This window comes from Chiloscyllium punctatum, chromosome 12, assembly GCF_047496795.1.
Source record: "Chiloscyllium punctatum isolate Juve2018m chromosome 12, sChiPun1.3, whole genome shotgun sequence".
Classification (NCBI taxonomy): domain Eukaryota; kingdom Metazoa; phylum Chordata; class Chondrichthyes; order Orectolobiformes; family Hemiscylliidae; genus Chiloscyllium; species Chiloscyllium punctatum.
This window is the reverse complement of record NC_092750.1, coordinates 6,431,067-6,503,155: the sequence shown is the minus strand read 5'-3', so window position 1 is coordinate 6,503,155 and position 72,089 is coordinate 6,431,067. Positions and strand designations below refer to the sequence as shown.

At 43.1% G+C, this 72,089-nt stretch overlaps 1 protein-coding gene across 1 annotated transcript; it reads left to right on the top strand.

The window, feature by feature from the left end:
* Window positions 1-36,275: 36,275 nt before the first annotated feature.
* On the top strand, window positions 36,276-65,549 carry LOC140483575 (protein transport protein Sec61 subunit alpha-like 1). Its single transcript, XM_072581797.1, has 12 exons — window positions 36,276-36,448; window positions 40,142-40,209; window positions 44,146-44,211; window positions 44,659-44,737; window positions 46,971-47,102; window positions 49,018-49,127; window positions 52,479-52,632; window positions 53,441-53,601; window positions 54,832-55,029; window positions 55,489-55,680; window positions 57,334-57,410; window positions 63,570-65,549. The coding sequence occupies exons 1-12, from the start codon at window positions 36,442-36,444 to the stop codon at window positions 63,754-63,756; spliced, it is 1,431 nt and encodes a 476-aa protein (XP_072437898.1). The 5' UTR covers window positions 36,276-36,441; the 3' UTR covers window positions 63,757-65,549.
* The last annotated feature ends 6,540 nt before the right edge of the window (window positions 65,550-72,089 follow it).

The following is a 72,089-nucleotide window of genomic DNA, read 5'->3' as shown; positions in this document are numbered from 1 at the left end:
AATGTTTCCGTTTTACACCCCTCTATGTTTCCGTGTTATACCCCTCTATGTTTCTGTGTTATACCCTTCTATGTTTCCGTGTTATGCCCCTCTATGTTTCCGTGTTATACACCTCTATATTTCCATGTTATACCCCTCTATGTTTCTGTGTTATACCCTTCTATGTTTCCGTGTTATGCCCCTCTATGTTTCCGTGTTATACCCCTCTATATTTCTGTGTTATACACCTCTATGTTTCCGTGTTATACCCCTCTATATTTCCGTATTATACCCTTCTATGTTTCCGTGTTATACCCCTCTATGTTTCTGTGTTATACCCCTCAATGTTTCCGTGCTATACCCATCTATGTTTCCGAGTTATAAGCCTCTATGTTTCTGTGTTATACCTCTCGATGTTTCCGTGTTATACCCCTCAATGTTTCTGTGTTATATCCCTCTATATTTCCGTGTTATGACCCTCTATGTTTCCGTGTTATATACCCCTCTATGTTTCTGTGTTATAGCCCTCTATGTTTCCGTGTAAACCCCTCTATGTTTCCGTGTTATACCCCTATATGTTTCTGTGTTATACACCTCTATATTTCCGTATTATACCTCTCTTTGTTTCTGTGTTATACCCCTCTATATTTCCGTGTTATACCCCTCTATGTTTCCGTGTTATACCCGTCTTTGTTTCCGTGTTATTCCCCTCTATGTTTCTGTGCTTTTCCCCTCTATGTTTCCGTGTTATCACCCTCTATGTTTCCGTGTTAAGCCCCTCTATATTTCCGTGTTATAACCCTTTATGTTTCCCTGTTGTACACCTCTATATTTCTGTGTTATACCCTTCTATATTTCTGTATTATACCCTACTATGTTTCTGTGTTATGCCTGTCTATGTTTCCATGTCATACCCCTCAATGTTTCCATGTTGTTACACCTCTATGTATTTGTGTTATGCCTGTCTATGTTTCCGTGTCATACCCCTCTATGTTTCCGTGTTGTACCCCTCCATGTTTCTGTGTTATACACCTCTATGTTTCCGTGTTATGCCTATGTTTCCGTGTTATACCCCCTTTGTTTCCGTGTTATTCCCCTCTATGTTTCTGTGTTATACCCCCCATGTTTCTGTGTTATACCCCTCTATGTTTCCATGTTATACACCTCTATGTTTCCATGTTATACACCTCTATGTTTCTGTGTTATACCCCTCTATGTTTCCGTGTTATACCCCTCTATGTTTCTGTGTTATACCCCTCTATGTTTCCGTGTTATACCCCTCTATGTTTCCGTGTAATACACCTCTATGTTTCTGTGTTATACCCCTCTATGTTTCCATGTTATACCCCTCAATGTTTCCGTGTTACACCCCTCTATGTTTCCGTGTTATACCCCTCTATGTTTCTGTGTTATACCCTTCTATGTTTCCGTGTTATGCCCCTCTATGTTTCCGTGTTATACACCTCTATATTTCCATGTTATACCCCTCTATGTTTCTGTGTTATACCCTTCTATGTTTCCGTGTTATGCCCCTCTATGTTTCCGTGTTATACCCCTCTATATTTCTGTGTTATACACCTCTATGTTTCCGTGTTATACCCCTCTATATTTCCGTATTATACCCTTCTATGTTTCCGTGTTATACCCCTCTATGTTTCTGTGTTATACCCCTCAATGTTTCCGTGCTATACCCATCTATGTTTCCGAGTTATAAGCCTCTATGTTTCTGTGTTATACCTCTCGATGTTTCCGTGTTATACCCCTCAATGTTTCTGTGTTATATCCCTCTATATTTCCGTGTTATGACCCTCTATGTTTCCGTGTTATATACCCCTCTATGTTTCTGTGTTATAGCCCTCTATGTTTCCGTGTAAACCCCTCTATGTTTCCGTGTTATACCCCTATATGTTTCTGTGTTATACACCTCTATATTTCCGTATTATACCTCTCTTTGTTTCTGTGTTATACCCCTCTATATTTCCGTGTTATACCCCTCTATGTTTCCGTGTTATACCCGTCTTTGTTTCCGTGTTATTCCCCTCTATGTTTCTGTGCTTTTCCCCTCTATGTTTCCGTGTTATCACCCTCTATGTTTCCGTGTTAAGCCCCTCTATATTTCCGTGTTATAACCCTTTATGTTTCCCTGTTGTACACCTCTATATTTCTGTGTTATACCCTTCTATATTTCTGTATTATACCCTACTATGTTTCTGTGTTATGCCTGTCTATGTTTCCATGTCATACCCCTCAATGTTTCCATGTTGTTACCCCTCTATGTTTTTGTGTTATGCCTGTCTATGTTTCCGTGTCATACCCCTCTATGTTTCCGTGTTGTACCCCTCCATGTTTCTGTGTTATACACCTCTATGTTTCCGTGTTATGCCTATGTTTCCGTGTTATACCCCCTTTGTTTCCGTGTTATTCCCCTCTATGTTTCTGTGTTATACCCCCCATGTTTCTGTGTTATACCCCTCTATGTTTCCATGTTATACACCTCTATGTTTCCATGTTATACACCTCTATGTTTCTGTGTTATACCCCTCTATGTTTCCGTGTTATACCCCTCTATGTTTCCGTGTTATACCCCCCTATGTTTCTGTGTTATACCCCTCTATGTTTCCATTTTATACCCCTCTATATTTCCGTGTTATACCCCTCTATGTTTCCGTGTTATACCCCTCTATGTTTCTGTGTTATACCCCTCTATGTTTCTGTGTTATACCCCCCTATGTTTCTGTGTTATACCCCTCTATGTTTCCATGTTATACACCTCTATGTTTCCATGTTATACACCTCTATGTTTCTGTGTTATACCCCTCTATGTTTCCGTGTTATACCCCTCTATGTTTCCGTGTTATACCCCCCTATGTTTCTGTGTTATACCCCTCTATGTTTCCATTTTATACCCCTCTATATTTCCGTGTTATACCCCTCTATGTTTCTGTGTTATACCCCTCAATGTTTCTGTGTTATACCCCTCAATGTTTCTGTGTTATACCCCTCTATGTTTCCATTTTATTCCCCTCTATGTTTCTGTGTTATACCGCTCTATGTTTCCGAGTTATACCCCTCTATGTTTCCATGTTATACCCCTCTATGTTTCTGTGTTATGCCCATCTATGTTTCCATGTTATACCCCTCTATGTTTCCGTGATATACAACTCTATATTTCTGTGTTATATCCCTCTATATTTCCGTGTTATGACCCTCTATGTTTCCGTGTTATAACCTCTATGTTTCCCTGTTATACAACTCAATATTTCTGTGTTATATACCTCTATGTATCCGTGTTATACCCTCTATGTTTCTGTGCTATACCCATCTATGTTTCCGTGTTATACCCCTCTATGTTTCTGTGTTATGCCACTCTACGTTTCTGGTTTATATACCTGTATGTTTCCGTGTTATAACCCTCTATGTTTCCCTGTTATACACCTCTATATTTCTGTGTTATACACCTCTATGTTTCCGTGTTATACCCATCTATGTTTCCGTGTTACACCCCTCTATGTTTCTGCGTTATGTCCCTCGATGTTTCCGTGGTATACCCCTCAATGTTTCCATGTTATTCCCCTCTATGTTTCTGTGTTATACCCCTCTATGTTTCTGTGTTATACCCCTCTATGTTTCCGTGTTACACCCCTCTATGTTTCCGTTTTATACCCCTCTTTGTTTCTGTGTTATACCCCTCTATATTTCCATATTAACCACCTCTATGTGTCTGTGTTATATCCCTCTATGTTTCCATGTTATACCCCTCTATGTTTCTGTGTTATACCCCTCTATGTTTCCGTGTTATACCCCTCTATGTTTCCGTGTTATGCCCCTCTATATTTCCGTGTTATACCCCTCAATGTTTCTGTATTATACCCCTCTATGTTTCTGTGTTATACCCCTCTATGTTTCCGTGTTATACCCCTCTATGTTTCTGTGTTATGCCCCTCTATGTTTCTGTGTTATACCTCTCGATGTTTCCGTGTTATACCCCTCTATGTTTCCGTGTTATACCCCTCTATGTTTCCGTGTTATACCCCTCTATGTTTCTGTGTTATACCGTTCTATGTTTCCGTGTTATGCCCCTCTATGTTTCCATGTTATACCCCTCTATGTTTCCGTGTTATACACCTCTATGTTTCCGTGCCATACCCCACTATGTTTCCGTGTTGTACCCCTCTATGTTTCCGTGTTATACCCTTCTATGTTTCTGTGTTATACCCCTCTATGTTTCCGTGTTATACCCCTCTATGTTTCCGTGTTATACCCGTCTATGTTTCCGTGTTGTACCCCTCTATGTTTCCATGCTATACCCCTCTATGTTTCTGTGTTATACCCCTCTATGTGTCTGTGTTATACCCCTCAATGTTTCCATGTTATACCCCTCAATGTTTCCATGTTATACCCCTCTATCTTTCTGTGTTATACCCCTCTATGTTTCCGTGTTATACCCCTCTATGTTTCCGTGTTATACCCCTCAATGTTTCTGTGTTATACCCCTCTATGTTTCCGTGTTATACCCCTCAATGTTTCTATGTTATACCCCTCTATGTTTCCGTGTTATACACCTCAATGTTTCTGTGTTATACCCCTCTATGTTTCCGTGTTATACCCCTCTATGTTTCTGTGCTATACCCCTCTATGTTTCCGTGTTATAACCCTCTATGTTTCTGTGTTATACCCCTCTATGTGTCTGTGTTATACCCCTCTATGTTTCGTTGTTATACCCCCCTATGTTTCCGTGTTATAACCCTCTATGTTTCTGCGTTATTACCCTCTATATTTCCGTGTTATACCCATCTATGTTTCCGTGTTATACCCCTCTATATTTCCGTGTTATACCCCTCTATGTTTCTGTGTTATACCCCTCTATGTTTCCGTGTTATACCCCTCTATGTTTCTGTGTTATACCCCTCTATGTTTCCGTGTTATACCCCTCTATGTTTCTGTGTTATGCCACTCTAAGTTTCTGGTTTATATACCTGTATGTTTCCGTGTTATAACCCTCTATGTTTCCCTGTTGTACACCTCTATATTTCTGTGTTATACCCCTTTATGTGTCTGTGTTATACCCCTCTATGTTTCGTTGTTATACCCCTCTATGTTTCCGTGTTATAACCCTCTATGTTTCTGCGTTATTACCCTCTATATTTCCGTGTTATACCCATCTATGTTTCCGTGTTATACCCCTCTATCTTTCCGTGTTATACCCCTCTATATTTCTGTGTTATACCCTCTATGTTTCGGTGTTATACCCCTCTATGTTTCCGTGTTATACCCCTCTATGTTTCCGTGTTATACCCCTCTATATTTCTGTGTTATACACCTCTATGTTTCCGTGTTATACCCCTCTATATTTCCGTATTATACCCTTCTATGTTTCCGTGTTATACCCCTCTATGTTTCTGTGTTATACCCCTCAATGTTTCCGTGCTATACCCATCTATGTTTCCGTGTTATAAGCCTCTATGTTTCTGTGTTATACCTCTCAATGTTTCCGTGTTATACCCCTCAATGTTTCTGTGTTATACCCCTCTATGTTTCTGTGTTATACTCCTCTATGTTTCCGTGTTACACCCCTCTATGTTTCTGCGTTTTGTCCCCCGATGTTTCCGTGGTATACCCCTCATTGTTTCCATGTTATTCCCCTCTATGTTTCTGTGTTATACCCCTCTATGTTTCTGTGTTATACCCCTCTATGTTTCCGTGTTACACCCCTCTATGTTTCCGTGTTACACCCCTCTTTGTTTCTGTGTTATACCCCTCTTTGTTTCTGTGTTATACCCCTCTTTGTTTCCATGTTATACCCCTCTATATTTCCATATTAACCACCTCTATGTGTCTGTGTTATATCCCTCTATGTTTCCATATTATACCCCTCTATGTTTCTGTATTATACCCCTCTATGTTTCCGTGTTATACCCCTCTATGTTTCTGTGTTATACCCCGCTATATTTCTGTGTTATACCCCTCTATGTTTCGGTGTTATACCCCTCTATGTTTCCGTGTTATACCCCTGTATGTTTCCATGTTATACCCCTCTATGTTTCCGTGTTATACCCCTCCATGTTTCCGTGTTATACACCTCTATGTTTCCATGTTATACCCCTCTTTGTTTCTGTGTTATACCCCTCTTTGTTTCTGTGTTATACCCTTCTTTGTTTCCATGTTATACCCCTCTATATTTCCATATTAACCACCTCTATGTGTCTGTGTTATATCCTTCTATGTTTCCATGTTATACCCCTCTATGTTTCTGTGTTATACCCCTCTATGTTTCCGTGTTATACCCCTCTATATTTCTGTGTTATACACCTCTATGTTTCCGTGTTATACCCCTCTATGTTTCCGTGTTATACCCCTCTATGTTTCTGTGTTATACCCCTCTATGTTTCCGTGTTATACCCCTCTATGTTTCCGTGTTATACCGCTCTATGTTTCTGTGTTATACCCCTCTATGTTTCCGTGTTATGCCCCTCTATATTTCCGTGTTATGCCCCTCAATGTTTCTGTGTTATACCCCTCTATGTTTCTGTGTTATACCCCTCTATGTTTCCATGTTATACCCCTGTATGTTTCTGTGTTATGCCCCTGTATGTTTCCGTGTTATACCCCTCTATGTTTCCGTGTTATACCCCTCTATTTTTCCGTGTTATACCCCTCTATATTTCCGTATTATACCCTTCTATGTTTCCGTGTTATACACCTCAATGTTTCTGTGTTATACTCCTCTATACTTCCGTGCTATACCCATCTATGTTTCTGTGTTATACCCTTCTATGTTTCCGTGTTATGCCCCTCTATGTTTTCATGTTATACCCCTCTATGTTTCCGTGTTATACACCTCTATGTTTCCGTGCCATACCCCACTATGTTTCCGTGTTATACCCTTCTATGTTTCTGTGTTATACCCCTCTATGTTTCCGTGTTATACCCCTCTATGTTTCCGTGTTATACCCGTCTATGTTTCCGTGTTGTACCCCTCTATGTTTCCATGCTATACCCCTCTATGTTTCTGTGTTGTGCCCCACTATGTTTCTGTGTTATACCCCTCTATGTGTCTGTGTTATACCCCTCAATGTTTCCATGTTATTCCCCTCAATGTTTCCATGTTATACCCCTCTATGTTTCTGTGTTATACCCCTCTATGTTTCCGTGTTATACCCCTCAATGTTTCTGTGTTATACCCCTCTATGTTTCCGTGTTATACCCCTCAATGTTTCTATGTTATACCCCTCTATGTTTCCGTGTTATACACCTCAATGTTTCTGTGTTATACCCCTCTATGTTTCCGTGTTATACCCCTCTATGTTTCTGTGTTATACCCCTCTATGTTTCCGTGTTATAACCCTCTATGTTTCTGTATTATACCCCTCTATGTGTCTGTGTTATACCCCTCTATGTTTCGTTGTTATACCCCTCTATGTTTCCGTGTTATAACCCTCTATGTTTCTGCGTTATTACCCTCTATATTTCCGTGTTATACCCATCTATGTTTCCGTGTTATACCCCTCTATGTTTCTGTGTTATACCCCTCTATGTTTCTGTGTTATACCCCTCTATGTTTCTGTGTTATGCCACTCTAAGTTTCTGGTTTATATACCTGTATGTTTCCGTGTTATAACCCTCTATGTTTCCCTGTTTTACACCTCTATATTTCTGTGTTATACCCCTCTATGTGTCTGTGTTATACCCCTCTATGTTTCGTTGTTATACCCCTCTATGTTTCCGTGTTATAACCCTCTATGTTTCTGCGTTATTACCCTCTATATTTCCGTGTTATACCCATCTATGTTTCCGTGTTATACCCCTCTATCTTTCCGTGTTATACCCCTCTATATTTCTGTGTTATACCCCTCTATGTTTCTGTGTTATACCCCTCTATGTTTCCGTGTTATACCCCTCTATGTTTCCATGTTATACCCCTCTATATTTCTGTGTTATACACCTCTATGTTTCCGTGTTATACCCCTCTATATTTCCGTATTATACCCTTCTATGTTTCCGTGTTATACCCCTCTATGTTTCTGTGTTATACCCCTCAATGTTTCCGTGCTATACCCATCTATGTTTCCGTGTTATAAGCCTCTATGTTTCTGTGTTATACCCCTCTATGTTTCTGTGTTATACTCCTCTATGTTTCCGTGTTACACCCCTCTATGTTTCTGCGTTTTGTCCCTCGATGTTTCCGTGGTATACCCCTCAATGTTTCCATGTTATTCCCCTCTATGTTTCTGTGTTATACCCCTCTATGTTTCTGTGTTATACCCCTCTATGTTTCCGTGTTACACCCCTCTATGTTTCCGTGTTACACCCCTCTTTGTTTCTGTGTTATACCCCTCTTTGTTTCTGTGTTATACCCCTCTTTGTTTCCATGTTATACCCCTCTATATTTCCATATTAACCACCTCTATGTGTCTGTGTTATATCCCTCTATGTTTCCATGTTATACCCCTCTATGTTTCTGTATTATACCCCTCTATGTTTCCGTGTTACACCCCTCTATGTTTCCGTGTTACACCCCTCTTTGTTTCTGTGTTATACCCCTCTTTGTTTCTGTATTATACCCCTCTATGTTTCCGTGTTATACCCCTCTATGTTTCTGCGTTATACCCCTCTATATTTCTGTGTTATACCCCTCTATGTTTCTGTGTTATACCCCTCTATGTTTCCGTGTTATACCCCTGTATGTTTCCGTGTTATACCCCTCTATGTTTCCGTGTTATACCCCTCCATGTTTCCGTGTTATACACCTCTATGTTTCCGTGTTATACCCCTCTTTGTTTCTGTGTTATACCCCTCTTTGTTTCTGTGTTATACCCTTCTTTGTTTCCATGTTATACCCCTCTATATTTCCATATTAACCACCTCTATGTGTCTGTGTTATATCCTTCTATGTTTCCATGTTATACCCCTCTATGTTTCTGTGTTATACCCCTCTATGTTTCCGTGTTATACCCCTCTATATTTCTGTGTTATACCCCTCTATGTTTCCGTGTTATACCCCTCTATGTTTCCGTGTTATACCCCTCTATGTTTCTGTGTTATACCCCTCTATGTTTCCGTGTTATACCCCTCTATGTTTCCGTGTTATACCCCACTATGTTTCTGTGTTATACCCCTCTATGTTTCCGTGTTATGCCCCTCTATATTTCCGTGTTATGCCCCTCAATGTTTCTGTGTTATACCCCTCTATGTTTCTGTGTTATACCCCTCTATGTTTCCGTGTTATACCCCTGTATGTTTCTGTATTATACCCCTCTATATTTCTGTGTTATACCCCTCTATTTTTCCGTGTTATACCCCTCTATATTTCCGTGTTATACCCCTCTATGTTTCCGTGTAATACCCCTCTATATTTCCGTATTATACCCTTCTATGTTTCCGTATTATACACCTCAATGTTTCTGTGTTATACCCCTCTATACTTCCGTGCTATACCCATCTATGTTTCCGTGTTATAAGCCTCTATGTTTCTGTGTTATACCTCTCGATGTTTCCGTGTTATACCCCTCTATGTTTCCGTGTTACACCCCTCTATGTTTCTGCGTTATGTCCCTCGATGTTTCCGTGGTATACCCCTCAATGTTTCCATGTTATTCCCCTCTATGTTTCTGTGTTATACCCCTCTATGTTTCCGTGTTACACCCCTCTATGTTTCCGTGTTATACCCCTCTTTGTTTCTGTGTTATACCCCTCTTTGTTTCCATGTTATACCCCTCTATATTTCCATATTAACCACCTCTATGTGTCTGTGTTATATCCTTCTATGTTTCCATGTTATACCCCTCTATGTTTCCATGTTATACCCCTCAATGTTTCCATGTTATACCCCTCTATGTTTCCGTGTTACACCCCTCTATGTTTCTGCGTTTTGTCCCTCGATGTTTCCGTGGTATACCCCTCAATGTTTCCATGTTATTCCCCTCTATGTTTCTGTGTTATACCCCTCTATGTTTCTGTGTTATACCCCTCTATGTTTCCGTGTTACACCCCTCTATGTTTCCGTGTTACACCCCTCTTCGTTTCTGTGTTATACCCCTCTTTGTTTCTGTGTTATACCCCTCTTTGTTTCCATGTTATACCCCTCTATATTTTCATATTAACCACCTCTATGTGTCTGTGTTATATCCCTCTATGTTTCCATGTTATACCCCTCTATGTTTCTGTGTTATACCCCTCTATGTTTCCATGTTATACCCCTCTATGTTTCTGTATTATACCCCTCTATGTTTCCGTGTTATACCCCTCTATGTTTCTGTGTTATACCCCTCTATATTTCTGTGTTATACCCCTCTATGTTTCGGTGTTATACCCCTCTATGTTTCCGTGTTATACCCCTGTATGTTTCCGTGTTATACCCCTCTATGTTTCCGTGTTATACCCCTCCATGTTTCCGTGTTATACACCTCTATGTTTCCGTGTTATACCCCTCTTTGTTTCTGTGTTATACCCCTCTTTGTTTCTGTGTTATACCCTTCTTTGTTTCCATGTTATACCCCTCTATATTTCCATATTAACCACCTCTATGTGTCTGTGTTATATCCTTCTATGTTTCCATGTTATACCCCTCTATGTTTCTGTGTTATACCCCTCTATGTTTCCGTGTTATACCCCTCTATATTTCTGTGTTATACCCCTCTATGTTTCTGTGTTATACCCCTCTATGTTTCCGTGTTATACCCCTCTATGTTTCTGTGTTATACCCCTCTATGTTTCCGTGTTATACCCCTCTATGTTTCCGTGTTATACCCCTCTATGTTTCCGTGTTATACCCCTCTATGTTTCTGTGTTATACCCCTCTATGTTTCCGTGTTATGCCCCTCTATATTTCCGTGTTATGCCCCTCAATGTTTCTGTGTTATACCCCTCTATGTTTCTGTGTTATACCCCTCTATGTTTCCGTGTTATACCCCTGTATGTTTCTGTATTATACCCCTCTATATTTCTGTGTTATACCCCTCTATGTTTCCATGTTATACCCCTCTATGTTTCCGTGTTATACCCCTCTATGTTTCTGTGTTATACCCCTCTATGTTTCCGTGTTATACCCCTCTATGTTTCCGTGTTATACCCCTCTATCATTCCGTGCCATACCCCACTATTTTTCCGTGTTGTACCCCTCTATGTTTCCGTGTTATACCCTTCTATGTTTCTGTGTTTTACCCCTCTATGTTTCCGTGTTATACCCCTCTATGTTTCCGTGTTATACCCCTGTATGTTTCTGTATTATACCCGTCTATGTTTCCGTGTTGTACCCCTCTATGTTTCCATGTTATACCCCTCAATGTTTCCATGTTATACCCCTCTATGTTTCTGTGTTATACCCCTCTATGTTTCCGTGTTATACCCCTCTATGTTTCCGTGTTATACCCCTCAATGTTTCTGTGTTATACCCCTCTTTGTTTCCGTGTTATACCCCTCTATGTTTCTGTGTTATACCCCTCAATGTTTCTATGTTATACCCCTCTATGTTTCCGTGTTATACACCTCAATGTTCCTGTGTTATACCCCTCTTATGTGTCCGTGTTATACCCCTCGATGTTTCTGTGTTATACCCCTCTATGTTTCCGTGTTATAACCCTCTATGTTTCTGTGTTATACCCCTCTATTTGTCTGTGTTATACCCCTCTATTTGTCTGTGTTATACCCCTCTATGTTTCGTTGTTATACCCCTCTATGTTTCGTTGTTATACCCCTCTATGTTTCCGTGTTATAACCCTCTTTGTTTCTGTGTTATACCCCTCTTTGTTTCTGTGTTATACCCCTCTATGTTTCCGTGTTACACCCCTCTATGTTTTTCTGTTATACCCCTCTTTGTTTCCATGTTATACCCCTCTATATTTCCATATTATCCACGTCTAGGTGTCTGTGTTATATCCCTCTATGTTTCCATGTTATACCCCTCAATGTTTCTGTGTTATACCCCTCTATGTTTCCGTGTTATACCCCTCGATATTTCTGTGTTATACCCATCTATGTTTCTGTGTTATACCCCTCTATGTTTCTGTGGTATACCCCTCTATGTTTCCGTGTTACACCCCTCTATGTTTCCGTGTTACACCCCTCTATGTTTCCGTGTTATACCCCTCTATGTTTCCGTGTTATACCCCTCTATGTTTCCGTGTTATACCCCTCTATATTTCCGTGTTTTACCCCTCAGTGTTTCTGTGTTATACCCCTCTATGTTTCCGTGTTATACCCCTCTATGTTTCCGTGTTATACCCCTCTATGTTTCTGTGTTATATCCCTCTATGTTTCTGTGTTATACCCCTCTATGTTTCCGTGTTATGCCCCTCTATATTTCCGTGTTATGCCCCTCAATGTTTCTGTGTTATACCCCTCTATGTTTCTGTGTTATACCCCTCTATGTTTCCGTGTTATACCCCTGTATGTTTCTGTATTATACCCCTCTATATTTCTGTGTTATACCCCTCTATGTTTCCGTGTTATACCCCTCTATGTTTCTGTGTTATACCCCTCTATGTTTCCGTGTTATACCCCTCTATGTTTCCTTGTCATACCTCTCTATGTTTCCGTGTTATACCCCTCTATATTTCTGTGTTATCCCCCTCTGTTTCTGTGTTATACCCCTCTGTGTTTCTGTGTTATACCCCTCAATGTTTCTGTGTTATACCCGTCAATGTTTCTGTTTTATAACCCTCTATGTTTCTTTGCTATCCCCCTCTATGTTTCCATGTTATATCCCTCTACGTTTCCGTGTTATACTCCTCTATGTTTCTGTGTTATGCCCCTCTATGTTTCTGTGTTATGCCCCTCTATGTTTCTGTGTTATACCCCATCTGTTTCCGTGTTATACCCCTCTATGTTTCTGTGTTATACCCCTCTATGTTTCCGTGTTATACCCCTCTATGTTTCTGTGTTATACCCCTCTATGTTTCTGTGTTATACCGCTCTTTGTTTCTGTGTTGTTCCCCTCTATGTTTCCGTGTTATACACCTCTATGTTTGTGTAATATACACCTCGCTGTTTCCGTGTTATACCCCTCTATGTTTCCGTGTTGTACCCCCCTATATTTTCATGTTATCCCCCTCGAAGTTTCTGTGTTATACCCCTCTATGTTTCTGTGTAATATACCTCTATGTTTCTGTGTTATACCCCTCTATCTTTCTGTGTTATATCCCTCTATGTTTCCGTGTTATACCCCTCTATGTTTCTGCGTTATACCCCTCTATGTTTCTTTGTTATACCCCTCTATGTTTCCGCGTTATACCCCTTGATGTTTCCGTGTTATACCCCTCTATATTTCCGTGTAATACCCCTCTATGTTTCTGTGTTATACCCCTTTATGTTTCTGTGTTATACACCTCAATGTTTCTGTGTTTTGCCCCTCTGTATTTCTATTATACCCCTCTATGATTCTGTGTTATACCCCTCTATGTTTCTGTGTTATACCCCTCTATGTTTCTGTGTTATATCTCTCTATATTTCCGTGTTATACCCCTCTATATTTCCGTGTTATACCCTTCTGTGTTTCTGTGTTATACCCCTCTCTGTTTCCATGTTATACCCCTCTATGTTTCTGTGTTATACCCCTCTATGTTTCTGTGTTATATCCCTGTATATTTCCGTGTTATACCCCTCTATATTTCCGTGTTATACCCTTCTGTGTTTCTGTGTTATACCCCTCTTTGTTTCCGTGTTATACCCCTATAAGTTTCTGTGTTATACCCCTCTCTGTTTCCATGTTATACCCCTCTATGTTTCCATGTCATTCTCCTCTATGTTTCCGTTTTATACCCCTCTATATTTCCGTGTTATACCACTCTATGTTTCCGTGTTATACCCCTATAAGTTTCTGTGTTATACCCCTCTCTGTTTCCATGTTATACCCCTCTATGTTTCCATGTCATTCTCCTCTATGTTTCCGTTTTATATCCCTCTATGTTTCCATGTCATACCCCTCTATGTTTCCATGTTATATCCCTCTCTGTTTCCATGTTATACCCCTTTATGACTCATGTCTCCACAACATCGTCTCAATGTCCTCATTTCAGATGGGAACAACTCCAGCTTTCCCAATTTATCCATGAAGTTGGCATCTCTCATTCAGTCAACTTAAACCTGTGTCTTCTAGTTTTGGATTCACCCATCCTTGGAAAAAGACTTTAGCATGGCCCTCATGGTTTTATAAACCTCTCTAAGGTCAACCCTCAGCATCCCAGTCTCAGTTCCCAACTGGGAATGTTGGCGCAAACTCTAATGTTAATTAGACATAGACCATGAGAGGAATACTGTCCTTGATCTTTTGCTTGTATACAAAGTTTTTTTTTAGAAATGAGGTTACCTTTAAATGGGAATGGGGATTGGGTCCAATCAGCCATTATGGTATTGAATGGCAGACAAGGCTTGAAGGGCCGAATGGCTTACTCTTGCTCCTTTTGCTTTCTGGGAGGTAGAGGGCAGTGGGTGAGTGGAACTCATTCCCAGTTAGGACACAGGCCGCAGGTTTTTGGATGAGCTCAAGTTTGGGTGATGAATGATTGGCCAAAAGCCCATCAGAACAGCCGAGAGTCCAGGCAACAAACTCTCAACTCCAACTAATGTGGGCCATGCAATCAGATCATCTCCTGGGACTGTCACCCAATGCCATTTCCCTCAGTCTTCTTCCACACCCTGGCCTGGAGACATAGGCCTTGTAGTTTTATTTATTTATTTTTACATCGCTACCAGCCAGGCAAAGGCACCAAAATGTTTAAAATCAAGTTCTGCTATTAAATTTGCTTTAGTTCCCCATGGCTCCCTCCTCATCTCCAGTTAGTATTGGGCCCATCTCTCTACAGTGAAGATCTGACCCCCGGGAGGTGTCTCTCAGTTCCGTGATCAGTCAATAAGCATTCACAATCGGTCTGGTTCTTTAAGACTTCACTCTTTGTTCCTTCATATGGCCGGGTGCAGAGTGTCCAGATAGAAGTTGAGCACTTCCGTATTCCTCGGAGGAGCTGCACACATGGCTTAAAACAGAAACATTTTTATCCTTTTCTTAAAGAAGAGTACAGGCCATGGTCACATTGTACATTCGGACAATTACCAATTAATACACAATATTGCTTTATTTATCAGTCTAGTTATTTCTATGCTGTAAAAAAAAATCACACAACACCAGGCTATAGTCCAACAGGTTTAATTGGAAGCACACTAGCTTTCGGAGCGACGCTCCTTCATCAGGTGATTGTGTTCACCTGATGAAGGAGCGTCGCTCCGAAAGCTAGTGCTTCCAATTAAACCTGTTGGACTATAGCCTGGTGTTGTGTGATTTTTAACTTTGTACACCCCAGTCCAACACCGGCATCTCCAAATCATAACCTCTGTTGAAGCAGACTGTGGTTAGTCAATTGTGCAGCTATAGCAGAATTGTTAATTTGCAGCCTAGAAACCATTGTGTCATGTTATTTGCATCGAGAAGCCATTTTATTGCCACCTAAGTTATTGAGAACATCTGTTAAGCGGTTGTTCCTGACAACAGTTAGTTACCTCAGCCTGTTTTCAGGTTTCAGATCCACAGCAGCAGGATCCAAAAGTTAAAGACATTATTTGGTTATTGTCTCACTGTGGGATCTTGCCATGTGCAATCTGCCTGCCATTTTCCTGTTTCACTTTAGAAGTATCTGTATTTCATTGACTGTAAAGTGCTTTGGCACACCGTGGGGTCTGGTTCCATGCTGTATGACTCAACAAATTCTATGGAAGTGTAGAACTTTCATACGTTGCAAGATTCGATTAGACATGGGTCAGAAAGCACAAATAATAACACACTTTGAAGACTGCAAGAGACACTGAAGATTCGAATACTGAAGATGTTAACCAGGGTTCATACAGAGTTTAAAACAGGAGAGCTGCTGTTAAAATTATAGGATAATTTAATGTCAAACCATTAACTTTAAAACTTTAAAACAACGAACATTCTCTTCAGGAAATCACAAGCTGAGATTTCTGACTTCATTGTTTTGATAAGACCCAAAGGAAAGGGGTCATTTCAATGTTCAGAAACCTCCATATCAGAATGTGCTGCTCTATAAATAACTGACCACACAGTTTCCAGAGCCCTCTGATGACTCAGTGCAGTCACGGACAGACCGATAGACAGGATACTGTCAGGTTGGTCTGAACTGCTCTGTGTCAAGAGTGTCGTGCTGGAAAAGCACAGCAGGTCAGGCAACACCCGAGGAGCAGGAGGGTCGACGTTTCATGCCTGATTCATTCCTGATGAAGGGCTGTTGCCCAAAACGTCGATTTTCCTGATACTGCCAGACCTGCTGTGCTTTTCCAGCACCACACACTCTCAACTCTAACCTTCAGCATCTGCAGTCCTCACTTTTGCCTGAACTGCTCTGACGTTGGTTGCAAGAGTCCACCGTCTGGGGCTCAATAGCTGCATAGGGTTACATAGGATAAGACCCAGATGTAGGCCATTTGGCCCATCCACTCCATGTCAGTCTTTATATGCACCCTGACCATCCTCCAATCTTTCCTCATCTGAATCTACCAATGTGCCCCTCGATTCCCTTTTCCCTTTAGCTGCTTGCTTAGCTTCCTTTTCAATGCATCAATACTATTTTCTCCATCCACTTCCTGTGTGAGCAGGTTTTACACTTTCACCTCGACTTGAGAAGATTCTTCTGAATTCCCATTTGGATTTCTTGGTGACTTTTGTTTTATTCTCTCATGGGGCGTGCTTACTGCTGGCTGGACCAGTGTTTATTGCCCATCCCTAGTTGCCCCTTGAGAAGGTGGGGGTGAGCTGCCTTCTTGAACTTTTGCAGTCCATGTGCTGTGGGTAGACCCACAATGCCCTTAGGGAGGGAATTCCAGGATTTTGACCCAGTGACACTGAAGGAACGGCGATGTATTTCCAAGTCAGGATGGGGAGGGGCTTGGAGGGGTACTTGCAGGTGGTGGTGTTCCCATGTATCTGCTGCCCTTGTCCTTCTGGATGGAAGTGTTTGTGGATTTGGAAGATACTGTCTGAGGAGCCTTGGTGAATCGCTACGGTGTATCTTGTAGATTATACACAATGCTGCTACTGAGCATCGGTGGTGGAGGGAGTGGACGTTAAGGGTAGTGAGTGGTATCACGTCTCAGAAACATTTCATTGCACCTCCATGTTCAATAATTACTTCTGAAGTTACAAAGACCAAATAGATAATCTAAATCTAGCACCTTCTGTCACTCTTAGGATATGTCAAAGAAACTAACAGACAGGGAAGCAATTGTGAAGTGCAGTCAGCGTTGAGATTTAGGAAAAGCAGCAGTTTGTGCACAGCAAAGTCCTGAAAGCAGGAATATCATATTGTCTGTGGTAACTGACCTTTTATCGATAAACTCTAGCTATGGTCTCCCCTGTTAAGTTTTCTTGTATTGTCTTGTAATACAGATTGAGTAGCATGGATTTCTTAAGGAGACATCATGTCTAAGTAACTTGCTAATAAAACTTGCTGGAATTCTTTGAAGATGTAACAGAGATGGTTAATGGGAGTAATGTTGTTGACGTAGTGTATGTGGATCTTTCAAACAGTGTTCAATACAGTGCCTCACAAGATAAGAAACAAAGGGGAATGGTTAATGGATATTTTTCTGACTGAGAAGGTCTTGTGGTGCAGTAGTAAAGTCTCACCTGCTCCAGAGATGTTCAGCAATATCTCTAAGCAGTTTGATGAGAAAATGTCCTTGCTTTCACCTGAATGAAGGTTTATAGTGAGGTTCAGAATAGACTTACAGGGTTGGAGGGTTTGAGCTTCAGGGAGAGGCTGAATAGCCTGGGGCTGTTTTCCCTGGAGTGTTGGAGGCTGAGGGGTGACCTTATAAAATCATGACAAGCATGGATAGGATAAATAGACAAGGTCTTTTCCCTTGGGTTGGGGAGTCCCAAACTACAGGGCGTATGTTTAAGGTGAGAAGGGAAAGATTTAAAGGGGACCTAAGGGACAACCTTTTCATGCAGAAAGTGTTGCATGTATGAAATGAAGCTGCCAGATAAAGTGGTGGAGGCTGGTACAATTATAACATTTAAAAGGCATCTGGATGGGTACATGAATAGGAAGGGATTAGAGGGATATGGGCCAAGTGCTGGTAAATGAGACTAGATTGGGTTGGGATATCTGGTCGGCATGGATGAGTTGAACCGAAGAGTCTGTCTCTGTGCTATGCATCTCTATGACTCTTTAAGTCTAGGTCAGTGTTGGGCCTCTTGCTTTTCCTAATATATATTAATGGTCTGGACGACTTCAAAATTTGCAAACAATGCAAAACCTGGAAGCTTTCAGGGGGACAATGTAGCATTTCAAAAAGACATTGACACTTTGGCAGAGTGGACAGATGGATAGCAGGTTCAGGTTAATGCAGAAGAGACGGAAGTAATGCATTTTGGTAAAAAGAATATTGAGAGAGAGTATAAAGTAAAGGGTTGTATTCTAGAGGGGATGCAGGACAGAAAGGCCTGGGTATATATGCACATAATTCCTTAAAGGTGGCAAGACAAGTGGAGGCAGCAGTCAATAAAGCAGACAGGATCCTGGGTCATAGAGTCCAAGAGTAGGGAAGTTTTGCTGAACCTGGGTAAAATCTCAGCTGGAGTACTGTGTACAGTTCTGGGGTATCACGTTCCAGGAAAGCAGAAGGATGAGGATGGTTCCTGTGATAAGACACTGAAGTTATGAGGTTGAATTGGAGAAATTGGGATTATTTTCTTTGGAGGAGAGAAAGCTGTGAGGAAACCTGATTGACATTCATTAGGGCTGATATCATGATTGAAAGTGGAGGTGAGGATTAAACAGTGGAGCCGACATGATGGGCTGAATGGCCGACATTTGCTCTGATATCTTATGGTTTTGGAACATAGAACATTACTTCGGCCCTCGATGTTGTCCCGACCTATGGAACTAATCTGAAGCCAATCTATCCTAAACTATTCCATTTTCATCAATATGTTTATCCACTGACAATTTAAATGCCCTTAAAGTTGGCGAGTCTACTACTGTTGAAGGCAGTATGTTCCACGCCTCTACTACTCTTTGAGTAAAGATACTACCTCTGTCATCTGTCCTGTATCTATCACCCCTCAATTTAAAGCTATGTCCCCTCATGCTAGCCATCACCATCTGAGGAAAAATGGTCTGTAATCATAAACTTTTAAAACTTTGTATTTATATAGCGCTTTTTGATGGCATGGCTTCACAGCTAACGAAATACATCATGGAATTTACTTACTGTTGTAGAGTCATATTGCACAGAATAAGCCCTTTAGCCCATCATGTCTATGCTAACCTTTATAATACACAATATAGGAAAAACAACAGCCAATTTGCAGAGGCTGCAAAAATTTAAATATAGTAACATGCTGATGGGCAGACAATCCAGTTAATTTTTTTTTTCTTTTTTTTTATTTGCCGATTATTTTTTTTTATTTTCTTTTTTTTTTCTTTTTTTTTCTTTTTTCTTCTCTTACTCTAACTGCAGTAGTGCTTATTTTTTCCCCAGCACCCATGGTGTGTGTGTGTGCAGGTGTGAGACACAGTGAAAGACACAAAGTGCACGAATCTTTATTCAATTGCCACCACCAGGAAGATATGAAAAACACCCAAGTGGCCAGTGACAAGCACTGCCCTTCACATCAAAGGGCAATGCTGTGTGATCAAAAACAGTGAAGGGGAGGGTAGAGACTAAATCAAAATAGAGTTGGACGGGGAAATAATGCACTCCACTCCCTGCGGCGCCCACCTCTCCCGAACGACTCCAGGGTGTTGGTGGACACCGCGTGCTCCTTCTCCAAGGACACCCGGGCTCTAACATAACCCCGGAAGAGGGGCAGGCAGTCGGCCCTAACGACCCCCTCCACGGCCCGCTGCCTGGACCTGGACAATCCAGTTAATGATGTTGACTGAGGGGTAGGTATTGGCCATGACTCCAGGATGACCCATCATGCTCTTCTTTGAAAGGTTGTGATGAATTTGTGCCACAACACAATGGGGAGCCATTCCCGCACATGATAAAGTTGCAGTCTAAATGTTAGATTGTCAGCTAAGAGTATTAGGTTGGCTTGACATAGACTAACAGTAAAGTCCAAGGTAGCCATTCTTAGGTCTGAGCAATCCCTAACCAACTGAAGGTTCTGAGGAAGAGTCACTCGAACCGAAAGGTTAACTCTGATTTCTCTCCACACGTGCTGCCAGACGTGCTGAGCTTTTCCAGCAACTTCTGTTTTTGTTTTTGATTGACAGCATCCTCAGTTCTTTCAGATTTTGCTTTGAAAGTTCTTCTATCTGATTTATCACGTGTTCCCTCTGGACGGCACGGTGGCACAGTGGTTAGCACTGCTGCCTCACAGCGCCAGAGACCTGGGTTCAATTCCCGCCTCAGGCGACTGACTGTGTGGAGTTTGCACGTTCTCCCCGTGTCTGCGTGGGTTTCCTTCGGGTGCTCCGGTTTCCTCCCACAGTCCAAAGATGTGCAGGTCAGATGAATTGGCCATGCTAAATTGCCCGTAGTGTTAGGTAAGGGGTAGATGTAGGGGTATGGGTGGGTTGCGCTTCGGCGGGGCGGTGTGGACTTGTTGGGCCAAAGGGCCTGTTTCCACACTGTAAGTAATCTAATCTAATCTAAACCCTGGTTCGAACCATTCAGTAAGTGATGAGGATGTGTAAGGAGGAAATTTCGTTAAATGAGATTCTCACCTTCCAATGTGAAAAATTGATTATAATGTGCCTTGTTGAAGAAAACAAAAAAGGTAACTTAACTCAACTTTTGATGAGAAGTTGAATTATCCAGAAGTTTTTTTTAGCGTAGGAGACTGAGGGGGTTCTTATAGAAGTTTATAAGATCATGAGGTGTATGGATAGGGTGAATGCACTCAGTCTTTTTCCCAGGGTTGGGGAATCAAGGATTAGCGGGTATCAGTTTAAGGTTAGAGGGGAAAGAATAAAAGGGAACCTGAGGGGCAACAGTTTTACACAGAGGGTGGAACAAGCTGCCAATGGAAATGGTTGAGGCGGGTACATTAACAACATTTAAAAGGCATTTGAACAAATACATGGATAAGAAAGGATTAGCAGGATATGGGCCAAGTGCATGGAAATGGGGTTAGTGTGGATGGACTTTTTTGATCGACATGGACCAATTTGGGCTGGAGGGCCTGTCTCCATGCTGTAGGGCTCTATGACTCTATGACTTAATGAATACTCTGGGATTAAGATTCCTATTCTCTAACTTTCTGCATGAAATCCTAATGTACTGAATCTAGCTTAAAGTGGCAGCATGTAACCATGGAGAAAGTGAGGACTGCAGATGCTGGAGATCAGAGCTGAAAAATGTGTTGCTGGAAAAGCGCAGCAAGTCAGAATCCTGAAGGGCTCGTGCCCGAAACGTCGATTCTCCTGCTCCTCGGATGCTGCCTGACCTGCTGTGCTTTTCCAGCAACACATTTTTCAGCATGTAACCATGACAGGTTGAGATGAATTATTACCGGCAATTCTCTAAAATTTCAAAGAATAAGAGGCAAACATACCAAACTCTTCAGGGGATAGACAGGGTAGATGTAGGTAAGATGTGGGTGGCACGGTGGCTCAGTGGTTAGCACTGCTGCCTCACAGCACCAGAGACCCGGGTTCAATTCCCGCCTCAGGCAACTCTCTGTGTGGAGTTTGCACGTTCTCCCTGTGTCTGCGTGGGTTTCCTCCGGGTGCTCCAGTTTCCTCCCACGGTCTAAAGATGTGCAGGTTAGATGAACTGGCCATGCTAAATCTCCCGTAGTGTTAGGTGAAGGGGTAAATGTAGGTGAATGGGTCTGGGTGGGTTGGTCTTCAGAGGGTCGGTGTGGACTTGTTGGGCCGAAGGGCCTGTTTCCACACTGTAAGTAATCTAATCTAATCTAATCTAACCTAATGTTTCCCCGGTTAGGAAGTGTCAAACGAAGGGACACAGTTTGCAAATAAGGGGGACACCACTGAGGTTAGAGATGAGAGGAAATTATTTCAGTCAGAAGGTCATGAACCTTTGGAGTTGTCTACCACAGAGGGCTGTGCAAGTTCAGTCTTTAGACCCTCAGTTGAAGGATTAAGAGCATAGAGGCACGTTTTTAAAGTGAAAGATAGGAGGTTTAGAGGAGATTTGAGGAAATAAGGACATCCCCCAGAGGGTGTTGTGGGTCTGGAATGCACTGTCTGGGTGATAATGAAGGTGGGTGGTCTCAAAGCCGCTAGAAAGTACAGGAATGAGCATTTGGAGGGCCCAGTGCAGGAAGGCATGACTGACAGAGCTGGTAGTAATGAGTAATGACCTCTTAGGGTCATACGGTCATACACTATAGAAACATACCCTTTGGCCCATCATGTCTGTGCTGACCAACAACACTGATCCCATTTCCCTGCACTTAGTCCATAACCCTGACATCCAGATGCTTCCTAAATGTTGTGAGAGTCCCTCCCTCCATCTCCCTCTCAGGGAGCACCTTCTGTATGCCTACCAGCCCCCCCGTGAATGCTCCAGTGTGTGACCAGGTCCGATGATTCTGCAAAGCACTTGTTACACATCTCACACTTGAATGGCACCTCTCCAGTAAAATGGTGTTGCTGTTTCATGCCAGATGAGGAGTGTGCACAAATTCAGTTACACAACTCAAACTGAATTGTTTCTCTCCCATGCGGTTACCCAGTGTTATAGGTTGTACACACCTGCGTATTTTGGGTTAAGGGATTCCAAGAAACTGTGGAGCTGCCTTTCACACAGCCTCTCACCTGCAGGAGTGAAAAGGTGGAAAGATAGTTTCTGAGATCTCCACATCTTAAACGTATGCCCTCTTGTCTTAAACATGTGGGTGGCATGGTGGCTGATGGTTAGCACTACAGCCTCACAGCACCAGAGACCCAGGTTCGATTCCAGCCTTGGTCTCCTGTCTGTGTGGAGTTTGCACGTTCTCCCCGTGTCTGTGTGGGTTTTCTCCGGGTGCTCTGGTTTCCTCCCACAATCCAAAGATGTGCAGGTCAGATGATTTGGCCATGCTAAATTGCCTGTAGTGTTAGGTGCATTAGGCAGAGGGAAGTGGGTCTGAGTGGGTTACTCTTCGGAGGGTCGGTGTGGACTGGTTGTCCCGAAGGTTCTGTTTCCACACTGTCGGGAATCTAATCTAATCAATGTTTGCAATGGAGAAGAGATTCTTACTATCTACTTTAACTGTGCCATTTTTTCTCTGCTGTACACCTCAATAATTGCAGAGATTGGTATATTTCCAATGGTGTGTAGGGTTATTGGGGTGGGGGAGCTGTGACTGTATTGGATGTTGAACTGGGTTCCTAATCCTGATGTGCTCCACTGAAATTCTCATTACAATGACTCTTGGTGGTGAGGTTTACACATACAAGTATCGAACTTTAACATTGGAATTCCTACGTTGCATGTCCCAATGCAGTAGGGGACCACAAAACCTTTGAAAGTTAATTCCAAGCAGAAAAGTATCAGGAGCTGAAGTCTTTTCACCAGGACACCACGCTGAGCCTATTCACCAGGACACCACGCTGAGCCTATTCACCAGGACACCACGCTGAGCCTATTCACCAGGACACCACGCTGAGCCTATTCACCAGGACACCACGCTGAGCCTATTCACCAGGACACCACGCTGAGCCTATTCACCAGGACACCACGCTGAAGTCTTTTCACCAGGACACCACGCTGAGCCTATTCACCAGGACACCATGCTGAAGTCTTTTCACCAGGACACCACACTGAGCCTATTCACCAGGACACCACGCTGAGCCTATTCACCAGGACACCACGCTGAGCCTATTCACCAGGACACCACGCTGAGCCTATTCACCAGGACACCACGCTGAGCCTATTCACCAGGACACCACGCTGAGCCTATTCACCAGGACACCACGCTGAGCCTATTCACCAGGACACCACGCTGAGCCTATTCACCAGGACACCACGCTGAAGTCTTTTCACCAGGACACCACGCTGAGCCTATTCACCAGGACACCATGCTGAAGTCTTTTCACCAGGACACCACACTGAGCCTATTCACCAGGACACCACGCTGAGCCTATTCACCAGGACACCACGCTGAGCCTATTCACCAGGACACCACGCTGAAGTCTTTTCACCAGGACACCACGCTGAGCCTATTCACCAGGACACCATGCTGAAGTCTTTTCACCAGGACACCACACTGAGCCTATTCACCAGGACACCACGCTGAGCCTATTCACCAGGACACCACGCTGAAGTCTTTTCACCAGGACACCACGCTGAGCCTATTCACCAGGACACCATGCTGAAGTCTTTTCACCAGGACACCACGCTGAGCCTATTCACCAGGACACCACGCTGAGCCTATTCACCAGGACACCACGCTGAGCCTATTCACCAGGACACCACGCTGAAGTCTTTTCACCAGGACACCACACTGAGCCTATTCACCAGGACACCACGCTGAGCCTATTCACCAGGACACCACGCTGAAGTCTTTTCACCAGGACACCATGCTGAGTCTTGGTGTCTTTTCAATTAGCAACACCAATTGTAGAATTTGTGAAATCATTTTTTGGGGATATTTAATGCCCATCAATGGAGCCTCAGTGTAACATTTGGCTCATTTGATTTATTTATTGTCATGTGTGTCGTTGTTACAAATTACAGTGAAAAGTGTTATATAGTGTCTCTGCTCTCTGGCACTATGTTAAAAGACGGAAAAATAAACCAAAACACAGAACACAAAGGCAGAAAAATGATGTCCTTCTTGGTAAGTGCTCCGCCATGGTCTGTGTGCCTGGACGCCAGGCACAAGACCCCTTCGCCATACCACCACAGATGTGACGAAAATCGCCAAACTTTGGCACCATCTTGCCTCAACCAATGCCCCTCCCTCATTATGGGTCCACACCAATGTAGATGCCACCTGTGCCCTCCCCCACAATGGGTCCATGCCAATGCAGACACCATTGATGGCACCGCATTGGCCCAAACACAACTCTGCCGCAGCCAGGTGTCTGCTTTGGGCCCACCTCGCCAATGCTGCCGCTGCCGGTGGGTCTCATACTGGGTCCAAACCCAGCCCCTGCCCCGCTGCAGTAGCCATGAGTCAGTGGGAGCGGAACTTGCCGGGAACTTACCTCCCACCGTTGCTGCTTTGAATCCACGTGGCCTCACCCATTCGCTGCCGCCGATATGTGACGGTGCTGCTCCTTTAACAAGGTTATGTTGTTCACAGTCTTTATTTGAGAGGGATTTGTAAACATCAGAGGTTCCAATATGTCTGGAAACATCTACTTGGGAAAGCTTTTTAGCCTTTCTTTTAAAACACTTGTACAATGGAAAGAGAATGGCCAGTTCTCCCAGATCAGGGTTTGCTTTGGTTTTAACAAACTGTTTTGTTTGCAGCTGCTGGTCATGTTTTAGCTGGGGACCCAGAGAAACTGCTCCATGCTGATCCTCTCCCACACTGACATCTCTCTTTGTAAGAACCTGCGTTTGATTTTACCTCTTTCTGCCAAGGTGGTTTTTATGGGAATGCTGCAGGTATTTGGAACAGCATCATTAAGTTGTGATTGAGTCGATTGGGCTTTCGGATAGGTTATGTTACGTTACAAAATACCGTGCAAGAACTGTAACAAACACTACATTGGACAAACAGGCAGAAAACTAGCCACCAGGATACGTGAACACCAACTAGCCACAAAATGACATGACCCTCTCTCACTTGTATCCTCAGACAGATGAGGAAAGACACCACTTCAACTGGGGCAACACATCCATCCTAGGACAAGTCAAACAAAGACACGCACAAGAATTCCTAGAAGCATGGCATTCCAACCGGAACTCTATCAACAAACACATCGAGTTAGACCCCATCTACCACCCCCTGAGAAAAGGAACCAGAAGTGATGTCACCCCAGGAAATGACATCACCACGGAAATGGCATCACCAACTCAAAGTAACCTAAACATATAAATAGAAAGCAGGAATCATGAACAGTGTTTTGCCCAGAGGCCCACCGAAAATGTTACCTAGTATGGTGATGAAACGTCTGGAAATGAACCTTCCAGCTCAGCGAGCAAACCTACATCCAAGATTATGTTATTCTAAATTCGGTTCTCTTCTGTTTGTCTGTAAAGAAATTCTGTTTTGTTTCAAACAAAGTGCTTGGGCAAGCTGCATCACTCCTGGAATATCCGCTTCACTCCTACTTAAACCAACAAGCAAAATGAGGGTCTGGGCTACTTTCTTGAAATGCTTCGAGGGGGTCTGGCCTGGTCCATCAGCACAAGTGAGCTCTTCACCAAGAGGTACATAAAACAAAATAGAAGAGAAAAAAAGAAAAGGACAGAGATAAAGAAAAGAAGCAAAAAGCAAACAAGCCCCAGGCTCAGAAGCCCTACTCCACCGCCATCTTACTAAAAAACCTGAAAGAGCCGTGGGTGTTGTCAATCAGGAGCAGGGGCAGGGGGTGCTGGGTCAGGGAGCTAGGGCCAGCCAGTCCGGCAGAATCTGTAAAGAATAGTCAGAGTTAATGTTTCGGGTGACCCTTCCACTGGTTTTCCTTCGGAGATGCTACTGGATTAGCTGGGCTTCTTTTGCAATTTTGTAAATAATATTTTGTAATTATCTCTCTGCCATATTTAATCGGATTATAGGTCATCCCTTCACTTGTTATTCAACTGTTGACACTTTACTCACTCTGTCTGACACTCTTGATCACCCACAGAGATTTATTATCCGACAATCCACTCACACCGTCTGTATGATCTTTTGATCTCCCTGCCCGTTAATTCTGTGCGCTTGTCTCTCACTTCACCCGACAAAGGGGCTACGCTGCAAAACCTTGTGATTTCAAATTAAACCTGTCAGATATAACCTGGCGTTGTGTGATTTCTGTCTTCATCCACCCCAGTCCAACATCGGCTCCTTCACATCATGGTGACCAGAAGTTGGAAATACATCACCGAAAAGTTCTGACTGGATGGTCAGTCTATGCCATTACAGTCAGATCCTCAAATAGGATTTGGATCAGTTATCAGGAGATGAGAGAGCTACAAACAGTGCCAGTGCCCTTGCCTAGTCACCTAGTCAATGATGTGGAAAACACTGCTGCTGTGTTCTGACCTATCCTCTGTTGGTTCTTATTGTTTATTCTTACAACATTGCAATTACATTTGCTGCGGCTGGTTTCCTGCTGGAGGTGAGAGAAGGAAGTGTGGGGACGTTGTGTTATCACCGTTGTAAACCCTCGCTCATTAAAGGAACACAGCCCTGCAGAATGAATTACTGAAATCAAACCCTTCACAGCCTCAGAAAAATCATGTCTCACTGGGGTCCTTGTAGAGTTCACATGGAGGTTATGTTACTGGAATGGAAATGCAGAGAATGAGCCTCAGAACAGAAACGTCTACGTGGGACCAGTTGTAAAGTAGGATATTGTAAATGCTGAAAATCTGAATGTCAAGTGGTGGGTACACCCTGAGTGGGTGAAGGTATTGGGTTTGGTGCATGCTGTTGGTTTAGGGCTGGGATGGTAGGATGGCGGTGGTGGGGGGGGGAGGAGTTGGTTTGTTCAGTATCCATGGGAAGTGAGGGTGGGTGAGGGGCTTTGATATAACAAGGGCAGGGAGGGCAGGCAGTGGGATGGAGGTGAGAAACAGAGGAAGGACATGTGTCAGGATTCTGTCTGCAAGGAATCAGGGTGGGATGTGGGGTAAGGTGACGTGAGGTGGGGTCAGCTTTACAGTTTGCCTGGAGTTAGAACAGACTTGAGTTTCTCTAATAGTTCCTGCTGATCCTGCTCCGAGCCAGAACCATCAACAGGCCCGAACCCTGAGCTGAGGACTTTATCAGAGTGTTCCAGCAGAGTAAACTGTCAGGATAGACACACAAGTGACACACACATACATACAGACACACACTCACAGACAAACAGAGACACACCCAGACCCACACACTTGCACCCAGACACACACACCCAAACACACACACATACAGACAAACACACTCACAGACACACACACTCACAGACAAACAGAGACACACCCAGACCCACACACTTGCACCCAGACACATACCCAGACATACACACACCCAGACACACACACATACAGACAGACACACACTCACAGACACACACTGACCCACACACTTGCACCCAGAGACATACCCAGACACACACACTTACACCCAGACACACACAAACATACAGACAGACACACACACACACAGACAAACACACACACACCCAGACACAGAAACTTATACCCAGGAACACACTCACAGACACACAGGCGCGCGCACACACACACAGACATTACTCACAGACACACACACACACACCCGGACACACACAGACACACACATACTCACACTCACAGACACACCCAGACACACTCACAGACATACTCACAGATACACACACAAACACTCACTTACTCACACAAACATTGTACTTTGCTCAAAAACTGCATGAAACTCAGTTTTTAGATTAGAAACAGTCTAAACAATATGGCACAGACAGAAAACACAGGGGACTGACACCTTCAACATTATCCGGCTAACACCAATTGGTACAGTTAACCTGAGAACGTAACTTTTAAAAAAAGGTTTTGTGATATACACATGAAAGAAGTGAAACTATCACAGTATTCAAACAGACAAAAGACTCAACAAACAATCCAAGTATTTATCAATGTATAATTTCAGTTACATCACACTGTAAACTTTTGCTATAAATTCTGTGTCTTACATTTGTGTACTCCACAACCACCTGATGAAGGAGTAATGCTCCGAAAGCTAGTGCTTCCAATTAAACCTGTTGGACTATAACCTCTCGTTGTGTGATTTTTAATTTTGTACACCCCAGTCCAACACCGGCATCTCCAAATCATGACTACCATTGAAACCCTGTCTAGCCTTGCAACATTGACTATTCTGCTCTGGGTAACTCAGGTCTACTTTATTGTGAATATTGGAGTAGAAACTCCCTCTGTTGGCTGAATGTCACATCTGCAACATCACTGAGCCATTTTATTTTTCACCCTCCAAACCCCCAAAACAGACCCTCAATAGCTTGAGTTAAACCCAGCAGCATTCCTCACAGTTGTTTTCTGTGACCTTTTAAAGAAAGATTTGCATTTATATAGTGCCGTTTGTGTCTCAGGATGGCACAAAAGTCCGATACAGCGCATTATCCTCTGCCATTTCCACCACCTCCAATCAGACCCCACCATCACAGACATATTTCTACCCACCCCTATCTGCGTTCTGCAGAGACCATTCCATCCGTAACTCCCTCGTTAGGTCCAAACCACCTCCCCCCCCCAACCAATCCACCATCTACTCCCGGCACCTTCCCTCGCCACCACAAGAGATGTAAAACTGCGCCCACATCTCCCACCTCACCTTTCATCCCAAAGGATCCTTCCACAACCGACAGAGATTTTCCTGCACCTCCACACATGTCATCTACTGTGTCCGTTGCTCTCGATGTGGTCTCCTCTACATTGTGGAGAAGGGATGCCAACCTGTGGAATGTTTCAGGGAACATCTCTGGGACCAACCAACCTCACTTGGCCAACCACTTCAACTCCCCCTCCCACACCATCAAGGATATGCAGGTCCTGGCCTCCTTCATCGCCACTCCCTAACCACCCGACTCCTGGAGGTAGAACGCCTCATCTTCCGCCTCGGGACCCTCCAATCACACAGGATCAATGTGAAATTCCTCATTTCCCCTCCCCCCACCTTACCCCAGTTCCAATCTTCCAGCTTAGCACTGTCCTCATGACCTGTCCTACCTGTCCATCTTCTTTCCCACCTATCCACTCCACCCTCCAGTCTGACCCATCATCACCTGCCCACCTGCATTCACCTATGGCCTTCCCAGCTACCTTCCTCCCAGGCAAAAGTAAGGACTACAGATGCTGGAAACCAGATTCCGGAGTAGAGTGGTGCCGGAAAGGCACAGCAGGTCAGGCAGCATCCGAGGAGCAGGAACATCGACGTTTCGGGCAAAAACCCTCCATCAGTCCTTCCTCCCAGCCCCACCCCCCTCCCATTCAATCTCTCAGTTCCCTCCCCCCACCTGCCAACATTCCTGATGAAGGGCTTATGCCTGAAACATTGACTTTCCTGCTCCACAAAGTCTGACTGACCTATTGTGCTTTTCCAACGCCATACTTTTCAACTCAAAGTTCTTTTCAGCCAATTAATCACTTTTACAGACATACAATAAACAAGAGGAGGCCAATCCTTTGAGTCTGTCTTGCCATTCAATGGCTGATCTAATTTTAACCTCGACTCTACATTCCTGCTTATCCCTCAATGACCCTTCATCCCCCATTGGTCATGAAGAGTCTATCTACCTCTGCCTTAGAAATATTGAAAGATTCTGTAGCCACTGCCTTTTGAGGAAGGGAATTCCAATAACTCAACTCTCTGAGAGAAATTTATTTTCCTTACCTCTGTCTTAAATGGGCGCTTTGTTCTAGATTCTCCCACAAGAGGAAACATCCTTTCTAACTTTTTTTTGTATTTATTTGTAGGACGTGGGTGTCACTGGCTGGCCAGCATTTATTGCCCATCCTTATTTGCCTTTGAGAAGGCAGTGGTGAGCTGCCTTCTTGAACCGTCGCAGTCCACTTGCTGTGGGTTGACCCACAATGCCCTTAGGGAGGGATTCTTCGTTGTGACTTTCTAAGGATTGGTGCAACTGAATGGCTTGCTAGGCCAAGTCAGAGGACAGTTGAGAGCCAACCACACTGCTGTGGGTCTGGAGTCACATGTTGGCCAGACCAGGTAAGGATGGCAGATTTCCTTCCCTAAAGGACATTCGTGAACTGGTCAAGACTCCTCAGGATTTTGTTGCATTAAGGGGTCAGGAAGTTGATGATATCCGTGTAATTCTTTGACAGTTTGTTGACTTTGGTCAGAAGCAGTAGTTTAGATATGATTATTAGTTAGTTCGATAAAGAAAGTATACAACTGTGGCAATTAAGGGATGGCTCAGTGACTCCAGTAGACAAATGGGTTTGGTCTCAATAAAGATGTGGGAGCAGCATCCTGCTAGGGAATTCTTCCCTCCATATTCCTCTACTCCTCCTGGTCCATCTTCCATCTGCCTGGGGAAGACTGCTTGCTACAAGGTCTGCTGGATGAGAAATGCTGTCTGTACAAGACATTGGTAAGGCCACATTTGGTGTACTGTGCACAGTTCTGGTCATCCTGCTATAGGAATGTTGTTATTAAACCGGAAACGTGCAAAAGAAATTCACACCTTTTGTAGGCTGGGACCTTTTTTCCCTGGATTGTACGAGGCTGAGGGGTGACCTTATGGAGGTTTATAAAATCATGAGTCAAAGAGTGTAGTGCTGAAAAAGCAAAGCCAGTCAGACAGCATCCGAGGAGCAGGAGAGTCGACGTTTCGGACATAATTCCAGATCTTCGACTGATCACCAGCATCTGCAGTCCTCTCTTTCTCCTAGTCCTTATAAATAAAATCATGAGGGGCACAGATAAGGTATTTCCCCAGGAAAGGGGAGTTCAAAACTCGGGGGGGGGGGGGGGGGGGGGGCATAGATTTAAGGTGAGAAGGAAAAGATTTAAAAAGGACCTGAGGGCCAATGTTTTTTCACAGAGGGTGGTGCATATACAGAACAAGCTGCCAGAAAAAGTGGTGAACAGGTACATGGATGGGAAAGATTTAGAGGGATATGGGCCAAATGGGACTAGTTCAGCTTAGAAATATGGTTGGCATGGATGGTTTGGACTGAAGAGCCTGCTTCCAAGCTGTATAACTCTATGTTGTGATTAGAGTCACAGAGTTATAGAGATGTACAGCATGGAAACAGACCCTTTGATCCAACCCGTCCACACCGACCAGATATCCCAACCCAATCCAGTCCCACCTGCCAGCACCCGGCCCATATCCTTCCAAACCCTTCCTATTCATATACCCATCCAAATGTCTCTTAAATGTTGCAATTGTACCAGCCTCCACCACATCCTCTGGCAGCTCATTCCATACACGTACCACTCTGTCTTGCATGAAAATGTTGCCCCTTAGGTCTCTTTTATATCTTTCCCCTCACCCTAAACCTATGCCCCTCTCGTTCTGGACTCCACGACCCCAGGAAAAAGACTTTGCCTATTTATCCTATCTGTGCCCCTCATAATTTTGTAAACTTCTATAAGGTCACCCCTCAGCCTCCAACCCTCCAGGGAAAACAGCCCCAGTCTGTTCAGCCTCTCCCTATAGCTCAAATCCTCCAACCCTGGCAACATCCTTGTAAATCTTTTCTGAACCCTTTCAAGATTCACAACACCTTTCCGATAGGAAGGAGACCAGAATTGCATGCAATATTCCAACGGTAGTCTAACCAATGTACTGTACAGCCACAACATGACTCCCAACTCCTGTACTCAATACTCTCACCAACAAAGGAAAAGCATCCAAAACTCTTCACTATCCTATCTACCTGCGACTCTACTTTCAAGGAGCTATGAGTCTGCACTCCAAGGTCTCTTTGTTCAGCAACACTCCCTAGGACCTTACCATTAAGTATATAAGTCCTGCTAAGGTTTGCTTTCCAAAATGCAGCACCTCACATTTATCTGAATTAAACTCCATCTGCCAGTTCTCAGCCCATTGGCCCATCTGGTCCAGATCCTGTTGTAATCTGAGGTAACTCTCTTCGCTGTCCACCATACCTCCAATTTTGGTGTCATCTGCAAACTTCCTAACTGTACCTCTTATGCTCGCATCCAAATCATTTATATAAATGACAAAAAGTAGAGGACCCAGCGCCGAGCCTTGTGGCACTCCACTGGTCACAGGCCTCCAGTCTGAAAAACAACCCTTCACCACCACCCTCTGTCTTCTACCTTTGAGCCAGTTGTGTATCCAAATGGCTAGTTCTCCCTGTATTCCATGAGATCTAACCTTGCTAATCAATCTCCCATGGGGAACCTTGTCGAACGCCTTACTGCAGTCCATATAGACCACATCCACTGCTTTGCCCTCATTAATCTTCTTTGTTACTTCTTCAAAAAACTCAATCAAGTTTGTGAGACATAATTTCCCACACACAAAGCCATGTTGAGCCATGTCCAGAACAAGAGGGCATAGGTTTAGGGTGAGAGGGGAAAGATATAAAAGAGACCTAAGGGGCAACGTTTTCACACAGAGGGTGATACGTGTATGGAATAAGCTGCCAGAGGAAGTGGTGGAGGCTGGTACAATTGCAACATTTAAGAGACATTTGGATGCGTATATGAATGAGAAGGGTTTGGAGGGAGAAGGGCCGGGTGCTGGCAGGTGGGACTAGATTGGGTTGGGAGAGCGGGTTGGCATGGATGGGTTGTACCGAAGAGTCTGTTTCCATGCTGTACATCTCCATGACTCTATGAAATAGATAATCTTTTTGTTAAGCAAAGGCATTAAGGAAAATGACCAAGGATAGGTACATAGAGTTAGTCCACAGATTGGCCATGATCTCGTTGAATGATGGAACAGGCTTGAAAGCTGACTGAATTACTCCTGTTCTTATGTTCCCAGATGCCTGTTTTTTTCCTCTAAAATTCAATGAAAAGACACATGTTGACACATTTTCCATCTGTTGCTGAATAAAATTGCCCCTTAAGCCCCTTTTAAACCTTTCCTCTTTCACCTTAACCCTATGCCCCTCTAGTTCTGGACTCTGCCACTCCAGGTAAAAGGCTTTGTCTGTTTAATTTTTTTAACTTAACCTATCTTTCCTAATCATCTGTTTCAAGATAGTATTACACACCTCTGGAGCAGGTGGGACTTAAACCCATGCCCCCTGCTTCAGAGTTAGGGACATTACCACTGCCACCTGCAAATGGTCTGTATTGCTAAGAGAAAGTGAGGACTGCAGATGCTGGAGATCATAGTCGAGAGTGTGGTGCTGGAAAAGCACCGCAAGTCGGGCAGTGTTCCAGGAGCAGGAAAATCAATGTTTCGGGCATAAGCCCTTCATCAGGAATGAGGCTTGTGGTTGGGGCTGAGAGATAAATGGGAGGGTAGTGGGGTTGGGGGGAGGAAATTGGGAAAGCGATAGGTGGATGAAGGTGAGGGAGAAGGTGATACGTCAGAGGCAGCAGTGATGGACGGGTCCAGAGAGTGGTGCTGAGTTCGAGGCTTGGCACTGGGATAACGTGGGGTTGGGGAAATGAGGAAGCTGCTGAAATCCACATTTATCCCATGTGGTTGCAGGGTCCCAAGGTGGAATTTGAGGCATTCCTCCTCCAGGCGTTGGTGGTAAGGGTTTGGTGGTGGAGGAGGCCCAGGACCTGCATGTCCTTGACGAAGTGGGAGGGGGTGTTGAAGTGTTCAGCCATGGGGCGGTGTCCCAGAGATGTTCTCTGAAACGATCCGCGTTGCATTGAGAGGGGTGGGCTTCAAGGGCGGTGGTGCATGAAGTGAAGGAGATACGATGGAGGGCACCGTCAACCATGTGGGAAGGGAAGTTGCGATCGTGGAAGAAGGAGGCCATCTGGGACTTTCTGAGGTGGAATTGGTCATCTTGGGTACAGATGTGGCAGAGGCGGAGGAATTGGGAATAAGGGATGGCATTTTTACAGGAGGTAGGGTGGGAGAATGTATAGTCAAGGTAGCTGCGGGAGCCGGTGGGCTTGTAGTATATGTCTGTGGTTAGTCGGTCTCCAGAGACGGTGATGGAGAGGTCCAGGAGGTTGCCAAGATGGTCCAATGAATTTGAGGTCAGGGTGGAAGGTGTAGGTAAAATTGAACTGTTCAACCACCTCAAGGGAGCACGAGGTGGCACTGATACAGTCATTGATGTAGTGGAAGAACAGGTGGGGGATGGTGCCGGTGTAGCTACCGAAGATGGACTGTTCCACATATCCAACCAACAGGCAGGCATAGCTGGGCTTGGAGACCTTCGTTGTGGCTGGTCGATATGTACAGGCACTGGATGTCCACGGTTAAGATAAGACCCTAGAACGAAAGTCTTGGAGGAGATTAAGGGCGTTGGTGGTGTCACGAAGGTAGGTAGGGAGTTCCTGGACTAAGGGGGACAAGACGGTGCTGAGGTATGCAGAGATGAGTTCAGTGGGACAGGAACAGGCTGAAACAACAGGTCGACCGGGGAAGTCAGGTTTGTGAATCTTCGGTAGGAGGTAGAACCGGGCGGTGCAGGGATCACAGACAATGAGGTTGGAAACTGTGAGATCCTCAGAAGTGATGAGGGTTGTGGATGGTCTGGGAGATGATGGCTTGGTGAGGTCGTTATTGAAGGGGCAGTGGGAGGAGGTGTCTGTGAGTTGGCACCAAGCTTCAGTGGTATAGAGGTCAGTGCGCCACGCTACTACTGCACCCCCTTTGTCTGCTGGTTTGATGGTGAGGTTGGGGTTGGAGTGGAGGGAGTGGAGGGCTGCGCATTGTGAGGATGAGAGGTTAGAGTGGGTGAAGGGGGTGGACAGGTTGAGGCAGTCTATGTCATGACGGCAGATTGAAATGAAGAGATCAAAGGTGGGTGGCAGGCCAGCACGGGATGTCCAGGTGGATGGGGTGTGTTGGAGGCAGGAGAAGGGGTACTCAGTGGGTTTGCGGTGTATCAGGGGGTGTCTTGGCTAAAAAGGTAGACACGGAGGCGGAGGCAGTGGAAGAAACATTCAAAGTTGCTACCACTGGGCCATCGTGATTTGGAGATGCCGGTGTTGGACTGGGGTGTACAGAGTTAAAAATCACACAACACCAGGTTATAGTCCAACAGGTTGTTGATGGAGCAGTGCTCTGAAGGCTAGTGCTTCCAATTAAACCTGTTGACCTGGAGTTGTGTGATTTCTAACACTGGGCCATCAGATGGCTGCAGACCGTTCGGGAACATCCGTCAACTCGCCACCAGCCGATTCGGGTTTTTCCGTAGCACACGTGTGGGGGCGGGGCCAGCGTCCGCAGCCCCCAAACCCGTCCCGCCCATCCAGGACGATCACGTGGAACACAATGTGGGGCTGTGATTGGCTAGAACCCGCCCACACGGGTATGGTGTGCGATTGGTTAACGGTCCGCCCCGTCGACGGACACGTGTTACGAGAGCGAGGTCTACAATTGGCTAGGAGCCTTGCACGTCCGGAAGAGGGTCAGGTGGTACCCGAAGGCCGGCTGCGATTGGACGATACGATGTACAAATGAACGGTATGTGATTGGCGGACCGCTGCGTCCCTGACGTTTGTTGTTGACCCCGCCCCTCCGGCGAACTGTGATTGGACGAGAGCCGGGAAAGAGCGTGTGGGATGTCCAACCGTTAACGCGGGACGGTCAGGTGGTATCAGGAGGCGCGTCGCGATTGGCTGAGAGCTGGGCCCATTCGCTGTTGCCGGGAGCTGACGTGTCTCTCGGGCGTCGAGCGGACTTTTGTCCGAGTGAGAGAGTCCTGTCAGCCGGCCCAGGCCCAGCGTCCCGCAGCACCGATAGAGAAAGAGCCGCTAACATGGGCAGTGAGTACTTCCCGGCTGGAGGATAAAACATCTCTCTTAGGCCTCAGCCGAAGCCTGGGCTTCTTGTGTGATTTTTTTTTGCTCAAACCCGGGGATTCAGCGTCTCTTTCCACCCCCGGGGTGGGGGGGCCTGGGGCCTGGGGCCTGGAGCCTGGAGCCTGGAGCCTGGAGCCTGGGGCCTGGGGCCTGGAGCCTGGAGCAGCCCTTGGTGTTGCCGCCTTATTAGATGTTCATTGGGAGGACCGCCCTGATCTAACCGAAGTGGGGACTGAAGGCCTTTCCCCTGACGGGAGTAGGGGGTTAAATCGGATTTAATTCAATGAAACAACCGCCCTCCCAGTGAATGACCTCCCCCCCTACTCCCCTCCAGTCTGGCCGCCTGTCTTCCCCCAGGAGCTGGGGGAAGTGATGCTGGGGCCTTGGTGGGTGGGGGTTAGTTTAAATGCCACGTCGCCCTTTATTTCGCTGTCAGATGCATCATCATCAGCATCATCAGCATCAATCTTCATTCAACTCTATTTCTTTCCCCCCCCCCCCCCCCCCCCCACCATTAACAGGCCACTTTTAACAAATTCTTGCCAATTAATTTGATTTCTTTATCTGAGCTTCCCCCCCCCCCCCAGTAAATGAATCTTTTATGACTTGATGCCAGATTGTCAGTAATGTTGTCACTGGTGTTTGGAGTATGAATGTGTTAAGTTTGCAATATGTATGGTGCCCCCCCCCCCTCCACAGCACTTTCCCTTGTGGTGGGTGGCCTTCAGCCCTGGCTTGACCTTCTGGATGTGTTAAGTGGCAGGTTTCCATGGTACCTTTCATTACTTTTGGGTATCTCAAAGGTAAATGGCTGGGAGAATTCTTCTGAAGGATTGGCAGTGTTGTGCAAGCTGCCACCAACAATGTCATAATGATTTTGGAGCTGTTGCTTGGTGTCCAATGTTCCCCTTGGAGCACATGAGAGAACTCCTATGATTTTCTTGGAATAGTAACTGGCATTTTTTTGTCAAGGGCAGATACAGCATTGGGGTGTAGATGAATAGGATCTAGTGCCATACTTAAGTCAAAGCCACAAAAATCACCTGTTTGCCTCCCTTCCAGTTCTCTCACCCTTGTGTGACGTTGTTTGACGGATAAATATTTGCCAAGGAACCAGAGACCCTGGCTCTGATTTAAAATAGTGTCATGAAATCGCAGTCTCTGCTCTTGATTTGATTGCACAGAACTGAAAATCAGTTACTTTATCTGGAAGCAGTATTTTCAGGCAATTACCTGGCCGATGTGGTCATTCAGCTCTCTGTATAGATGGCCTTTCCATCAAAACAGAAAATCTAGGGTATTTTTGTAATGTTGTTCTTTCCTTAGACATGGTGGTTAACCAACCACTGTTGTTTGTTAGTTCCTGAAAAGGCTACATATGGATATACCTGTATTCTGGATGGAAGATCTCTGTGATCTTTCGCTTCATGTATGTGAACTTAAGTTAATGTATAAAACATTGTAAATCTGTCTCTGGTCCTTCTGTAGACCATTGAATCTAATCCAGGAAATTGCATTGATATTGATTTCTATGATGATAAATGAATATCTCTTGTCTTGTGATCTCTATCTCAGCCTGAAACAAGTTTGTTTGTCTCTATAAGCCAAATCAGGCTGCTTGACAGACATGGGGGGTTTAGATCAGAGTGATGCTGGAAAAGCACAGCATGTCAGGCAGCATCCGAGGAGCAAGAAAATCGATGTTTCGGGCAAAAGCCCTTCATTAGGAATAGGATGAAGGCCTTTTGCCCAAAGCATTAGATTTTCCTGCTCCTTGGGTTCTGCCTGACCTGTGCTTTTCTAGCATCACTCTGATCTAAACTATGGTTTCCAGCTTCTGCAGTCCTCACTTTTGCCTGCTTGAAAGACATGTTAATGATTAGATTAGATTAATTAGTGTGGAAACAGGCCCTTCTGCCCAACAAGTCCACACTGACCCTCCGGAGAGCAACCCACCCAGACCAATTCCCCTACATTTACCCCTTCACCTAACACTACGGGCAATTTAGCATGGCCAGTTCATCTAACCTGCACATCTTTTTGGGCTGTGGGAGGAAACTGGAGCACCCGGAGGAAACCCACGCAGACACTGAGAGAATGTTCAAACTCCACACACAGTTGCCTGAGGTGGGAATTGAACGTGGGTCTCTGGCGCTGTGAGGCAGCAGTGCTAATCTTTTAAAGAAACAGCTAATATCCAATCTGAGTTCTCATATAATCAAGATGTGTAGCCCAATTTCACTTTTTAACCTATTTGAATTTAAATGCTTAACCTGCATGTGTACAATCTAACCCTTCTGTCATTTATCAAAATCTCATTTGTCATGTTTACGCTTTTCTGAAAAACATAGATCAACTGGGGTTTGCAGCCTCTGTTTTACAAGGTGATTGTCTGTGCTGTGGTAATCAACCTTGTTAAGCATGGCCTCATGTGGCTCAGGAGTTCTAGCCTGGCAGTCTCTGCCCATTTGCTGCCAAGGATTACAGGCTGAGAACAGGCATAATTAGCTGGTCTCTTTCCCAGGATCTGGCTGGGCTTTTCTCTTCTGTTTTACCTCTCCCAGAGCATGACCAGATTGCCTTCAGATATTAAGGCCCTTGGTGATGATCTCCTAACTGGCTGTGCCTGTGACCTTCATATTGCCCTTCCAGGTGTCCTTTAAAGTGATTGTATGGGTGCACAGGAGATCACAACCCAGCTTGCCAATTCACTATTTGGGAGGTTTGAATATGGAATCATCATCCACTAGATGTGTGGTTGTTGGCTTAGCAATGAGTATGTGCTGATGGAATTGGTATACATTAGCGTAGTTAACTTGTTGTGACTGTACCCTGTCTGAGACAGCAAAGGTGGAAACTATACAACCTTTTCCCCTGTCTGGTGTGTGCAACCCATGTTTTACCACTGAAGCTGCAAGCTTTGTGGATTTGTAATTTGTTATTCTGTCAGGTTGCTCTGGTTCCACACACTTGCTCGACTTGGACATAACACACATCTCAAAAGTTGCAGCTGCTGATATCACCATCAAGGGAGAGATTGCTAGTGATTGTGGAGATTAGCCAAGCCTCTTTCAAGCTTCTATTGGATTGAATTGAGTTGATAGCTTTCTCCCATTATTCTTTCCTGAAATCTCTGAAACTGAACATTACAGTAGTATATATTTATCGAACAATGAATATTTGAGTAATAATCAATATGGTTTTAATCCCCTTTCTGCTATGTTGTCAAACTCGCTACTATTGAAGAGGGTATCAGCGGAAGAGCTGCAATTTGTCTTGCCATAGTTGAAGAATAGTTGATTTCTCATAATTTATTCTCTCCAGTATTTGGTATCTCTTGGATGAAAGCCCATGACCATCGATTGAAAGCAGACACCAGGCTTTAATATGTTGCTCCTGTTCTTGAGTAGGCACATGCTGAAGAATATTCCACAGATAGGTGTAAGAGAAGAATTGTGTCCTGGCAGGGAACCAGTTTCTTCAGGCAGTTACTTGGGTTTAAAAAATGCCTACCAACTTTTGTTAATCCAATGAAGAATTTCTTACTACAGAGACCAAGCTAGATCTAGCGACTTTTTGATGTTGCATTTTGGTTTTGATTGTGTGTGTGTTTTTTTTTTGTAACTTGTAAACGATTATCCTTGGTTTGCTTTTCAGTAAAATTCCTTGAAGTTATCAAACCGTTCTGTGCAGTCTTACCAGAAATCCAAAAGCCAGAAAGAAAGGTAAATTCATCAACCACTTTCTTCATCTGCAATTTTTTTCATTTATAAAAGCTATGTTGCAGAAAAATGGCTAATTTGTCTTCGGTGAATATGTGAATCAACTTACTTCATCCCAAATTTCTTTGCAGCCAGTTAAATAATTTGGAAGTGCTGTTGATGTTAGATCTGTTACACTGGCTGTAATTAAGCTCCCGCAAACAGGAAAATGATGAGACTGTATATCTGATTTTGTTCAGACAGCTGAGATCATTTACAACCACCTGAAATGATTAAAGTATAACGTATTGTCAAAGGCGCCCGTAACATTGATGCTGCACAGGGTCCTGAGTGCTGCATTGCAGTATTGCTTGGATGAGGTGCTCAGTTTCTGGAACTCAAACCTGAAGTTGAGTCACAGCCATGATATCACCTGAGACAAGGTGATGCAATCTCCCCATTGCTTTGCTAAGTTTTCAGAGTTATTTCCGTTAGCAAAGCGAAGTAAGTTGATATGCTATTTTGCATTTTTGATTTTTTAAAAAATATTGTCATACAGCGCAGAAACAAACCCTTCAGTCCAACTTATCCATGCTGGCCAAGCTTCCCAAACTAAACTAGTCCCATTTGCCTGCATCTGGTCCATATCTTTTTCTATCCATATGTCTGCCCAAGTGTATTTTAAATAGTGTAAATCTGCATCTACCATTTTGAACAATAGGGGCAGGACTTGTACCGTTAATGGTAGGGCACAGGTAGTGTTCTCAAACAGAGACCTAGGGTTTAAGTGCATATTTCTTTGAAATTAGTGTGGCGGGTAGACGGTGGTGAAGGTGTTTAGCACACTTAGCATCTTTGCTCAGGCATTTGAGTGTGGGAGTTGGGATGCTGTATTGCAGTTGTACAGGGTGTTGGTGAGGCCACTTTTGGAGTACTATGTATGGTTCTGGTTGCCCTGCTATCATAAGGATGTAGTTAAATTGGAAAGAGTGCAGAAAAGATTTACCAGGGCACGAGGGTTTGAGTTATAAGGAGAGGCTGGGAATATTTTCACTGGAGTGTAGGAGGTTAATAAAAATCTGTGGGGTTTAGTTAAGGTGAATAGCAAAGGTCTTCTCCCCAAGGCATAATTTTCTCAGGTATGTGGAATAAACTGCTAGAGAAGGTGGTAGATGCAGATGCTCTTACAACATTTTAAAAGACATTTGGACGGGTACATGAAGGGGAAGGTTGAGAGAAATGAATAGATCAGCAAGTGAGGCTAGTTTGGGAAACGTGGTTGGCATGGGCAAGTTAGACTGAAGGGTCAGTTTCCGTGCTGTCTCTCTCTATGCTGGATATTCATCATTAATCCAGCAATATTGAAGGCAAATGACTAAATTCTACCAAATTTGTGCAGGAATTAAACCATGGACCCTTGGCTCATGTGAGAGTACTTGAAAGTACCTAACATTGTAAAGCTACAAAATCTGTCTCTTTCTCAGTTAAGTTTCTGGTCTGCTCAGTGCATTTTGTTTAAAACTATAGCTCCTATTGGCCAGGTTCAAGTTTGTTTATTCTAACTCATGCCGCTGGGAGTACAATATATATTTCCTGTCTCCAGGTATAAACAAGGGATTAAGACAGTGCAGGTGTGGTTCACTGACTCCTCCATGTGTTTTTAAATGTCTCCTAATCTGTGTTTTGGGAGTACACTTACCTGTAACTATTAATACTTACAAGTTGTATTTAAAATTCTCAAATTATGCTAATCTCTTTTTTACTTTAAAATTTCCAGTAGATAGAATTAGAGTCATAAACAGTGTATGTGCCAACTCTCAAAAAGCAAACTATTAATCCAGCTTACCTTCTCTTGTTCCGTGTCATGCAAAGTCAAGGAAGCTGACACTGTGAATATGGAAAACCAGAGGTAAAGTCAAAAGCCATGTCCTCAGTGCTGCATTGCAGTTAGAAGTTGGTTACAGCTGGATACACTATGATCTTAACCATGGTGGTTTTTCATGGTGAAGAAGTATTACAATGTGTAACCTCATTTGGAACAAAGCTGAGTTTTACAGGTTTGAAGTAGTGTTTGCATTCTGTGGTATGACAGTTAAATAACAGGTACTAGCAGGGCTCTTAATTGCTAATAATCCAGAGGGGACACTGCAGACTTCCCCAAAATGTCTACTTAGTTGCCTATCAAAACAGATTTTCTACTTGTGTAAGGCCAACATTAATTGCCTATTCCTTCGAACCACTGTCTTAAATGTAACAGAATACATTTCTGGGCCTTTTATTTTTGAGGGTCCAACGACTTCAACAGATCAGGAAAGCAGCTCATCTTTGAGAATTGGTAATGAGCAATCAATGTTAACCAAACTAGTTTATGCCCATATCCCATGAACATGTAGAAATAAAATCCCTGAGCTGCAGTAATGGGATTTGTGCTCATGTCCCCAGGTTTTTACTCCATTAATATGACTGATTTTTGTGCCCAGGTAATAAATCCATCATCTTGACCAAATTGAAGGGGGAGCTTCTTGTAAGTTTGATGACCATATAAATTTTCTGTTACTTATCTTGAAAAGCACAAATAAAAAATGGTTGGATGAAAGAAGTGGTACGGTGGCTCAGTGGTTAGCACTGCTGCCTCACAGCACCAGGGACCCAGGTACAATTCCCACCTCGGGCAACTGTCTGGAGTTTGCACGTTTTCCCCGTGTCTGCATGGGTTTCCTCCAGGTGCTCTGGTTTCCTCCCACAGTCCAAAGATGTGCAGGTTAGGTGAATTGGCCATTCTAAGTTGCCCGTAGTGTTAGGTGGATTAGTCAGTGGGAAGTGGGTCTGGGTGGGTTGCTCTTCGGAGGGTTGGTGTGGACTTGTTGGACCGAAGGACCTGTTTCCACACCCTAGGGAATCTAATCATCTAATAAATTCTAGTGTGCAAGACACTTTATATAAAAAAAAGGATTAGAGGTAATCGAACATTTGGGATGTTGATTATTTGGAACTGTAACATTTAGCATTGGATTCTAAATTAGATTGATCATATAGTCTGGATATTCTGATCTAACGTATTTAGAATTCTCCTAATTACTTCACTCACTAACTAACTGTGTAGATTATTTCAAAGTCTATGACCTTGTAAAGGTTTTTCCCAGTTCTCTTCCTTAAGGTTACTTTTATTTTTCAGTAGATTAAATTTGGCTTGTGTTTTGTGGCCTGACTTGCCCTGAAATATAATTTTGGGTTTACCTTGCGTGTACCATTCAATATTGATGATGGCTGTATATATTGTAAGCCCTGTTTTAATGCTGTCTGCTTGTAGCTCCATCCTTGGATGGTGTGGAACTTTGGCATCGTCAAATGCCCTGATTGAAACTTCTAGGGCAGATTTTGTTCGATGGGGAGAGAAGCTATAAGCCTGTTCCATACAAATGTTTGTAAGTGTGAAAAGGTTTTACATTGAAAAAGATTCTAGCTCATTCAACAATTCCAAGAGCCGTTTCTGAAATTAATTACCATCACAGTTTAAGGATGAAGGGGTGATAGGCCACTTAGCTCCGGGATGCGATATTTCTTCACCCAGAGATGGTGAACCTAAGGAATCCTCTACCACAAAGTGGTTCAGGCCAAACATTTAATATTTTTCAAGGAGATAGATGTAGCTTTTGGTGTAAAGGGATTCAGAGTTTGGGAAGAAAGCAGGAACATGGTAATATTTGGATGATTAGCCACGATCATATTGAATGGCAGAGCAGGCTTGAAGGACCGAGTAATCTATTCCTGTTAAGTTTCCATGTTTCTGCTAACCAGGCATATTAAAAGATATTAAAGTTGGATGATGGAGTAAAGGTGCATGCTAAGCAGCTGATACAATTCAATGATAAAAGGGCTGAATAAGCTCTTCATCTTACTGTTTGAAACATTTTGTTAAACCCACAAAATTTTACTATGTTCTAATTTTTGTTTTTCTAGATTCAATTTAGAGAGAAAGTACTATGGACAGCAATTACACTCTTCATCTTCTTAGTCTGTTGCCAGGTCAGTTCAAGTTATTTGACACCATTGAGCATTTTGTTTGGAAACCTAAGTTTTCATTTCAAGATGGTTTGCTTAACTTAGTCAATTTGTAAAGCTGTATGGTTATTAAATAAAAATGTTAAGTGGGAATCTGTGGAGAGGAGAAATTGGCTGACTACCCCTCTTGTTCAGGGATGGAGTATAGCTGAATGTTAAAAATATTTTTAGTTGGATTTCCTAATACTTTGAGTGTACAGAAGAACCTTGATTGGGACATGGATGGGGAGTATTTTGTTCGGTTGATCAAATTCTGGATAATCTAATGCCGGATAATATAGTTTAGCCATGCATCGGGACCTTGTGATCTTGCAGGATAATAGAGGTTCCTCTGTAAATAGTATTTCACTGTAAACCTGCTTCAGGAAACCTGGGATTACTTATTTAATATTTTGTTTTTAAACTCTTCAGATTCCTTTATTTGGTATCATGTCCTCAGACTCCGCAGATCCTTTCTACTGGATGAGAGTTATTTTGGCTTCAAATAGAGGTAATGGAAGTTTATTTTAGGAATTATCGTAACATTGACAGTTAAGGTAGAGGAGTGGCACTTGTGAATTACCTCCACTTTGTCTCGACTGGTAGATGAGGTACTGTGTCCATGAATGTTCATTCCTTACAGTTGAGTCAAAATGTGGCACTGGAAAAGCAGCAGGTCAGGCAGCATCCGAAGAGCAGGAGATGTAACATTTTGGGCATAAGCCCTTCATTAGGGCCACATCATTAAATTGGAACTCAATGATATTCTCACTTCTCTCTGTAATGGGGAAAGGAAGGGGATTAGTTAACGTGACAGCACCAGTCTCTGTAGCTCTAGTATTGTTCACTGAGGACTATCAGTCCTCTAGGTTTCTCTCACCTGCACATAAATATCTGGTACCCAAGTTTGTATTTTCTGAGTGGCAGGTTTGAAATCCAGTACTAATACTGTGCATATGGAAAACTTCCTTAATCATGTTCTGGTGCCATAAATTGAATTATTCCTGAGTTGTTCTTGAGCGGACAGTTGCTTGAGGTTCCAGAGTATTCCGAACATCTCATTAAATCACTGAAACAGGAGGATTGTCTCCTGAATAATGTTGCTTAAATGTGTATGGTTGATGGAGACTGGATTCATAATTATAGCGCATACGCAACAGAGAAACGCACCAATTGTCCTGACTATCCTGTGCCTTTGCTTATGCTCCATTTCAGCCTACTCCTAACTTGTATCCAAATTTCATTATTTTTTTTCCTCTTAACTGTATCTGTACTATTCACATCAACTACCTGCTGTGGATGTAAATGCCATGTTCTTCCCAATGTAAAGAAGATTCTCTGGATCTCTTACTGGTGATCTTACATCAGCCTCTAGTCATGCTATTTCCTACAGAGAACGTTCTGACTGTATCGAAAATTTTAAATAAAGACCTCTCTATTAGGTCAATAGAGATGGTCAAGAAAGATTTTTCCTTTTGAAATCCATGCTTTTCATTTCTCAATTATCCTTTCTCAGGTTTAGAGGGTTTCCATTAATTTTCCCACCTCTAATTCCCTGGGTATGGTCTGTCCTCAAATATGAGAACTACAGGAACTGTCTACCAGTTATCTGGCACTAATGCTTTTTCCAACAAACTATTGCATCTGTCCAAATTCCTCTGCTATCTCTTCACTAGATTCATTTTAAGATGCGTGTGTTGTCTCTCTGAATCATGAATTTTATCCAGAGTTACAAATAAGGCATTATCCATTTAAGACAGATGAGAATTATTTTTCTATCGGCTGGTTGACACCCTGAAAAGTAGAAACAGCATTTTTGGACATTCCTTTTAAAGCAGAGGTGAATCCTTGATAAGCAAGGGGGTGAAAGGTTATTGGGTCCAAGGGGAAGTACGGAGAAATCAGGCCAGCCATGATCACATTGATTACTGAAGCAAGTTTGAGGGAATGAATGTGGCCTACTCCATTCGATTGTTTGCGCATTCATTAATACTCCTTTTCTATTTTAAATGCCCTTTTACTGGTGATCATCTCATCATTCAGTGTTTACCAATTATATTTTCCTCCAATACGAAGGCAAACAGTTGTTACCATCTCTGGCAGCTACTCATTATCTGTGGTTTTATCCATTCCAAGCTTTAAACTTCCTAGCCTAGTTACAATCTTTATTTCTTACTTGTAAAATATTTCCCTTTTGTTTATGACCCTGAATAAAGTTTATTGCATTGTGCCCCTTTGACTTTTCTGATTTAACTTGTTCGCTCATTTCTCATCATTCGCTCCTCTGTGTACCTTGCGTATGACTCCTTAACACTCAAAATTTCTTTTATTTTTGTGTTCGGCCATACAGTCTCACTTGTGTTTAGTTTGTCCTTTTTGTATCTGTTTCTTTAACAGACAAGCTAGTTTACATTGTAACTTTGATAAGCATTTTTTTGTGCACTTTTTAAAATTCCATTTGTTTCCTCCGTGATGAACAATGCAACTAGCTTTCTGCCACGTCTCAAACTACTGTCCTCAAGAAACTATCTGTTTTTAGAAGAGTTGCTTCTCTGTTGTATTTTGTGATCTTTTCCCCAGATTATGTTGCACAGTATAAATGTTTTTAACTTTTATTTAATGTCACTGGTACTTGTTTGAAAATCCGAATGATTATCACCACTGTACATTGTGTAGTTGAATAGTACTAAATGTAGTAATGGAACAGGATTGTTAATGATATTAAAAAAGTGTTTTAAATTTAGGTACACTGATGGAACTTGGTATTTCGCCGATTGTCACTTCTGGTCTCATCATGCAGCTTCTGGCAGGTGCAAAGATTATTGAAGTTGGTGACACTCCCAAAGACAGAGCTCTCTTCAATGGAGCACAGAAACGTGGGTATCATGATCCAGTTTGATATGCTGCAACTGGTCACTTTTTTTTTGTAATATTACAAGGTATTAACACGGCATTCATCTTAACAGATCCATGCCAGCGTTTGTGTGCTATGTGAACCATCTTAGCAAGTTTTGAAAAGATTTGTAGCTCGGGCTGAGGTTTTGGCTGTAGGCTTGCTCGCTGAACTGAAATGTTCATTACCTTACTAGGTAACATCTTCAGTGGGCCTCATGTGAAGCAATGCTGAAAATTCCTGCTTTCTATTTATGTTTGGGGTGGTGATGTCGTTGCCTGTTCCTTTTCTCAGGGGGTGGTAGCTGGGGTATAACTGTTTGTTGATAGCATTCCAGTTGGAATACCATGCTTCTAGGAATTTTCGTGCATGTCTTTGTTTGGTTTGTCCTAGGGTGGATGTGTTGTCTCAGTCGAAGTGGTGTCCTTCCTCATCCGTATGTAAGGATACTAGTGAGAGGGGGTCATGTCTTTTTGTGGCTAGTTGGTGTTCATGTATCCTGGTGGCTAGTTTTCTGCCTGTTTGTCCAATGTAGTGACTACTCAGACCCCTTGGCATTGTGGTAGCCCACAAACCCACCACCACACTAAAACAGCAGCTAATGAACTTTAAAGACCCTATACAGACAATGAGCAAAACTCGCATCATTTACAATATACTGTGCAAGGACTGTTTTTGCCAGTGTTTTCGCATCTTGTTCAGTACAGGTAATCTGAATTCACTTACCTTTTTGATTGATCATTTTTGCCGGACCTTGATCTTTGGATAGTTGAGGTTCCTCTGTATTTTTCCAGTTTGCTTTATGGACTATTACTTTGAGAGAATTTCACTGTAAACTCATTGCAGGAAATCTGCAATTACTGATGAACTTCTGCCAGTTCTGTTTTATTTTTAAACTGACTTGCTGGAAACCATAATGCTGCCTGTCAGTCGGAAACTGCTTGGTCTGATTGGCTTTCAGGAAAGCTGTCTGTTTTAATTGTTCTTCAGTGGTCATCGCACAACAGGATCAGGTGGAGGAGATGATTAGATTCCCTACAGTGTGGAAACAGGCCCTTCGGCCCAACAGGTCCACACTGACCCTCTGAAGAGTAACCCACTCAGACACATTCCCCCACCCTAAATTTACCCCTGACTAATGCACCTAACACTATGGGACAATTTAGCATGGCTAATTCACCTGGCTTGCACATCTTGAGATTGCGGGAGAAAACCAAGCATTTGGAGGAAACCCACACAGACACTGAGAATGTGCAAACTCCACACAGACAGTCTTCTGAGGCAGGAATCAAACCTGGGTCCCTGGCGCTGTGAGGCAGCAGTGCTAACCACTGAGCCACCATGCCACCCATCAATGGTTTGGGAGTGGGAGGGTATGAGACTGGTATTAAGTTGAATGTAAACTGTATGCACACATCTATATGAATCAGAAAATACTACTAGCAAGCTGAACAGGATCTAACTGAACTGTTGTTCTGAAACCCAGTCTTCTATTGATTCTGCTACTGTGAAACACCTTGGGGCATTTTATGACATTCAGGGTGTTATGGAAGTTTTAACTGGGTCCTTGGTGCTAACCACTGATGTCATATCAGATCTGGCAATTACCGTTTCAATAATAAGGCACCTCCCATTTAAGAGTCTTGATTCTTTGGAGCTCTTTCATCTTGAAAAGATGATGGAAGTAGAGCAAGATGATCAAAGGAGTGAATGGTTGCAGGGGTAGGCTGGAATGTTGGTTTGGAGTTACAATCTGATCTGCTTTTTTTTCTTATGAAGCAGGCTCAATGGGGTGACTAGTCTGCGTCTGCTCGATTTTCTTCTGTATATTTGCATTTTGTCGGCTTTTCACCAGAGGTCTGGTATACACTTTAATTGTGAATACTTTCACCTTGCAGTTTTTGGTATGATCATCACTATTGGACAAGCCATTGTGTATGTCATGACTGGGATGTATGGAGATCCATCAGAAATGGGAGCAGGCATCTGTCTACTGATCATTATTCAGGTAAAGCTGTGGGTAGTTGACATGTCTTCTGACAATTCCTCTCAGTGGTAAAATGTCTCATTTTTATCTTTTTGAAATCAGCCATGCACAGATTTTTGTCCTGAACTTTATCTTGAGATTTGAAGATGAATGTTGAGTTGAACTAAACTCAACAGCTTCCAATTACAAATCCTCACTGAAAATAAGTTGTGTCTATGGAACAGATTCCGAGAGAGATGTTGGGAGCATTTTTGATCCATTCAAATCGAAATTAGATTGAGAAACAAACTTGTAAGGAGATCTCCGCTATCTGTAGAAATAATAGTTATGGTAGGGGGTTTTAACTTTCCAAGCATAGACTGGGATTGCCATAGTGTTAAGGGTTTAGATGGAGAGGAATTTGTGTGTACAAGAAAATTTTCTGATTCAGTACGTAGATGTACCTACTAGAGAAGGTGCAAAACTTGACCTACTCTTGGGGAAATAAGGCAGGGCAGGTGACTGAGGTGTCAGTGGGGGAGCACTCTGGGGCCAGCGACCATAATTCTATTAGATTTAAAATCGTGATGGAGAGGGATAGACCAGATCTAAAAATTGAAATTCTAAATTGGAGAAAGGCCAATTGTGACTGTATTAGGCAAGAACTTTCGAAAGCTGATTGGAGGCAGATGTTCACAGGTAAAGGGATGACTGGAAAATGGGAAGCCTTCAGAAATGAGATAACAAGAATCCAGAGAAAGTGTATTTCTGTTAGGGTGAAAGGAAACATTGGTAGGTATAGGGAATGCTGGATGACTAAAGAATTTGAGGGTTAGGTTAGGAAAAAGAAGGAAGCATATGTCAGGTATAGACAAGATAGATCGAGTGAATCCTTAGAGTATAAAGAAAGTAGGCGTATACTTAAGAGTGAAATCAGGAGGGCAAAAAGGGGACATGAGATAGCTTTGGCAAATAGAATTAGGGAGGATCCAAAGGGTTTTCACAAATATATTAAGGACAAAAGGGTAACTAGGGAGAGAATAGGGCCCCTCAAAGATCAGCAAGGCGGCCTTTGTGTGGGGCTGCAGAAAATGGGGCAGATACTAAAGGAGTATTTTGCATCAGTATTTACTGTGGAAAAGGATATGGAAGATATAGACTGTAGGGAAATAGATGGTGACATCTTAAATGTCCATATTACAGAGGAGGAAGTGCTGGATGTCCTGAAATGCATAAAAGTGGATAAATCCCCAGGACCTGATCAGGTGTACCCTAGGACTCTGTGGGAAGCTAGAGAAGTGATTGCTAGGCCTCTTGCTGAGATGTTTGTATTATTGATAGTCACAGGTGAGGTGCCGGAAGACTGGAGGTTGGCTAACGTGGTGCCACTGCTTAAGAAAGGTGGTAAGGACAAGCCAGGGAACTATAGACCGGTGAGCCTGACGTCGGTGGTGAGCAAGTTGTTGGAGGGAATCCTGAGGGACAGGACGTACATGTATTTGGAAAGGCAAGGACTGATTGGGGATGGTCAACATGGTGTTGTGCATGAGCGATCATGTCTCTCAAACTTGATTGAGTATTTTGAAGAAGTAACAGAGGATTGATGAGGGCAGAGCAGTATATGTGATCTGTATGGACTTCAGTAAGGTGTTCGACAAGGTTCCCCATGGGATACTGGTGAGCAAGGTTAGATCTCTCAGAATACAGGGAGAACTAGCCATTTGGATACAGAACTGTCTCTCAAAGTTGGAAGAGAGAGGGTGGTGGTGGAAAGTTGTTTTTCAGACTGTAGGCCTGTGACCAGTGGAGTGCCACAAGGATCAGTGCTGGGTCCTCTACTTTTTGTCTTTTATATAAATGATTTGGATGCGAGCATAAGAGGTACAGTTAGGAAGTTTGCAGATGACCAAAATTGGAGGTGGAGTGGACAGCGAAGAGGGTTACCTCAGATTACAACAGGATCTGGACCAGATGGGCCCATGGGCGGAGAAGTGACAGATGGAGTTTAATTCATATAAATGTGAGGTGCTGCATTTTGGGAAAACCAATCTTAGCAGGACTTGTACACTTAATGATAAGGTCCAAGGGAGTGTTGCTGAACAAAGAACTTGGAGTGCAGGTTCATAGCTCCTTGAAAGTGGAGTCGCAGGTAGATAGGATAGTGACGAAGGCAGAGTATTGAGTACAGGAGTTGGGAGGTCATGTTGCAGCTGTACAGGACATTGGTTAGGCTACTGTTACAATATTGCATGCAGTTCTGGTCTCCTTCCTATCGGAAAGATGCTGTGAAACTTGAAACGGTTCAGAAAAGATTTACAAGGATGTTGCCAGGTTTGGAGGGTTTGAGCTCTAGGGAGAGGCTGAACAAGCTAGGGCTGTTTCCCCTGGAGCGTCGGAGGCTGAGAGGTGACCTTATAGAGGTTTACAAAATTGAGGGGCATGGATAAGCTAAATAGGCCAAGTCTTTTCCCTGGGGTCAGGGAGTCTCTAACTTGAGGGCATAAGTTTGGGGTGAGAGGGGAAAGATATAAGAGAGACCTAAGGGGCAACTGTTTCACGCAGAGGGTGGTATGTGTATGGAATGAGCTGCCAGAGGAAGTGATGGAAGCTGGTACAATTGCAACATTTAAGAGGCATTTGGATGAGTATATGAATAAGAAGGGTTTGGAGGGATATGGGCCGGGTGCTGGCAGGTGGGACTAGATTGGGTTGGGATATCTGGTCTGCATGGACGGGTTGGACCGAAGGGTCTGTTTCCATGCTGTACATCTGTGGGTGGTACGGTGGCAGTGATTAGCACTGCTGCCTCACAGTGCCAGAGACCTGGGTTCACTTCCAGCCTCCGGCAACTGTCTGTGCGGAGTTTGTACATTCTCCCCATGTCTATGTGGGTTTCCTCCGGGTGCTCCGGTTTCCTCCCACAGTCCAAAAATGTGCAGGTTAGGCAAATTGGCCATGCTAAATTGCCTGTAATGTTAGGTGAAGGGGTAAATGTAGGAGAATGGGTCTGGGTGGGTTGCTTTCGGAGGGTCAGTGTGGACTTGTTGGGCCGAAGGGCCTGTTTCCATGCTGTAAGTAATCTAATCTAATCTCTGATTCTATCTATCTGAAAAAAATTCTGAATCTAGTATGAGTAATGAGAAGTGAAATATAGCTGTTTAATTATATTGATCTTCCTCCTGTTTTGAATGTTGTTTAAGCAGCCAATATTACTCTTGCCTACTGTAGAAAACCATGGAATTGATCATTTGCTGGAGTGTGTAATTTTAAAGTGTTTAACTTTCAGTAAATAGTAATCATTTCAAGTTTTGAGCTGTTCCAACCGGGCTGCATAGCTTTCTCCTTCCAGAATTTCACTGGGCTTTATCGAAGGGTTTTTAATTTTTTTTTCAGCTGTTTGTTGCTGGGTTGATTGTGTTGCTGCTGGATGAACTGCTGCAGAAAGGTTATGGTCTTGGATCTGGTATCTCTCTCTTCATTGCTACAAATATCTGTGAGACCATTGTGTGGAAAGCTTTTAGCCCAACCACCGTGAACACAGGAAGAGGTAAACAATTGCTTTACACTTACACAGCAATCTTGTTATAAACTGGCACCTAAGGGACCAAGAGTGTGCCATTTGCCCAAATGTTTGGGTTAGAGTAGTAGCAATATACAGCACGGAAATGAACCCTTCAGTCCAACTTGTCTATCCTGACCAAATATGCTTTTTGAATCTAGTCCCAGCATTTGGCCCATATCCTGCTAAACTCTTCCTATTCATACACCCATCCAGATGTCTTTTTAAATATTGTAATTGTACCAGCCGCCTTCATTTTCTCTGTCAGCATGTACCATATACACACTCTCTCTCCTCTGTATGAAAACATTGCTCCTTGGGTGACTTTTTTATACCTTGCCCCCCCTCACCGTAAACCTATGCCTTTTAGTTCTTGCCATCAGCCCCCCCCCCCCCCCCCCCCAGAAGACATTGAAGAGCTCCACATAATCTAAATAAAAACACACATTAGTAATAGAAATATGGATGTAAATTTGTTCGCTGAGCTGGAAGGTTTGTTTTCATATGAAAATGAACCTTCCAGCTCTGAGCTAATTTACATCCAGCACCTCCTCCTGCGCTCCAAATCTTCTCAAATAGAAATTTAATGGCAGAGTGTATACACGTCAAGGTTATACTTTATCACATTTTGTAAAAAAATTGCAGTTTTGCCTTTAAATAAAACTTATTGACAGAGAACCTCCTCACTTGTACCCTCAATTGGACATTGACCATTTTTATTACATTGTAACTCTGTGCAGCCCTTGCTCCTTACAATCTAATTTATCCACTTTCATGTGGTTTCTGTTTTCAACAGGGACAGAGTTTGAGGGATCGATTATTGCCTTGTTCCATCTATTGGCCACACGGCAGGACAAAGTCCGTGCTCTTCGTGAAGCCTTTTATCGACAGAACCTGCCAAATCTGATGAACCTTATTGCCACCATCTTTGTTTTTGCAGTAGTGATATACTTTCAGGTGAGTGGTGAAATAGGGCTGTCAAAAATCAAATGGAAAATCTTTAGATAACCTGAAGTACACAACGTTTCAGATTAATTGAGAGAAGCATTGAGAGGTTGAAACTGTCCTTGTTTTAGCTTTTTTTTCCCCATCTTCACTCCAGGATAGTTTGCACATCTGACAGCATTTGTGGAGTGAGAAATCCAATTAAATTCAGGTCAACGAACCATTCATTGGAACTGAAATGTTAACACTCTCCACAGATGTGACCCAACTGTAGTCTTTCCCAACATTTATTTATAGCATCAGTTCTATTTAGCTTTTGTTTTTATGTTGCAGTTGTATTTGATTTTGTCTTTTCATGATCAAGGTAGTGTAGTATATATTTACTCTACCTGGGGCGAGGGCATTGACAAGCTGGAGCTTTAAAACCGACTGGGTCAGTGTGAAAGGCAGCTTCTGATTCCTGAAGAGTGTTTGTTTGTGAACGATTTGGCTCCATCTCTCAGCGGTTTTCTGGGTGAGAAGCCATTTAGTTCCAGCCAACCCATGGCTTGAAGAATGTGATTATGGTAATAGGTGCAGAGAGCAGATCAAGGGGATGCTGTCAGGAATGGTAAACTTTGGTGAAGTCTAGATTTGATGATTAGGTTTGATTTTACTTTGGAACAACGGCCAAGAGAGAATTCAAGCGTATAAAAACTAGCAGAAAAGTTGATAGAGGGATGTAGGTTTACAGCTGCTTTAGAAGGATCAGCGGGAATTCAGGAGAAGTCTTTTCACTAATGGGGTGAGTTTGAAGTGGGATGTTGTGCCCGGGAACACCACCTGAAAGGGAAGTGGTGGCAGAAACTCTCCCTGCATTTAAATAATACTTGGGTATGTATTTGAAATGTCTTGATATTCTGGGCTACAGGCCTAGAGCTTGAGAGGGATTAACAGTGATAACTGTTTGCTTAGGGACATCAGGTAGAATGACCTCGTTCTGTTCTGTAATGCTCTGCTAGGTCTTCGAAATTTAGTGAGAGCAATAGGTTTTGTCCAATTACCTCTGCTTTAGGTGAAGAAAAGACAAAAGCAGAAATTGCAAGAAAAGCTCAGCACATCTGGCAACATCTGTGGAGAGAAATCTGCTAACGATCCTTCCTCAGAACTAGAAAATTAAGTTTTACTGGTCGTAATTTTTAAACTTGTGTTAATCACTTCAATAATAATCAGAATTAAAGCACCTTTGTTTGCACATTACAGGGCTTCAGAGTGGATCTCCCAATCAAGTCTGCCCGTTACCGTGGACAATATAACACCTATCCCATCAAGCTTTTCTACACCTCCAACATTCCTATCATTCTTCAGTCTGCTCTAGTCTCCAACCTGTATGTCATCTCTCAGATGTTGTCTACAAGATTCAGCGGCAATTTTCTAGTCAATCTGTTGGGGACATGGTCTGTAAGTACAGATTTTTGATAGAGATACAAAAAACACACCTTTTTAAAATCAAAAACCTCAAGTAGTGAACAAACCAAATTTAATCAAATTGGTATGGTCTTGCTTGTATCCTCATGTGATCTCAAAGACAATACATGAATGCCATTTTGTATCCCCTGGGTTCATCAATTGAGATGGGAAGCCTGTAATTTCTCCAGTTCCACAAAGCTAATACAGTCATACAGCACAAACTTCGGTCCAACAGTTCATGCCTAATCCCAAAGTAATCTAGTCTCATCTGCCTGCACTTGGGTATCCCTCCAAACACAATTTATTTGTGTATTTATCAAATGTCTTTTAGCAATGAGGAGAAAGTAAAGTATGGCCAAGTTATAACATGAAATTGTGTTTTCCCAGTAAACTGGGATTGCCCTTTCACCCCATTCTTAGTTTCTCAACAAAATATTTTTGCTTTTGAAGGATAACACTGGTGGTGGTCCAGCCCGTGCGTATCCAGTTGGAGGTCTGTGCTATTACCTGTCCCCTCCAGAGTCATTCACTTCGGTGTTGGATGACCCTGTTCATGCGGTGATTTATATTGTCTTCATGTTGGGCTCCTGTGCTTTCTTCTCCAAGACCTGGATCGAGGTGTCTGGTTCTTCTGCCAAAGATGTAAGTGGCCATACAGTGAAAATGTATTTTCTCTCTGGGAATCTTGCCATTAGCTCCCTCCTGATATTTGTTTCGAAATATTGTAACCTTACTCAGTCCCCCATGGACCTAGATTTGATTTCATTCTGGTTTTGAGTGTGTGTTGGATCCCATTATTAAACTGTTAATTTAGCACTAAAGACAGTCACCCTCAAACCACAAGTTGACTAATGTAAAATTGTCTGACTCAGTGGAGCAGGTAACATTGAGAGAGTGGCATATTTTTGACACTTGCTGGACATAATCCTTCAGTAATTTGTGCTAATATTAATTTCTGTCTTCAGAATCATTAAAGTTGCGACGCAAATGGAGGCCATTCGGCTTCTTGTCCCTGTTGGTTTTCTGATGTTTCTCCTGGAATATTTCATTTTCTCTTCCGATTGTTATCCAATTTTTTTTTTTGAAAATCGCTATTGAATCTGTCTCCATTATATTGCCCAACAGTATATTCTAGATCCTAATCACTCCCTATATAAATTATCTCCTTGAGTTATCTCTGAACAAAACATTTACAGTATAGAAAAGAACAATTGCAGGTTTTGGTTTACTTTTTCAAAATGTTTTGATAGATTGATGACTCACTGAGGGTATCTAGTTGGACAGCATTCAAGTTCTGTGTCCATCAATGCTGAGTTTGAAATGACCACCTTTAACTTGCATGGGTAATGATGCAATCACTGCTGTGGCCCCCAAAGGAGTCGTCCCTCCAAGCAATACCCCGAGCAGTTGAATAGCTCGCTGATGCTTCATCGCAAAAATACACCTCACAAGAATATAGCTGCATGTGGAACTGTCATGAGCATGGAGTAGAGTGCAAAGAGGTTCTAAATGGCAGTTCCTGCTGTCTCTTGTCTGTCCCCTCACTCCTTGTGAGATGTGAAATTTGCACACAGGATGGGAAGATGAAGGTTTGGCTGAACTGAACTCTAATTTGAGTCAAAACCATGCTGATCCACAGTGCTGTAATCTGGTCTGCCAGGTTGGTTTTTTTCCTTTTGTTAAAGGAAACATTGGCACACCAATTTGAACATTTACTTTGAAGGATCCAAATGGTGAGACACTCAACTGATGTTACTGTGAGCTGGGCTCCAGGGTACAGTGTGGTCTGGTGATGGCTTTAGAAGTCTTTGTAACAGGTAGGATCACTCCCTTGTCAAACACACAGAAGAGTGGACAATAACTGAACACATTTCCTCCTGTGTTTCACTTGTTTTGCCACCAGCTTTTGTGTGATTGGGTGAGACTTAACAAAAACCTGTGCAGTAAACCACTTCTTGGAAAGCTGGTGATTTGGATGGGTTTAAACATGTCACTGAGTTGACTCCGTAGTGGTTAAAGCTCATCAATTGATCTATCATGTTGTTTTATCTTCACTTTGTGCTGTAATGACTGCCTTGTTGGCCAATATTATCTTGATCCAGTGATTTGAAGGTGATGTTGAGTTTCCATCCAGCTGCTGTCTCTGTTTATATCTTTTTGAATTTGTTGGACTAATTGGATTGCTGGTTTTGGTCCAAAGTTAATACAGTAATGGGTTTATATCGATAAAGTCTTGAGCATTCTCTGGTGTCACAACAGTATCCAACTGGACTGTTCTTTCTCATTGATTTGCAGGTAGCCAAACAGCTAAAAGAACAGCAGATGGTGATGCGAGGACATAGAGAGACCTCAATGGTCCATGAACTTAATAGGTGAGTCGTATTAGTTATATATTTCCCTTAAAATGCTAATCATTTCCATATCAGTGTTGGATTGATGCGTACGATCTGATCAGATGTGTGCTGGTTCATAAATACTTGGGTAGCGATATATTTCCCATCCTATGCTATCAAGTAGTACAATGCAGTTTGAAGTATTGAGGTCAGGGCGAGTTCGACTGTTGAGCTGATCATGCCATTCAATGCAGTCACGGCTGATTAAATACTCGATGCCTTTTACCACTTTTTTGACAGTATTGCATTAGCGGTTTGGATGGAAGGATGCCCCTAAGCCTGATGGGTCACATTTTAGGATATTAAAAGTAGCAACAGAATTAACTGATGTGCTGGTAATAATCTTCCAAGAATTCTTAGCTTCTGGAAAAGTCCAGAGGATTGGAATACTGGCACTGTGGCACCCTAATTCTGAACGGGAGGGAGACGACAAGCTGGTAACTGTTGTTCGGCTTAGTAGCTGTCACTGGAAAATTGTTTTTGAAGGATCTAATTGCAAAGCACCAGCCAGTTTCACAACAGTTTCTGTCCTACTGTTAGAATACTGAATGGACACTCCAACTCTTAACATTCGCCTGTACCTGTTTTTGCTGCTATTTACTTAGCTGTGCTACTTAACGATGTGATCTGCATGTACTGCTTGCAAGACAAAGCTTTTCATTGTGCCTCAGTACACGTGACAATAAATTCAATTCAATTTAGAAATACATATGATCAAGCAGAGTCAATATGGCTTAGTGAAGGGGAAATCATGCCTGACAAATTAGTGTTTGGGAAGATGGCAAGTAGGATAGGTCTAAGAAGCCAGTGGACTTTTATGTTTTGGATTATCAGAAGATGTTCAGTAAGGTACTACAAGTACACAATCCTTTTATCCAAAACCCTCAGGGCCAGCCGGTTTTCGGAATTTGGAATTTATTGGATTTTGGGATAAGTGACAGTTTTGTGGTGAAATACAAAAAATTTTACCAAACAGCAGACACACCCATGAGTATTACAAGCACTGTGACAGATTTGGTGCCTGTCTGTGCTGGGCCACGCTGCCATTTCACATCTGACTGACGTGGCTCGAGTGGTTGTGTGGAGTTGGGTTAACTGCACACCAAACAACCTTGTTAGGGAGAAAAAACACTTCACGAAAAAGCTTTGGATTTCGGATAAAGGATCGTGTACACACCAGTTTGTCTCCATGCCATTTGTCATCCTGACTCAGTAATATAGCGCTGTTCCTTCAGTGTCAGTCACACAGAATGGAATGGACCCTTCAGTTCAACCAGTCCATGCCAACTACAATCCCAAACCAAATTAGTCCCACCTGACTGCGTTCAGCCTATATCCTTCCAAACCTGCCCTGTTCAAAACTTATCCAGGTATCTTAAACGATAGAACTCTCCTCTGGGTGCTCTGGTTTCCTCCCACCGTCTGAAGATGTGCAGGTTAAGTGAACTGGGCTATGCTAAATTGCCTTTAGTGTTCAGGGATGTGTCGGCTAAGTGCATCAGTCAAGGGAAATGTAGAGTAATAGGTTAGGAGAGTGGATCTGAGTGGGTTACTCTTCAGAGATTCAGTGTAGACTTGAGCCGAATGGCCTGTTTTCCCCACTGTAGGGATCCTATAATTCTATATCCACAACCACCCCTTCCTCCACATGTTCATTCCACTTCCCCCTAATGGTATTTTGGGTGGACCTACACTGTGGGCTGCAGTGGTTTAATAAGGCAACTCAGCACCACCATCAGGATGACTAGAGACCAGCAATAAATACTGTTTCACCCAGTGATGCCCAAATCCCATCCTAGTTTTTAAAACAAAACTGCATGATATAAAAGCCCATTGTGTTGGAGGTAATAATTATTCTCCTTGGATAATGTATTCACTAACCTTTAGACCGAATTGGAATAAGAGGAGTTTTTTCAGTCTGGCAACCTGCAGCTGGCGAGAGTTATGGGGATAAATGCTGGGGTCATGATTCATTACAATGTGTTGTAATGACTTGGGAGAGCCTGAATGTACAATAGCCTGTTTATAGAAAAATACTGAAATAGGTGGAAAGGCAAGTGATCTGTATGACAGTCTACAGAGGGATATAGACAGGTTAAGTGAGTGCACTCCAACTGCAAAGTTTTTGTCCAATCTGGAAAAATTTGAGGTTATGCATCTTTAGTAAGAAGAAAATAGGAGCTGAATATTTAGAGGTGGGCAGGCTGGGAAGTGGATTTACAGATGATCAGATCATCTGTGACCTTATTGAATGGGAGAGCAAACTCAATGGGTTGAGTAGCCCACTCCTCCTGTGTTTAAGGATCTTCGATGTGAGGCGAGACATTTTGGTGGGGCATTTAATGTTTCAGGTATTGGCAGAAATCTTTGAATTCTAGCAGGACAACTTAACACTGCAGTTAATGAAACAAGTGGCCTCTTGTAACTTCATTTTGTAAGCCCAAAGTACAAAACTGAAAATGTGTTGCTGGAAAAGCGCAGCAGGTCAGGCAGCATCCAAGGAGCAGGAGAATCGACATTCCTAAAGAAGGGCTCATGCCCGAAACGTCGATTCTCCTGCTCCTTGGATGCTGCCTGACCTGCGCTTTTCCTGCAACACATTTTAAGCTCTGATCTCCAGCATCTGCAGTCCTCACTTTCTCCCCAAAGTACAAAAGCCAAGAAGGTTATATTAAACTTTTTTAATGCTGAGAATTGAAACCATCTGAGCTGGAGCAAGTGTAATTCTGGGCTCTTCTCTTTAGGAAGGATGTGGAAGCTTTACAGAGAGCTTTATAAGTGATTCTTGGGATGAAGAATTAATGAACAGGAAGAGACAAGTGGCTTTTCTTAATATCTGAGATTTAAGGAGAAATTTGATTTGAGGGGTTTATAGTCATGAAGTGTAAATGAAATCCATGAAGTATAAATGGAGTGAATAGGAACTGATTTCAATATTACTGGAGGATAAATAACCATAGGTGCAGATTTACAGTTACTGGCAAAAGAAATCAAAGGCAGGAAAAGCTATTTAATGTAGTGAATGGTTTGCCTCTGAGATGTACTGTCTGATAGGATATCAAGTACAGATTCGATAGCAATCTTCCTTAAAGAATTAGATAAATACCTGAAAGAGGGAAAGTTTGAAGGTTTGAGAAGCTGGGCATGGGGCAAATGGGATTGTCCTTTTTAAAGGATCAGACGGATTATAATAGCTGCCTGTGTGCTGTACTGTTCTATAATCACTGCTGTCACTTGGAAATATGGAGCAGACTCCCATATTCTGAAAGTACTAGACTGTCTGTCCACAATCTTTCCACATCTACCCAATCAAGTTTTCTAGGAATTGTTTCAATAAGTCACTTTTTTCATGATCTTAACAGTAGTGAGTACAGGCCCAACCCACTTGTCATTAGACAGTCCCTCCATACCCAGATTAACCTTGTGAACTTTCTCTGGATTATCTCCAATAAGAGTGTTTCTTTCCTTAGATGAAGGGACCAAAACTGTAACTGTATTCCAGCTTTGGTCTGACTTATACCTTGTATAGTTTTAACAGGATCTCTAGCTTTCATACTGTATTCCCTATTTGTATGTAACTCTTATGGTTCATGCACAAGGGACTCCTAAATCTCACCTGTGCTGTAGCTTTTTACTTTCTTGCTCTATTTAAATAATCAGCTCTTCTGTTCCTCCTTCCAAAATGTATAACCTCCCTTTCCTAAAATATCTTCCATCTCGCAAGTTTTTACCACATACTTAATCAGTCTGTCTCCCTCTGCAGGCTCTGTTATCCTCACCACTTGCCTCTTCACCACCACCACCACCAGCATCCACCACCCCCAGTTTTGAAGATGAGGGGAGGAAAAATTTAAAACAAATTCTAGCATTATTTAAGGAAAGCTCATGATAGTGGAAGTCTATTTCTAAGGTTGTAGGTGGATGTAGTGAAAGATACCAAAACAGCTTTTATTTGGTTCTTAACATGTGCAGCCATGGCAGTGTTGCTGCTATTCACCCTGAGTTGCCTTCCATGTGTTCCAGCTGTTGCAGTCCCTTTAGTGATGGCGGTAATTTCTGGAATACCGTCTGGTTTAGGGAGTGATTGCTGGGAAAAGTCACAATACTTAAATAGATGGACAGGCATCAATGTGTTTTGGCACAGCTAATCTAAGATTTGGTTCTCTATTCTAAGAAGCAATAATATCCACGGTTGATTTTTCGGCAGTAATGTTAAAAGCTTTCCATCTGAACAGTTTGAATTGTAGCCAGAAATATGGTGCATTAGGACATGGTTTTCTTGGAAGATGGAGCACAGATGAACAGGGAGGGATGCACGTGATTTGAACGGAAAAGTATTTCACATTGTTTTCATTAATGTCAGAACAAACTGGACATAGCAATCTGCTGCTCATTGTGTTCAGTGTTTCCATTTCCTTGCACTGTCATTCCTGTTGAGTACATAAGGATGTACAGTACAGAAACAGACCCTTTTTTAGTCCAACTTCTCCATGCCAAACAGCTATCCTAAACTAATCTAATCCTATTTGCCAGCACTTGACCCATATCCCTCTAAACCCTTCCTATTCATATACCCATCCAGATGCTTCTTAAATGTTGTAAGTCTCCTCTGGCAGCTCATTCCATACACACACCACCCCGTGAAAAAGTTGCCCCTTACATCCTTTTTTAAAACTTCCCCTCTCACCTTTAAACTTATACCTTCTAGTTTTGGATGCCCCCTAACCCAGGGAAAATATCTTGTCTATTTTATCCTATCTATACTCATGATTTTATAAAGCTATATATGGTGTCTCACTCTACTCCAGGGAAAATAGCCCTGGCCTATTCAGTGTCTCATTCCAAATGTGGCAACGTCCTTGTAAATCTTTTCTGAATCCTTTCAAGTTTCACAACATCCTCCCTATAGGGAGACCAGAATTGAATGCACTATTCCAAAAGTGGCCTAACCAGTGTCCTGTACAGCTGCAGCATGACCTCCCAAGTCGTATACTCAGTGCACTGACCAATAAAGGCAAGGGTACCAAGTTCCTCCTGAACTATCCTGTCTGCCTGGGACTCCACTTTCAAGGAGTTACAAACCTGTTCTCCGTGTCTGTTCAGCAACATGTTAGAACCTTACCATGAAGTGTGCAAGTACTGTCCTGATTTGCCTTTGCAAAATGCGGCCCCTCTTTCTTATCCAAAATAAAATCCACCTGCCACCCCTTGGCCCACCAACCCATCTGGTCAAGGTCCTGTTGTACTGAGGTAACCTTCTTTGCTGTCTACTACACATCCAATTTTGCTGTCACCTGCAAACTTACTAACCGTTACCTCCTGTGTTCACATCCAAATCACTTCGATAAATGATGAAAGCCAGTGGACCCAACACCAATCCACAAGATGATCATGTAACTGCGCATACATTTAATGTTGTGCCTATTGAGATGATTGGCAATTCTGAGGAATAGATATTACAAAGTAGGAGTTAAAAACAATAGAACCTCCAAAGGGATTGAGAGAAGATCTCCATCACTGATCAGCCTACTTGTGGTTTATGGGATTATTGATTCTGGCTGAATAGGTGGAGGGGCTACTGTGGCTTCAAAGGTTAAGGCTCCCAAACCGGCTCCATCAGTCTCTGCTTACATAGGACACAGGCTGTTAGCCAAAGAGTATTGAAAACTCAGCCACCATGCCACCTAAATAGGGATTCCGTTGTTATCATTGCTGTCTCAGTGCCAGGAATCTGGATTCGATTCCAACCTTGGGCGTCTGTCTGTCTGTCTGTGTGGAGTTTGCACTTTCTCCCAGTGTCTGCATGGGTTCCCTCTGGGTGCTCTGGTTTTGTCCCACAGTCCGAGGATATGCAGGTTAGGGTGAATTGGCCTTGCTAAATTGCCCATAGTGTCCAGGAATGAGTAGGTTAGGTGGATTAGCCACTGGGAACGCAAGGTTACAGGGTTAGGGTAGGGGGTGAGTCTGGGTGGCATTCTCTTCAGAGTTGGTGTGGACTGTTGGGTCGAATGGTCTGTTTGCACACTGCAGGGATCCTATGGATTCTATTTTAAGTGAATCATTAGATTTATTTAACATTGCAATATTTTGAATATTCTGCAAATTGTATTTAAGCATGGTCACCTTTTTGTTTTGCAGGTATATTCCCACTGCTGCAGCATTTGGAGGCCTGTGCATTGGTGCACTCTCAGTACTTGCTGACTTTCTGGGAGCCATTGGTTCTGGGACTGGTATCTTATTGGCAGTGACCATCATTTACCAGTACTTTGAGATCTTTGTGAAAGAGCAGAGCGAAGTGGGAAGCATGGGAGCCCTGCTCTTCTAACAACGTACCAACTCTCCTATCCTTTTGATTGTTTGATAGTGTCCAGATGAGAGATTTCTGAATTATCACAGCAGGGAAGAACATTTCTGACCCCTTTCTCACCCAGGGTAACTTTTTTTTCAATTTTGAGAATTCACCACTGAGTGGCTGAGGGCTGAAAAAAAGCATATTTTGGAATCTGTTTTGTTTAAATTATGGTTAAGAGCACAAATTTCCACCAAGGGAAAGTTGTGTATGCATGTGGAGTGAGTCTGTGTGTGTGCGCGCGAACCTGTGTGTATTCTTTCACTGATTCAAACTTGCAACTGAACGATCCAGGTGGAATTGAGCTTCCTTCTGAATTGAAGCTTCTCTTAGCCTCAGTAGATCCATTGTTATCAGGTATCCAGGCCAAGTGGTCTCTGGTTTGCTCTCTGATCATTTCCTGACCTCATAACTGGAATACTGCGGTGGACAGTTGGGAAGGGAACATCAGACAGTACTCCTCAACTGTTATCCACAGCAATCACTGGGAATGGATGTGGAGGTCACAGGGATCAGGCTCCAATCCTGCTCTGGTGTAACTTGAGGTCAATATAGCAGTATCGAAGCTCCGACATAAAGGCCCTGTTACCATGGGCTGTTATCTCAGCAGACACCTTGGCCTCCTGGAACGAAGACTGAGCTGAACATCACAGCTTTGCCCTGGATGTGATGTGTCAGGAGGCCTGTATTAAACTATCCACCTACAACTATTCAGTATCGTATTAAGGTGCTGTTAATTAATTTACCTCTTTCCTAGTTTCTTTCTTTTGACCGTTTTTTTGTTAAGATGTGGTCAGTGCAGCTACAACAGGTTGATATCTTTCCTTTCAGAAAAGGCGTGAGCATCTCCATAACAGTCACTAAATGTCAGTGTCGAGTTTGATAGTGGATGCGCCAGCAAATTTATTGGCCTTTCTAAGGTTGGGAGTGATGGGAGGTGCAAGCTTCTTCACTGTATTGCCAGCTGTCAGGTGCTGGATGTAGAATTGTTTAGCTTTTTTAAACAAATGGTTTAACCTTAAAGTGCACAGGAGTTCTCTTGGTTTGAAAATTTGAGTTTAAATAAAATTTGACATGTAGCTTCTTAAACAAAAGGAATTTTTTCTGTAGCCTCTTTCCCTTTCCTACCGGTTAAGAAACCGATCGGAGTTTCTGGGAATTTTTAATTCCAGTTCTTGCTGGGCCCAGCTAGGTAGGTGGGGGTGTGTGCGCGTGCATGTGTGTATGGTGTTACCTGCTCCTGATTTATTCTTCAATGCATCTTGTTGTGTTGCATTTGGACATATCGGGATGACTTACAATGCTCACTCCTTCTTTGGTCAAATTGTCCAGATTTGTGCAAAAGGAATGGCTATGAGGGGGAATGCAAGGTGACGTTACAGTTCTCTCTCCTGGGGAGGGTTCGGAATGGCTGGTATTCTGAGTATATTTTTAAGTACAGGGGCCCATTAATAAATTTGCTGGCATCTGTCTCCAAACCTCTCTTTAAGTAGAATAAGTTTTGTACATAATTCTCAGCGCCTGTATGAAAACCAATCTTCCTCTGCCCTGTTGTGATAATGATGTTTTTAAAAGACTCTCTTGCTGAACAGTGTAAAAACATTTCTGGATTTCTCTTTCAATCCATAGTTCCAGTTTTGGGAAAAAAGTGGAATTTCTATGCATTCCCACCGGTTGGCAGCAATTAAACCTCATTTAAGCAGTGTTTGTTCTCCAGGACTTGCCGACTTCAAACCCTGTCTTTATAAATAAAGTGTTTTGGAAAAGTATTGATTGGTGTTTCTAACTGACCTTAATACATGAGTGATTTTTGTGAATGCTCGTGGCCAATGTGTCAGGACACTTTAACCAAGCAGTTTATGCTCTGCATAGATTAACCTTCTTCTCACCTCGGGAGAATGAGGACCTGATTTTATGAATTTGTTGTCCTTCACCCGTCAGATAAAGCTTTAAGACAATGCAAGCATTTTTAAACGGATTATAATGGACTCACTGAAAGTTAGTACCCTGACTATAATTTCATACATTTGACATTCAAATTCTCTCTCCTCCAAGCACTTCTGTTGCAGCTCCGTCCTGAAGGTACTTGATCTGTGTTCCTAGAGGGTGTGATATGACTGCTTGAGTAACTGGTGTACCCACTGAAGCTCTGTAGGATATTTACCCAGGGCAGTGTCACTGCTAGCCACATTCTCTCAGTTTGCAGCAAATGTCACGTTTAAGTACTGTGGTTTGGTAGTGGTGTGTGCCGGTCTGTCACTGTAACATTGGAATGCTGATGGCAAGAAGTCCATGAGTAAATGGTACATGTCTAAGAGGACACAGGACAATACTGGTGAGAACCAGTCAGTCACTAGCAGCTGTATAGTGCTGGTGAGGATAGGTCTGCCACTATAACAGTGAGGTATAGTACTAGGGCATTTAATTGAGGGGTGATAGATTTTAGATAGATGTCAGAGGCAGGTAAGAGTGTGGGATGCCCTACCTGCCAATGTTGTTAACTCAGCCATATTAGGGAGATTTAAACAAGTTTTGGGTAAGCATGAATGATGGGATAGTGTAAGGGGATGATCTTAGATGAGTTCACTGCTTGGTGCAACATCAAGGGCTGTAGGGCATGTTCTGTGCTATGTTCTCTAAAGTCTCACTCTAACTTGGAGCTAGAACACTGGTGACAAGTCAGTCACTGCACAATATATTTCTGTCGTGGAGAGTCTGTCATTGTAAGAGACCAGTACCATCCTGGTGATTGCAGGATTTGTTGCTGTAACTTAAGACTAACTGGCCGATGGCACCAAACCCATACCTGGGTTGCTTGATTTTCATGAAAGCCTGAGTGCCATCATACAAACCAGGAATGAGGAGGCCACTTGGCCCTTCGAGCCTGCTGCCCCATTCAATAAGATCACAGTTGATCCAACTTTTAACCTCCACTCTACATTGCTGCATATCCCTGGTAATGTTTCACCCTCCTGAGTCATCCGTCTGCCTTAACAATCCACTGCCTTTTGAGGGAGAGAATTCCAAAATGACTGGACCCTCCAATGTTTCATATGTTTGAAGTGGGGGCCCATCTTGTTCACACATTGAGACCTTGTTCTCGATTTTCCTCCTCCCTCTCTTCCCCCCCCCCCCCCCCCCCCCCACCCCCCCGTAAGAGACTAGGACCTAAAGGTGCAGTGTCAGAATGAAGGGGCAAGGAGGAATTTCTTCAGCCAGAGGGTGATTAATCTGTGGAATTTCTTGCCACAGAGGCCAAGTCATTGATCTCACCTTAAACCTATGCCCTCCAGTTTTGGACTCCGATACCCCACTTGGTTATTCACCCTATCCATTCTTCTCAATTTTATAAACCTCTAAAGTCACCAATCAGCCTCCAATTCTCTGGCGTGAACAAAAACTCCAACCTATTTAGCCTCACTGTAACCACCTTAAATTCAACCAATGTCCCTAAGACAGATATAGGTTAACCTGTCTATAGTCTGTGTTGTCTCTTTTTGAATAGAAGAGTCCCAGTTTTTGTTTTCCAATTTGATGGGGCTTTTCCAGAATCACGTTTTGAGAACTTCAAACCAATTACGATCCCAGCAGCTAAATCTTTTACCCATCCCAGAATGAAGCCCATCGGACCTTGGGGCTTGACCGATTTCAGTTCAAAATTTCCGCTATACCCTTTCCCTGGAATTCCTTGGTCCCTTTCATATTTTGATTCACAAATATTTCTGGAATATAGTTTGTATCCTCTACAGTGCACACAGGTGTGAAATATGCATTCAATTCATCTGCAAATTCCCTATTTTCCATTATTAAATCCCAGGCACACTGCTTACTGTCTTTTCCCTTCAAGTTTCTCACTCCAATATTAAATGGAGTAATTTCTGAAGGAGAAACTTAAGCCTTCTTTCTGGAAATGATTGTTTTCTTTGGAGCAGAGAAGGTTGTGGTGGAATCTAATAGAGGTGTATAAGATTCTGATGAGCATGGACAGATGATTAGGAAGCCGCTATTCACCTTAGCTGCAGGGTCAATGACAAGGGATGTATAACTTTAAAGTGAAAAGCAGGAGGTTTTGAGGGGATTTGAGAAAGGCCTTTATCACCCAGAGGGTGGTAGGGGACTTGAAGGCACTACCTGGGAGGGTAGTTCAGGCAGGGTACCTCTCAACCTTTTTAAAAAAGTACTTGGATGGCATAACCTTTAATATGTATGTGTATAGGAAGAAGTTAAGGTGAACATATATTAAAGTTATCTGTATGTTGGGGTAATGTCTCCTTTTTTTAAAAAAAGGAAAAAAGCCATCTTTTCATTATGATAGTTCATTTTTTCCTTAAGGGGGAGGTGTTATAAAGATGTGGGTGTACTGTACCCTTAGAGTTAAAAGCTAGCAGAACCATCTGACAGCACCACGTGTTCTGAATAAGACAGTGTAACGTGTTCCATTTACTGGGGTAGCTGGTTGCCTGGAGACAAAAACAGATTTGAGTTAGGCCTATCAGTTTGAATTATACCCCCAAAACCTACCAAGTTCGAGTCAAGTTTGAATTGAGTATATTGGCAATCATAAAAGTCAATGACACAATCTGATGTTTTGGGGGTATAAGACTGGGGAAAATTGAACAGTTGGGAGGAGAACTGCCATACCACCAGCATGTAGAGACTGCCCAAAAAATAGCTCTCTTAAAGGTACCTTTATTGATCAGTGACCTGTGAAGCATAATCCCTAAGAAGAAAAGACCCAGGAAGATGCAAACAGAAGATTCGACAGCTGGCTGGTTTTGCAAACGTGCATTTTTGGTAAATCTTAATCGGGTTTTTTTAATATCAGACTAGTATTATAGAAGGGGAAGATAAAAAGAGAGGTTAGAGAAAGGAGTTGTAAATATTGTTAGTTAATTATATACATAAAGTAAAAATTAACAACTTTATTTCTTAAAGTAGTTCTTGGCCTCTTGAATGTTCACAGATTCCTGGAGTGGATAAATCTTTGTGTTGCTGGTGCAAATTAAGCAGGAGGGGTTACCCTGTGTTGTAACACTTTGGGTAATTACGGATAGGCAATGAATGTTGGTCCAGTCAGAAATGCCTTCATCCTGCTGAGGAATTAAAAAGAAAATGTTGCTAGATTAGTAATCCAGTTTGATATCTTGGAGCAAAGGTTGAAATCCTATCATGGTAGATGATGTTGAATATAGTCAAAATCTGGAATTAAAAAGCAAGCCCTGTAGCACTTTCCTTTTCTTATAAGGAAGCTCATCTGATTCACTCATCTCCTTTAGGGAGGGAAATTTGCAATCCTTACCTGGTCTGGCCTTCATGTGACTCCAGACCCATGTTAATGTGGTTAACTGCCCTCTGGGCAGCCAGTGATGACCATATCCCATGAATGAAAAAAGCAACAAGTGGCAATGGAAACAAATTGAATTGCAACTTTCAAAAGTCGCTCTCTCTCTCTCAGCGCGCTCTCTCTCTCTCTCAGCGCTCTCTGCTCTTTATCTCCCATTCCAGGCATTGCATGTAATTTGATTATTTACAAACATGGCAATAACATGAGAAGTACTACAGGTGATTTGGGGGTGGGAATGTGTGCATGATGACACTTTTAGACATTAGAAGGAAAACCAGTTGGGAATTGGGTGAACGCTTGACGATGAAACTTTACAAAGAGCTAAACTAGTTTAGAAAAGCCTGCAGAGTCGCCTTGGACTCAATGGTCCCATGACCCACTGATCGCGATGACGACCAAACAATGACCCAAGATCGGTGTGAATTTTCAAGTGAAACGAAACAGGCTGTTCCAAAATTCCCCCTTGGAATCTGTCAGTCTTGTCCCTTTCTCTCTGATATGGTTATTCCAATTATTTCTCAATTCTCTCCTGTTCCAAAATTACCAAGAATGGCTTCTCATCCACCTCCTACTCTACTCTCTGGAGTTCCATAATAATTGATCCTTGATCTTCTCCTCTTTCTCAACCATATACTGCTCCCTCATTCCTTCTGTTCACACCTCCCTCAACCTCTCCTGATACCCAAATGTTTAAAATTGTGAGATGTGGGTGTCACTGGCCGGGCCCAGCATTTATTGCCCGTCCCTAGTTGCCCCTTGAGAAGGTGGGGATGAGCTGCCTTCTTGAACCGTTGCAGTCCATGTGCTGTAGGTAGATCCGCAATGTCCTTAGGGAGGGAAGTCCAGGATTCTGACCCAGTGAAACTGAAGGAACGGCGATATATTTCCAAGTCAGGGTGGTGAGTGGAGGGGAACTTGCAGGCCGTGGTGTTACAATGTGTCTGCTGCCCTTGTCCTTGAAGATAGTAGTGGTCGTGGGTTTGGAAGATGTTATCAAAAGGGCCGTGGTGAGCTACCGCAGTGTACAGAGGACATTCGATTATCCAGCAAGAGTGCAATGTCCCAGTGCTCGGCTAAACTGTTATCTGGCATTCAATTACCTGGAATTTGATTAACTGAACGAAATACTCCCCATCTGTGTCCTTCAGATAATCGATATTCCTCTGGAGATGCTGCTGCTATAGAGTGTAGGTAGTGGGGGGAATGGATGTTTGTGGATGTGATGCTAATCAAGTGGGCTGCTTTATCCTGGATGGTGTCAAGCTTCTTGAGTGTTGTTGGAGCTGCCCTGATCCAGGCAAGTGGGGAGTATCCCATCACACTCCTGACTTGTGCCTTGTAAATGGTGGACAGGCTTTAGTGAGTCAGGAGGTGAGTTACTCGCTGCAGGATTCCCAGCCTCTGACCTACCCCTGGAGTAACTGTAACTCTATTTATCTGGCTATTTTATATTTATATCCAGATAGTTTTAAATGTTTAGACATTGTTATACATCCTGGTGCTTTTCATCCGAAAGGTTTGGAAGACCAAAAGAATTGTCACAACCTCTGATTTTTAATCAGTGACTCCGTCCCTCTCCCTGACAAACATCTGAGACTTTCTCTATCTTTGATTACATTGGCTCTTGAGAGAGAGCGAGAGAGAGAGATGAAGCTCAAACCAATTACACAGGGTTGGTGGGAAGTTTCAGGTCTAAAAAACACACTGTTCCAGCTCTGTAAAGTTGCTGGATAATGTCCTGCCTCAGTTCACTCTGCAATCTCCACTTCGGTTCCCTGAACTGAAAAGTTCAAATACTCCCCCAACTGGCCTCTAAAGTTCTGAACTTGACCGTCTTTTAACCACCACTGTGTGTGCCCAGCTCCCTCCATCACTACCTTGCAAACAGCTCGGTTTTCAAATTCACATCTTGCTTTGCATTTTGTGGTCTCATCTCTCTCCACCTCATCCAACCCTGGCACTCTGCAATCTATTCATCTTACTGTTATGACATGGCAGTGAAACACTCTGTTAATTAAACACCCAGAAAACTTCACCTCATCTCATAATCTTTAAAGTATGAGTGACAGAGAACTCCCAAATTCCACTTTTAAAGAAAATAATATCAATTTATTCGTTAACTCTAAAAGTGAGCATTAAACAATAACTATTCGCAACTCTAAGCCCCCTTTTCTCTTAACTGATTACTATCTGCCTCCAACTCTATAACAATATACTGTTCCAATAAAACAACTATAATGTGGTTCCCTTGTTCAAGAAGGGGAGTAGGGATAACCCTAGTAACTATAGGCCGGTGAGTCTCACTTCTGTTGTGGGCAAAGTCTTAGAGAGAATTGTAAGGGATAGGATTTATGAACATCTGGATAGGAATAATGTGATCAAGGATAGTCAGCATGGTTTTGTGAAGGGCAGATCGTGCCTCACAAACCTTATTGAATTCTTTGAGAAGGTGACTAAGGAGGTGGACGAGGGTAAAGCGGTAGATGTGGTGTATATGGATTTTAGTAAGGCGTTTGATAAGGTTCCCCATGGTAGGCTACTGCAAAAAATACGGAGGTATGGCATTGAAGGTGAGTTGGAGGTTTGGGTTAGGAATTGGCTGGCTGGAAGAAGACAGAGGGTAGTAGTTGATGGTAAAGGTTCATCTTGGAGTGCAGTTACTAGCGGTGTTCCGCAAGGATCTGTTTTGGGACCATTGTTGTTTGTCATTTTTATAAATGACCTGGAGGAGGGGCTAGAAGTTTGGGTGAGCAAGTTTGCGGATGATACAAAAGTCGGTGGAGTTGTTGACCGTGAGGAAGGATGTGTCCGGTTACAGCGGGATATAGATAAGCTGCAGAGCTGGGCAGAAAGGTGGCAAATGGAGTTCAATGTGGGTAAGTGTGAAGTGATTCACTTTGGTAAGAGTAACAAGAAGATGGGGTACTGGGCTAATGGTCGGATACTTGGTAGTGTGGAAGAGCAG

What these genes read in the sequence shown, in the direction of transcription:
- LOC140483575 (XM_072581797.1), top strand. An exon ending in TATTTTGGCTTCAAATAGAG is followed by an intron (nt 44,738 to 46,970) that starts GTAATGGAAGTT and finishes TTTTAAATTTAG; the next exon opens with GTACACTGATGGAACTTGGT. An exon ending in ATCTGTTGGGGACATGGTCT is followed by an intron (nt 55,030 to 55,488) that starts GTAAGTACAGAT and finishes TTGCTTTTGAAG; the next exon opens with GATAACACTGGTGGTGGTCC.